Source organism: Amblyomma mixtum, chromosome 2, assembly GCF_055824585.1.
Source record: "Amblyomma mixtum isolate Tamu chromosome 2, ASM5582458v1, whole genome shotgun sequence".
NCBI classification, from domain to species: domain Eukaryota; kingdom Metazoa; phylum Arthropoda; class Arachnida; order Ixodida; family Ixodidae; genus Amblyomma; species Amblyomma mixtum.
In genome coordinates, this window is record NC_143013.1 from 111,412,467 (window position 1) to 111,484,555 (window position 72,089).

Below are 72,089 nucleotides of genomic sequence, written 5' to 3' on the forward strand. Positions count from 1 at the left end.
ACCTGCTCTGGCGCCTTCCGTAAACGCGAGCCCGCTATCTTCAGTGACAGCTGCGACCATGACGTCGACGACTGGTTGTCAGCCTATGAAAGGGTGAGCCGCCACAACAAGTGGGATGAAGCTCTCAAGCTTAACCTCATATTCTACTTGATTGATATCGCCAGCATGTGATATCGGAACCACGAGGCGGACAACAACGCTTTTCACGCATTCAGGACCAGCTTTGCTGAAGTATTCAGCCGCTCTGCCGTTCGCAAACTTCCTGCTGAGCACAGCTCGCGAGTGCAGCAGCCACGGGAAAGCTTCACAAGTTACATCGAGGACGTTGTGGACTTATTCAAACGGACCAACACGAATATGACGGAGGAGATAAGATTCGGCACGTCTTGAAGGGCATCGATGATGGCGCCTCTACGATGCTCATCGCTTAGAGTTCGACTACCATAACGAAGGTCTGCGCAGTCTGCCAAATCTTTAACAAGCTACGCAAGCAGCGTGTTTTGGTTCGCCACCCGGCTGACGCGTCGCTCGCAGGTGTGCCGACAGACGCCAAGCCCTCTTGGCTTTCTCTTCCGGCTTTCCTCCAGCCTTTGTCGTTACCCCGTTGCCGTTTGCTGAGGCCGCCCTACTCCGATGCCTTCCCGCCGTACGAAATTCTGTCGGCACCTTGCAGCTATGCCGAAGTCTGGCTCATCCAGTCCCCCCCTATTGAAAATATTGAACGTGGATTCTGCGTGCCTATCTTTGCGTGTTTATTGCCACGCACATTGTGACGATTGAGCGAGGTCGCAGAACGCGAGACATATTTCACGCAATTTGCGCAAGCCGAGCAAGCTCGCAAATGCGAGACATCTGTCACATAACGTGCGCAAGCCGCTTAAGGCTCGTACAGCAGGAGACATCCTTGCGTGATATGCGCAAGCCGGGTGGGGCTTCCAGAATGTCCGAGAGCCAAGGGTGAGTCCCAGAATGTTCAAGAGCCTTGTCTGGCTCACAGAGCACTAGACGGTGTCAAATGGAGTTACCATCATGATACTGATAATACCTTGCATGGCTGCAAGGCTCCTACATCACTGCTCAACACATTATGCCAATGCCCTACCTTAAGGCCTCCTCATCTGTCTGTCACTGCCTCATTCAGCATGCATGTTGTGAGATAACAAGCTTTGCAGCAATGGTGCTTCGTGGGATGGCTCTCATGTGTGTAGCATGCTTGCAAAAGGACATAGATAAGGTCACCTTAACTGGCTTTATTAATGCCACATCCCTCATGACGGGTGCCACACAGTGGCTAAACAATTTCTTCAGCTTCTCCAAGTCCAGCAGGTTGGCGTCTTGATCCAGGTTCTCACTATGCAGCACCTGCAAAAAGGTAGCAGTATATGCAAAAAAATTCAGTTAATTTGTTTTCTGGAAATTCCAGAAAAGGGCACAAGTAGTTCTTCCATTAATGAACTAATGATGATTTCGAAAAGTATCAGGTTTGAAATACAGACATTGGAAAACCCGACTCAAGCACGCAGGCTGCTCAGCATCAAACCTGCACAAAATCTAATAACCATGTCACACAGGCATTTTGAAGGCTTTCAAATGGCTATCAGCTCAGTGGCACTTGAATGCAGCTAAATGGGCATTTCCAATAGCCACAGAGTCCCTAGAACAGTGTGGACATCTATCAAGATTTTGAAGGCTTTTCAGTGTTAGAAATTTGCACTCAGACATGGAGCACTCGCAACTTACGGTAAGGAATAAAATCAAAGCAATTTAATCGCTGAAAGAATACTCAACATGAAATGTACAACTTATTTCACTGAAAAAAAAGAAGGCTGGCCACAAAACACTGCAGCAAGCGTATTATCACTGTTGCCAATAGAGCAAAAACAATAAATACCACCTTTTCAAAACTGCGTGAGTGCTACAACAGCTTCCCAGAAAAATTATCAACTGTGACAGTGGCGCCACAGCAGTTTGGTGCGAGATGATGAAATATCTCTACGGCGATCAAGTATTCTGTGTAGCAGCGGCATAACTCCCGAGTTGAAGTGCAAATCTCAAAGCTCAATCTCCCACCCTGATATCTTTAAATACATACTTAAATTCATTGCAGCGTGCTGCAGAAGTAGGTGGTCAGATCATTCGAGAGGATACCTGCAAGCTATCTCAGGAGACGAAAGATCTGATGAAGAAACGCCAAAGCATGAGGACGTCTAACTTCAGAGATAGAATAGGACTAGGAGAGCTATCGAAGTTATTTATAAGTGCAAGGTAGCCAACATAAGAAAGTTTAACATGGAGAAAACCTAGCATGCTCTAAAGCATGGAGGTAGCCTAAAATCAGTGAAGAGAAAACTAATCACTGGTAAAAACCAGATGTATGCGCTAAAAGACAAAGAGGGCAATGTCATAAGCAATATGGATAAGATAGTTAAAGTAGCCGAAGAGTTCTACACAAATCTCTACAGTAGTGAATGTAATCAGAACGTTACAGAGAGAGGCAGTAGAGCACAGCAATGGGACATCCCGCCAGTAACGAGGGAGGAAGTAAAGAAAGCCTCAGGAGCAATGCAAAGGGGTAAAGCAGCTGGTGAGGATCAGGTAACAGCAGATTTGTTGAAGGATGGAGGAGAGATTATGCTAGAGAAACTAGCCACCCTGCATACGCTTGCCTCGTGACCACGAGCGTATCAGAAGCTTGAAAGAATGCGAACATTATTTTAATTCATAAGCAAGAAGATGTCAAGGACTTGAAGATTTACAGACCGATCAGCTTACTATTGCGAACATTATTTTAATTCATAAGCAAGAAGATGTCAAGGACTTGAAGATTTACAGACCGATCAGCTTACTATCCATGGTCTACAAGGTATTTACTAAGGTAATCACTAATAGACTCAAGACAACCTTCGAATTCAATCAATCAAATGATCAGGCAGGCTTTCATAAAGGATACTCAACAAGAGACCACATTCATGCAATCAATCAGGTGATAGAGAAATGGGCAGAATACAACCAACCCCAATATATAGCCTTCATTGACTACCAGACAGCAACTGACTCGGTGGAACCACAGCTGTCATGCAGGCATTGTGGAATCAGGGTGTAGAAGAGTGTTATGTGAAAATATTGGAAGATATTTATAACGACTGCACAGCTACCATAGTTCTCCATAAGGTCAGCAATAAAATTCCAATAAGGCAAGGTGTCAGGCAGGGAGACACGATTTCACCAATGCTATTCACCGCCTGTTTACACGAGGTGTTCCGGGGCCTGAAATGGGAACAGTTGGGGAGAAGAGTTACTGGAGAATACCTAAGTAATTTGAGATTCCCTGATGGCATTGCCTGGCTAAGCCACTCAGGATATGAACTGCAAAGCATGATGAATGAGTTAGACAGGCAGAGCAGAATTGTGGGGCTAGAAATGAACATGCAGAAAACCAAATTAATGCTCAACAGTCTAGCAAGGGAACAGCAGTTCATAATTGGTAGCGAGGTGCTAGAAGTAGTAAGAGAATATGTATACTTAGGGCAGGTAGTGACCACTGATCCAGATCATGAGAGGGAAATAACTAGAAAAATAAGAACGGGGTGGAGCGCATATGGCAGGTTCTCTCAGATCGTGAAAGCCAGTTTGCCAATATCCCCCAAGAGAAAAGTCTAACACAGCTGTATCTTACTGGTACTCACCTATGGGGCAGAAATGTGGAGGCTAACAATGAGGGTTCAGCTTAATTCAAGGACAACGCAGTGAGCTATGGAAAGAAAAATGATAGGTGTAACGTTAGGAGACCGGAAGCGGGCGGAGTGGGTGAGGGAAAAAACGCGGGTTAATGAAATCCTATTTGAAATCAAGAGGAAGAAATGGGCTCGGGCAGGGAATGTAAGGCGAAGGCAAGACAACCGCTGGTCCTTGAGGGTAACAGAGTGGATTCCATGAGAAGGTAAATGTAGCAGGGGGCGGCAGAAAATTAGGTGGGCGGATGAGATTAAGAAGTTTGCGGGGATACGCAATTGGCAGAGGACATAGTTAATTGGAGAGACATGGGAGAGGCCTTTGCCCTGCAGTGGGTGTAGTCAGGCTGATGACGATGAATTTTAACTAATGTATACAGCACTCTATGCATTACAGTTATATGTGTCTGGCCTGCTACAGCCTAGAAATCTTCCATTACAAAATAGGGAAGTGGATAGCAAAACTACAGCACAACAGTGGCTATGAAAACAGATATGGCACATCTGCACGTAGTAGTCCTGGAAAGTGCATGTTTTTCAGTCAGAGCCAATAACACTCTAAATTCATAGATGCCATCTCTCGTGTATGTCAACAGGCTATCACAGAAGCTCAGACCAGGAAGACTATCAAGAAGGAATAGGACCCAGAGATGAGGGGCAAAGAAAGTACACAGCATGAGCAATGACTCACAACTGAATTTACTGCCAGAAACCTCATTGCAATCGTAATTGCAATTGTAATCATGTAGGAAGGTTGATGCTTGCATTGCGCATGACACTGTTTTTAGCTGAGCGGTCGGGAGCTTGGCAGTTCCTTGCATCTGCTAGACATGGTGCCGAAAAACAAAGGCAGCATTGGAAACATTCCCCAGTCCAGATGGACAAGTTACAATGACCCACAAGATTGTGGAGATGAGGCAGCTAGGTATGCAAGTTCTACTCCCTTAATATTGGGTTGATGCAACAGCCGGCCTGGACAAAGTACACCTGCCTTCAAACCGTAATGTGCGAAATTTATTGGTGCACTATATAATTTGGACAATCTAAATTAGGCTATGAAATCAAAAATTTTCACTAATACTGCCTTCCATTTACTTTCATTTACTTTGATAGCACCTTTATCTTCAATCATGTAGCAAAGAAATTAGAAAAAACACAACCGAGCACAGTTTACATTTGTTAAGCTGTGCTTGACATAGTGCTTTTTTCACTTACTAATGCCTGTCTTCCATTAATCAATGAGTGGGCAAAGGTGCTCAAGCTTATTAGGGGCCAAAAGGCCCTCAGAACCTTGCACCTGGCTCCAGCATTCTTCAAAGAATGAGATAACTGGTGTATGTACGAAATGATCGCAATCCTATGTCACTTTTCTTCCAATGGACGCATTTCCTGATAGCTATTTTTGGCAAGGCTTTTGCATACAGAGGTTAAAACAGATGCCAAAACACCAGCACCTTGAAGGCTGGCTACAAGTCACAAAAACCTTTCATTTACAAAATATATGCACGAAGGCAACAGAGCTACAGAGGCAAGACATGTTATCCTAGCAGTAGCTGCAGTACAAGCACCACTACTGTCAAAAATCTAAAAAAGTTGTACTGCTGTTTTTCGCCCGCCTGTCTCACTGTTGCATTCGTGAGTATATTTGGCAGGTCAAAATTTCTGGCGGTTATCAGCCAGGCTTCATTTTTTTTTTCGTATGTTCTAACATTTGCAAGCACGAGCTTTGTAAAAAAAATGTAAAGGACAAAGAAATGTGATCACGGTTAAAGAATGCAGTGTGAAAAGACAAAAACAAACGAAGAAATGGACACACACCAGTCCTGTCCACTTTTTCATTTGTCCTTGTTTTTTCACACTGCATTCTTTAACCATGATCACTGACCAACAAGTCCAAACAGCCACTTTAGTTGAAAAGAAATGTGGCCTTTCAATTGTGGTCATTCCATACTTACACAAGTTATATTATTCTGTAAGAACTCTACTGCTATATACGAGGTCGAAGTGCCTTTCTGATGCCTACTCAGCTTACTGAGCACTTTTGGCCACTTTTTAACAAATGAAAGATGGGAGCATGTAAGCGAAATGAGTGCAATGTCGAGCACGCTGCAACTTGTATAGATAGTGAAGTCGAGGGTTGGACGGAAACCCGTCTGGTCGGGGGTGTACATGAAGAAGAAGGCAGAACACCGACCAAAATAACAATGAACACTTTGTGTTCATTGTTATTTTGGTCGGTGTTCTGCCTTCTTCTTCTTGTATAGATAGTGCTATTGGTGCTCTGTATCTAACTTCTACATGAAGTTGTATAACCAGAACAGCTGCTGCATCAGCCAGACATGAAAAGTGTACGAACTTAGTTCGAGGAACACTGGCCTCACGTCTCGCTGCTGATTGTAAGACATTCCTCTATATTCCGAGTTTTCTAACACCACCATCATTTTTTGGCACCGTGACCATATCATACAAGAATGTGAGAGCTACTGCATACCTAAAGAAAATATGTGTGTAAGCCAAGCATCAGCCGTTCTATGCAATAAGAAGTCTAAGTGAAAAAGATTCGATGTAAATTAGAGAAAGCCTTGCCATTTTTGTACTTCTGCTTCTATGACTGCTTGCTGGATTTTTTTCTTTAGTTGGAAGCATTCTTCCATCCCTTATCTCTATACACTATTCCTCTGCCAAATGACTGAGTAACCCAAATAGCAATTCCTAAGTAGGGAGGGGGCCTTCCACAGTGACCACACAGGGGCCTTCAAGTTCTTGCAGCAATCAAAACATCCCTTTGTAACACTGGCCTTGAATGCACCACTATACTTTTGTGGCAGGCCAAATACTTATACAATTTGTTTTAAAACCACACAGAAATCCACAACTGCCATTATGAAAACAACCTAGTAATGTAACCATAAGCGTACCTGGCCAGCATGATCAGCATGGAAAGGCGCACAGTTTGTGTGCAGCTCCTAAAATGAAAGCAAATTCACATGATTAATTGCAATTTCCACAAAGACATTCTTGAAAAATCATGTTTTTGCACCACTCAGCCTCAAGCCTGCCTTATTGCTCTTGCAGCACTGAGGCAAATCTGAGCACAGCTTGGGGTGAGCTGGTGGTATCACATTACGCACCTGACACTACGTGCATCAATCCATTTGTATGATTGAATTTCAGAATGGCGAAAAAGACACACACACAGGAAAAAATGGTGGGTGGATGAGATTAAGAAGTTTGTGGGGATACAGTGGCCACAAGTGGCAAAGGACAGGGTTAATTGGAGAGACATGGGAGAGGCCTTTGCCCTGCAGTGGGTGTAGTCAGGCTGCTGCTGCTGCTGCTGATGATGATGATGACAGCCAGAGCACACCTACAAAGTAAAACTGTGAACTCGACCCAGCAGCACTTTACTGTGTTGAAAGAGAACAGGTACAATTGAATTACTGCATTACCTTGTTATTATCATTAAAAAGTACAGGGCTCTAAGGACTTCCTAATTTACATCGAAACGAATGGTTTACAGTGAACTTTCACGGATTACACTAACAGGCACTGAAAATCCAATACAGCTGCCCAAGAGAATATTAGGCAGCCGCGCTAGCCTTCTTTTGCGCTATGCTACCTGATACCAGATTAATATTCGAGAGCAATTTACTCATACTCTAGCACTGGGATACGTTATGCCCCAGACTGATGCAGCTGTCTTACTAAAGGCAGAGAAGCTTTCAGTGTGGGTCATGTGTGCTGTGGCGTGAACACATGCACAGGATCGCCTGCTACCATTCAAGTCCTCTGTGTACACAAATGCAGGTGCAATAGAAAACCCACATCACAAATTTGGCTAGTCTGGTCGGCCAAGCATGGGCCAGCTGATAGCACGAAGCAGCAGGTGCGACACATACCATCATCATCAGCCTGACTAGGCCCACTGCAGGGCAAAGGACTCACCCATGTCTCCACATTAACCCTATCCTTTGCTAGGTGTGGCCACCATATCCCCGCAAACTTCTTAATTTCATCCGCCCATCTAACTTTCTGCCGCCCCCTGCTATGCTTGCATTCTTTTGGAATCCACTCCATTACCCTTAAGGACCAGCGGTTATGTTGTCTTCCCATTACAAGCCCCGCCCAGGCCCATTTCTTCCTCTTAATTTCAAGTAGCATGTCATTAACCCGTGTTTGTTCCCTCACCCACTCCGCCCCCTTTTGGTCTCTTAATGTTAGACTTATCATTTTTCTTTCCATAGCTCACTTTGCTGTCCTTATCGTTTGGCACGTGTTTTTTTCTTTGTAATAAGGCATAAAGTATTATACACGGATTACCACATGGCATCCTCCTATGACCGCTAAATAATTTATAATCAAATTTCTTTCTCCTGCTGTATTTGTTTCGGTTTCGACAGCTGAATGATGGCTGTGACGTCAAAGCGAGGTTATTGGTCACGTGAGGCATAAAAAACTGCAATACAATTGGTACTTCTGGCTCTTAAGGAATGCTGGCGTCAGCGCTGTAGCGAATTAAAATGATGAAGCAGCGATTATAAGTGGTTTTTCCACGCCTCACGTGACCTATAACCTCTCTTTGATGTCATAGCCATAGTCAAATTGTTCACCGAAACAGGATGGCGGAAAAAGTTGATTATAAATTATTTAGCAGTCTCACGCGAATACCAGATGGTGATTCATGCATAGTAGTGTCTTCCGCATCATTATATAGAAGAAAACATGCCACCAAGATTAGGTGTCTATACTCTTTTAAGCTGAACTCTTTTAATTAGCCTCCACGTTTCTGTCCCAAAAGTGAGAAACATGCAGGCTAAAGAAAAGATTTCAGCTAAAGTACCAAAGTGGCTCTAATCACACGATGAAGTGGAAAAACTCTCGACACTTGAACAGAGAACAAATAGGAATTCCAACAAAATTTTAGATTCTTGTAAGGCTATCAAGCATTTCTGAATATTGTAAACTGCACTTTCACACATACAGTACGCATGTATGCCAAGCTCACATTCAGTAGCCCTGTTTTCCGGCTGTAATTATCACGGTCTGAGCTCAGTTGCAGATTTAAAACCAGCCAAAAGATGCAACACAGGAAAAGAGATGACAACAGGTTGGACTATCAATTGAATTTTTTGTGAAGGAAAAGAAGGCTCGCATGAAGATGTGCCACACATGACCCACACCAGCGAAAGGCAGGACAACAAATAACTGTCACTGATATACAAGCACGTCATCTAAAAGAGAAAATTCTTTCCGTTGAAGATTGACTAATGGCTTCGCTACTCATACAGCCGTTGCCTTGGAGATATGCATCAAATACCTTACAGATTTGTTTACCACTTCTACACACCACTGAAGTGTCACAGAAATCAGGCGTACACACTGATGGGTCATCTTATGATTTACACTCACGACACTGGCACTGTAGTGCCAGATCAGAAGCTGCCTTCCCCCTAACGAGTTAGTGCTCACTCAGGAACACATTAAAGACACCTGCACATATCCCTGAAGTAGTTTCTTGCACAAGCTAGCAGAATGTGATAAACCACTTCCTGCAAGTCCTGAACCTAGTTTTATGGGATACCATACTGCTATCCCGGGTTTTAACAGCAGCGCAAAGGCCATCAACACAATGATTGGCGCAAAAATTACATTTAAAAATTTTCCCGACACTCGATTTGAACTCATGAAGTCTACACAAAGGACTCCATGATAACCGTTCTGAGGTGAATGGCAGTTCAGCCTAGCCTCTGGAATCTGTGCCAAAAAAAAAACGGAGTCAGCGCATCGCAATTTACTTCCGAAATCAGCCGGTGCTGATGACAATTGTATGTTTTGCTTTCTCTGGCTTATAAAGCTCCACTTTCAGAAAAAGTGTCGTCTTTGTGGTTAGAATGCGGAACTTCATCATCACAGGTCAACTTCAGCTTGCCATCAGTGTCCCTTTAATGCCTCAAAGTTGAACAATAGCTCCATTCATAGAGGAGGGCTGTGCATAAATTTCGACCACCAAAGATTCTTTAACATGCACTGACATTGCATAACACACGAGCAAATATGCATTTCGCCTTGTCGAAACGAAGCCACCACAATTCAATCCCGCGTCTTTGGGCTCAGTAGCCGAACACCAATGCAGTAGGCCACAGCAGCAGGTGAAAAACAAAAGAGAGCCCTTAATAGGCAACCTAACTTGCCAAAATAAACATAACGAGGGGTCACACAAGTAGCAGTGGACTAGGAAAATAAAAGCTACTTGTGTCGGAAGATGTCTTCAGTGCTTACCTCAAAAGCCTGCTTGCTTGCTGGGCATCCTAGCACCAAGTGAAAGGCTGGCACAGCTATACTGGAGAGCTTGGAAGAGGCATTGCTGGTAAAGCTATGTGGAGCTTGCTGCAAGGTAAAAAGACACATTTAACAGCAGCACAGTGCAAAAAATGGACTAGAATCAAGCATGTAAGGCAAAATGCAAGGCACAAAAAGGAGCCGGTCGCAGAATGGAACACGACTGTTTAACCACATTTCGAAGTGGGCCAGGCAACAAGAAATTCATAACCACGGCAGTCATTCACAAGCTAGCCTCAGACGAGACATCACTTGCATATCGATATCCAGCATCGTTTCTACAATACATACCACCATTCAAAAGAACAGACCACAGGAGAACGATATTTTCAGTAGAAGGCTGGTTTGCTTCAAATTCTGCATGCATCCCTCAATTTGAAATCTGGCATGATTAGCACTGATTTCACATTCTCACAGGTATGATGAATTAATAGTGCCAATTGCAGAAAAACCACACTTTTTCCTTTAACATCAAATAAGGTATTGGAGAGGTACCTCAGCATATTTAAGTCAAAGTCAGATTTATTTGCGCCATTGGTTATAATCATGCAACAATCAAGTTTATTCTTCGTACATATTAAAGGCTCAATTACCCTTAAATTTCACTGCAACTTCGGGATTTAGGCCAAATGGAGCTAGGGCACCTGTGTGCATTTTGCAGTTGTTTGTACCATTTCAGCTCCGAGCCAAAGTATGAAAAAGCGAATGCCAAAATAGAGGCGAAAAACTTCAGAGCAATTTGTTTTTATCTCACCGTTCTGCTATTCAAGGCTCGACTACACTGGCTCGGCTATAAGTACGAACGCAGCTGGATCATACGGAGCTTCGTACCTTAAATACACAATTTATAAAAGTACAAGTGAAATACAAGTGAAAGAGGAGGAAGCTCAATCCTAACGGATACAGCTGAATCGCAGTCTACGTAGTTAAACTGCTCGAGCGCTGTTACTTCAATTACAGCGTAACATGCGGCGAGAATGTAAAGCCCGGGCCGAAGATCTATTGGCGGGCACATATTCCATTCTCGGCGAGAGATGAATGGCAGTACGGCGGCAGTACGGCGCCGATATCGTGCACCCCGCGATCGGATCAGCTGTGCATATTTGCATGGCATACTGACCATGACCGTGTGACCACTAACACTACACGCGCATTCATGCCCGTGTGCCGCCAGCAAACAACCTTTCAGCGCTGCGTGCTGCCGCGATAGGCACTGCGTCTTCGCGTCTCTGTACTAGCTGTGTTGACGTGGCCAGTTGTGCGCAAAGGCTTTTAAATAATGAACAGGTTCGAAGAAAATTAACTTACCCCCAAGATGCGAGATGTCACCCGGGTAGTGGTCTCCCACCAGCTGCTCCGCCATGGAGGAAATGAGCCCCGCCGTCAGCATAGCGTTTCCAGTGAAGGCGCGCAAAGGACGACGCGCTATCCGTCGAGCCCGCTGACGCACGCTATAAACACAGGTTTACTCAGCACCTTCACGTTTTCGTACATCGCACCAGCGAATTTCACTGCTGTCGGCACATCACATATCGGAAGAGTGACAAATGCTCATGCCAGCGATGGTTCACGCCCTCGACACCACAAAGGAGGACCACGACTATAGTGAACTAGAATGTATTCTCTATAACCACGACAAACGTAGCAACGCTGACCGCCATGTTGTCCCTCCCCAGACGCTGCGTTCGTTGGCTAGCGCTTCGGCCAGTTCCGGCTTCCTTCGGCCCATTTAGAAAGGCATCGCCTCCAGGCATTCCTCCAGGTCGTCTCTTTCGGGCTCTATGCTTTTGGCGTGGCTTTTGGGCAGTGCGATAGCAAAGGATTAAAACCAAATGAAACTTTCGTTACAAAAATAATTAAGTTCTTGTGCACATATTAGCATTAAAAACTTGAGAAATTTGTGACGCGTGGACGCATGAATATGCGTGTCGGTACATGCGTGCGTGCGTGCGTGCGTGAGTGGGCATGGTCTAGCGCGTCAAATCCAAAGCCTATCCGACATGCTGCATGGTTTCTGAGATCACCGCCGTGTGCTTCGCTTGTTTTCTCGTGCTGCTGCTGGGCGGTCTTGTGCGCCGCTGTTACTGTGCTGGAATCGCAAAAGAAGAAGGATTACCGGTGTGTGCTGCCGGTGGGCGCGCTCTCATCCAAGAGTAGTAGCAGCTCCCAATTAAGCGATCCGTCGGGGCATATGTGTTATGGATGTCTGGTCGACAACGATAATGAGGTCAGCAGTGCGGTGCCGTCGTTTGATGAGTCGAACCTTTCGGCCTATTGCTCTGCTAACTTCGTTGCAAAAATGCCTGGCTCATAAGCAGCGACAGTGGCCATTGTTTCTGTGGTGTGTTTCGATTACAAGACGGCGCCCTTCTACAGTGTGGCTTCCTTGGAAACTTAGTCGGCGGTGTGCCTGCAACGCCTGTCGCTGTCAGCTCAAACTGACCGCCTGCGAGCGCTGCCTTCTTTTGCGATGTGAACGGTGACGGGACACTTACTGCCTGTGGCCGGAGCTTATAGCAAAAGCGAAGAGTGTTTTCTGTGAAGGTTTGACGAAGTGCGTGTGTCAGTCTGGACCCTTAGCAAGTCATACGAGATGCGACATGCAAAAGTGGTCCACCAGTCGCTTCAGCAGAAAGGAGTGCGGATGTTTTTTACGTTACTTCAATCGAGAACTGCCCATGCAAATATTTCAACTCGTCTCTTGCCTAAACAGCATAGTAAAGAAGCTAAAGCAACAAAACTGCTGTTTCCATGCTGTATATTGATTCCGCACTCGTGCTAGAGGTGGGAAATATGTAGCAGTTATTGGCGGAGTTACAGCCTATGAAGCACGTGCAGCTTCATGTAATTGCAGGTTAGGATATGCGCCTTACTTGGTATTGACTTTGTGACCAGACATAGCCATCTGTCAACTAAAAGAAATTTTCTTGCTATAGGATTCTGCAGCATTATGTATGCTTCTGGACACTGAATACCGGGTGCGTCACCTCTCTTGAAAGCACTCAGATTTGTGTACTTATCAGTACGCTTGAGATGAGAAAATTTTATCAGCTTCTTTTCTTTATTTTATAATTAGCTACACAGCATGTTGCAAAAAAAAATGTTTTAAGGAAAAGTATTTCAGTTTAGAGTAGAACAGTTCAACAAAGTTGTTTTGGGCATTCTGGTAACTTCAAGATGGTATCTGATGGTTGCATACAGACGCGCAAGTCAAACCTCAAAGGGCATCAAACTTAACAGTACCGCTGAGCTTATCCTTTCGTGCTTTTTATGTGTGTGTAGATCACCTGGGGAAGTTCAGTATTGGATGTTGGATTTCATAGTTCTGCTACAACTCTTATCTTCCTTTCTACACATGAAACATGGCTGAACTTGATTACATTCCCCAAGCAAATACCTGACGCCTTACAAGCGTTCCTTACTGTGCACAGTTGTCCCAGTGCATTATATCCACTCATGTGCAGCACACTGTTGTGTTGCTCTTGGTCTTCAAATGTGACTCTCAGCAATATGATGGAATCATAGTTCATCCAGATGGTCTTTGTGGTAGTGCAAATTTCAAAACAGATTGAAGAAGAATGAAGAGTGTGATACTTCGTCATGCATCATGCAATGCTGGTGCTAATCAGGCAACATGTGTGGTATATATACTTCGCACATTTGAGATTCATTGGATTTGTTCTGGAGCCATACTGGGAATTAATTAATCGATCTGTGATTTGTCACTGAAATTGAGAGAGGGCACTAATTTCTGAACTTTTGACACCAACTGTGAATTCAAAACTGTCTTTTCATGTAGGCTTACACGGCCTTTTTACGTGTATGTAAATTTATGCTAATGACTTTGGAAATTGCTTTGGAAATGGTTTTAGAAATTGCCTCGTAACATTCCTGTTACAGCTCACAATTCGCTTTCTGCACGTCATGTTTGATTGAACCTGATTATATCCCCAAGCTTGTTTGTTGCACCTAACAAACACTGTTGCCCTTTCAGAGTTATTCCATTGATTGACTCCTTTCGAGTGCAAGCAACAAATGGTTGTGTTGCTTCTGATTTCGAAATATGGCTGTCTGCATGACGGGCAACAACAGAAATGCTCTGGATGGCTTTCATCATGCATCTATAAGATATCTGTAACTTTCAGAATTGGTTAAAGGAAGAACTGAAGGATGCTGTAAGAGTCATTAGAAGCTTGTTTTTTACATTATTTTACAATGAACTTTCAATGTTGACAAGTTCTTGCTCAGTGTGCATGTTGTCATGTACAGGTCCCTGCAGTATCGAAGGGAACCATTTTGCACTAAAAGATAATTTTTTGGTTATTTGTTTGCTGAAGTTGAAAATGATTAATGGGTACTTACGCCAAGACGAAAATTATAAAACACCAAAACGTGAGCTTATTGCTCATTATTGAGAAGTAATCATTAACTGAATGCTCGAACTTTGTTTGCTTTCACCCTAAATGGGCCTTTACAGTCTCGACAAGTTGCTACTAAGCAAGCAAACGCACACATGGCCACACGCAGCCTCACTGAGCTTGTTCAGTATGCACATAAGCACGCACAGCTTCGGCAAGCCCCCTCTCAGCACGCAGATGTCCACGCACAGAGAGTTGTCCACGAGAGTCCACGATTTTTTACACGCAAAGAGTGTGCGTGTACGTCTTTCAGCTCACAGTACGCGCATATGTACACACAGGACGCACAGAATGCGTACAGGTAACGCACAATTTCTGCGCATTCGTGTGCAAAATGAACGTGATCGTACAAAAATCACTGTTCTCGTGCAAGCTCACGCAGAGTTTTTTCAATAGGGCCTCCCCGGCATATGCGCATTTTTCACTCCTGATGCGCTCGCCACACACTTTTGCCAGCTGTGCCGCTGCCTGCAGCTCCGTAGAGGACAGCAAACAACCGCCTGATATGTTTTGATTGCGGAATCCCCCGACATGTTACACGCCTTTGTCGACGCCGCATGGCGTTGTCCGCCCCTACTTTACCTCCGACGTCCTATTAAGCACCTAGGTTCCAGGTTCCGCAGGGGCCACCTTCAAAGTCTTCTTATCATCACGCTTTCCCGACCCGTTGCTCACATTCACATCGTCGCGGCTCCGTTTCACCCATGCGCAGCCGACCTACCTTTGCTTACTTCCCGAAAGCGACTTCTCTCAAAGAACGCGTAGCTTCGTGGGCAATGTTCCTGTTTTTGTTTTGTCCGGAATTTCTCGAAAATCATAGCCCCCCTTACAGAATTCCTGAATGGTCCCGTTAACCTCTCCTCTCTACGACGCCTTCACGACTCTCCGCCACGCTTTGACCTCACCAACCATAGTTCGTAATTAAGATCTCGCTCCCCCTACGGAACTCCACACCGAAGCCAGCGGTGTCGGCCTCGGTGTAGTACTCTCCTAAAGCAAGCATTGGACTTCCGAATGTGTGGCTGACTATGCCAGCCGTCCTCTTGCGAATGGCGGAGTCCAACTGCTCTGTCACTGAAAATTAGTTTGGCAATCATCTTGGCGAAAAAAAAGTTCCGCCTTTACCTGTACTGCTACACCTTCGCCGTCGTAATAGACCACCTTGCCCTCTGCTGTCTTGCTTTTAGCAAGGATCTGTCGGGAGGTCTCGGCTGTTGGGTTCTGAGGCCTCAAAAACATGGCATACGTGTCGTGTACAGCTTGGGCCGCAAGCGTTGAAACGCTGACGCTCTCTCTCCGTCGCCGGTGCCGTCGCCTACCCTTACTGTTCCCACGCTCGACGCGCCACTCACCGCCCTCACCATCTCGGAAATGCCCTCCGAGCAGCAACGAGGTCCTTATATTTCTTGATGTAACAATAGCGCACAAGGAACACGAAACAACGAAGGGTGAGTTAGGGCTTGTTGCGCGACGTTTCCTTTCCGTCCCTCGTGTTCCTTGTGCGTTATTGTTACATCATGAACATTATCAAACTTGCCCAACTTTCGGCTGTGCTGATATTTCTTCTCTGCTCATTATCCTGTGCCCTTTACCATGGCTCCACATCCTCGGGCCCTCCGCCGCCAAGCTTCCAAATTCTCCTTCCGGGACGCTCTCCGTTACCTTTGGAACTATAACTCTTATGGCGCAAAAAGGATGTTTAGCCTTCGCCATCTCCGCTCCGTTCTCTGTGATCGTCATGGCACTGACCCTATAAGCCCTCATGTTGGCGTAATGAAAAGCTTTCATTTGCTTCGTCAGTTATACTAATGGCGGGGTATATATAATATTTCCCTTCTCTACATTCTTTCGTGCACCGCCTGTCAGCAACGGAAGGCGTCACCTTGTCGCCCGGATGGGCCCGTTTCAGCCTTTACAATGCCCTGCTCGCCCTTTCGATCGCATCGGCATCAACCTTTGTGGACCGTTTCCCTGGACTATCGCCGGCAACCAATGGATCATCATCGCCGTCGATCACGTGACCCGTTATGGGGATACAGCTCACTTCCCGCGACGGCCCGTAATGTCGCTTACTTTTTTGTGCACCACTTTGTCTACCGTTACGGCGCACCTTGGGAGCACCTGAGCGACACAGGCCGTGTCTTTCTTCTGAAGTAGTTCAGAGTTTAGCTTGTTTTATATTTCAGTAATCAATCAGTAGAGGGATTCCTGTGCTAAAAGCCACTTGCGGGACTAGACAAAGGTGCAGGAACCATTTACATGGCAGCAGGCGGAACTGATTACAGCAAAAACAAATGGAGAACAAAAAAGGGGGAAAATAGCGCAAGCATTTTATAGTGGAAACAATGTACAAACCACATATCCGCTTACATACACATATTTAAATAAAAAGTACAAAGCAAACATCCGATAATCTTTGATGCGGTCGTTAGAAGTGAATTTATGGAGATAATAGCAAGGTTTACTGTAATTTCACAGAATAGCTTCGCAGTACTTTTGAATTATCACCAACCGTGTTTTTATATTTATTCAAAGTGGCGGGGACGTTGTGGCTAAAGGCAGTAGCTTGTTTTTTGTGTGAAAACATGGTACTGCCCTTATATCGGTGTTCCATGTCTGTACTTTGTTACTACGCAGGTTCCAGGGTAGCAAGAGATTTTAAAAATCTACGAATTTCAGGGGATGAAAAATACAGCGAGTGCAATAGATGAAGTTCGTATAGGTAATGTTCTCTAATGAGGCCATACGACACAAATGCATCTTGTGTTTCCGACATGCGTTCAAGACTGGCGATATAAGGTTCGATTTCAAGCGCTCCTCTCAGCATTATCTTAATGCGTGAGAAAGGAAATGCCAAGGACATGAAAAATTACAGACCGATCAGCTTACTGTCCGTTGCCTAGGAAGTATTTACTTAGGTAATAGCAAATAGAATCACGACTACCTCATACTTCAATCAACCAAATGATCAGGCAGGCTTTCGTAAAGAAAACTCGACTATCGGCCATATTTACTCTGCCAGTCAGGTGGTAAGAGGAATGCGTAGGATATAACCAACCCCTATATATAGCGTTCATTGATTGCGAGAAAGCATTTGCATCAATGGAAACCTCAGCAGCCATGCAGACATTGCGGAATCAGGCTGTAGAAGAGTCTTATGTGAAAATACTGGAATATACCGTGAACGAGTTCACAACTACCATATTCCTTCATAAAGGCGGCTATAAAATTCAAATAAGGTGTCGGGAAGGAAGGCACGATCTCGCAAATGCTATTCACCGCCTGTTTGTGGAAGGTGTTCCAAGGCCTGGATTGGAACAGTTGGCTATAACAGTTAACAGAGAATAAGTAATTTGCAATTCGCTGATGAAATTGCCCTGCTAACTCACTCAGGAGATGAGCTGCAAAGCATGATCAATGAGCTAGACTGGGAGAGCAGGATGGTAGGCCTTACAATTAACACGCAGAAATCCAAAGTAATGTTTAGCACTCTCGAAATAGAGCAGCCGTCCACAATTGGTAGCGAGTCACTGAAAGTGGTAAGGAAATATGTCTTCTTAGGGCAGGTAGTGGCCGCTAATCCGGATCATGAGAGGGAAATAACTAGATGAACAAGAATGGGGCGGAGTGCATATGGTAGGTTCTGTTAAACCATGAATAGCAGTTTTGCAACAACCCTCAAGATAAAAGTACTGCATTTTAGCGGAAATAACCTATGGGGCAGACACGTGGAGGCTAACGAAGAGGGTTAAGCTTAAATTAAGGACAACGCAGCGAGCTATGGAAAGAAAAATGATAGATGTAACGTTAAGAGACCGCAAGCAGGCACAGTAGGTCAGGGAGCAAACGCACATTAATGACATCCTAGTCGCAATCAAGAGGAAGGAATGGCCTTGATCACGCTTGGTCACACGTCGTCACACTTGACGACGACCTTTCATAGGGTTAGCTTTTCCGTGCAAAATAAAAAAGACAACTCATTAGGTAATGCGCCCTTTATCGACCGAGCTATAGACCTAGCAGAATGCCTTGCGCATTCTTCTTTTAATGACAGCATGGTAGAGGCTTGAACATCGTTTAGATTTTTAAATAGATTGCGACAAGCAAGCTTCATACGCCGAGATATCTGCTGTTTACTGTCCGCTAGATAACAACGTTAGAACAAAGCCAGAATTGAGCTCGAATTGTTTACATCACGTACAGTATATTAGCGACTATGTTTGTGTATCTACGCGTGCTTCATCAAGTCAGTGAGGCGTGCACGAACCGTAAAAGTAAAGAAAGTTGTTTACACGAGTCCCGCTTCTCAGAAAGTGAGAAGAAACAAAAAATATCATCCGTATGACTTGTCAGGCACTAATGACCTTGTTATGTCACCTTTCAATGAAGGCCTATAAATTTACAGCGCTCTCTCGAGGATATAACGTAACGGCTTCTTCTGTAGAGGAGTCTGTCGACGTGAGCGTTCTGGGCAAGGTAGGTATATTTCTAAGACGCTTTTCGTTGAGTGAGAGAAATGCTCCTTTGCTCTGCTGAGAGCTGCCATAGGTCGCCATCATTCTCGTATTTTACGGGACTTCAAGGTAAAGCACAACAGCAGCACAGGTTAGAACATCGACGGCTAATTGCGAACCGCCATTATTTAAAACCTTTATAACCTCATTCAACAAGTGTTCATGTTGTAGTATCACAGCCTTTATCTCTGTATGCTCACCTAACAGTGATTTTTTTGCAGCATGCCAGTTTTGAAAAATCCACAATTAAAGCAATCAAGGCAGAAAGCTGGGCTGGTTGGTGTGTCATCATTAATTAAGACTAGCGCATAAAAGATGGACACAGCCTTGGTAGGGGAGGCACAAGGTTAGGCCGTGAGATTTGTGAGGCTTATCACATTAACAGGGAAGGTGATAACTGTGTCAGAACGACATCACTTGCCCTGATCAAAAAGGAAGAAATGTATCTCAGGAGCAGTTTGCCACATTTTAATCAGTTTGTGCTGGTTCTGACTGAGTGGGCGCATGTGCCACCGAAGAGCTTTTATGTACCTGTTTCTCGCAGTAAATCCTCAGTTAATATTTAGCGCTCGTCCTGTCTCCTTCTATGTATGTGTCTTTTTTTGCGCTCGTCTTTTAATTAATAATCACATTTAAAGCGCTATGCAGTGGGCTACGTAAATAATATTCATCAGAAATATCAACTTAATCGCACGTGTTTCAATGTAGCCAGGACGAATAATTTTGCTATTTATTTCAGGCTCAAGGCATTCAGTGGAGCTAAAGGAAAAAATTCACTCCATAGAAAAGGTATTGAAATCCAAATGCGACAAATTGCATGCATTAGCAGCGAGCGGTAACCTTTTACGACCCCAATTTGTTCATGGCCATGATTCTGTACCAAGCACCTCGGTGGAATTGAAGGTTGTCCAAGCAAATAGCTCATGCGGCGGGGTCTAGCGACGTGTATGTGTATTTGCAAGTCATTATGGCTTTCTCTGAAAAGTTTTTTCTCCAGTATCTTATTAGAAAAGAAACTTCAAAGTGCTCTGGAAAAGTGAGCCGAAAACCAATCTTACACCACCTGTCTTATTACAAACCATTTTTTAAGTTTACTGTAAAAAAAAAGTGGCTAGCACTTTAGCATTGCTAAGTATGAAATATTTCGTGAAAGCATAGTTTTTTGCAAGCGGGCACCACCGCCACGTACCTAAAAACGCGATTGAAGTGCCTACTGACCCAGGAAGCCAGTTATGCGCGTCCGACTTTCTCATCCTCGTTGCCAATTTATTCAATGAACGACGGCTGCCTATGATCAAATGCCGAGTTTCTGCATAAAAGTTGTCAGCACCAAAGCGTATTGCTCTAGCAGTGCTTCTGCCACAACGTTGTCCACGACACTGTATGCCGCGCATACCTGTCTCTGCCGCCACATAACTCACAGGGCGAATATTAGTTTGTGACGGAACAGCGCAAAACACCGGGACAAGAGACAAGCGCTGACTTACAACTGGTTTTTATTTCGAAGAAACACTGCTTCTTATACCTTCTTCCCCCTCAAAAAACACAACAAATGCGTCACAACCATATCGTTTCTTCAAGCAGTATTTCTTCGAAATAAAAACCAGTTGTAAGTCAGCGCTTGTCTCTTGTCCCGGTGTTTTGCGCTGTTCCGTCACAAATGAATAACCAACATGCCCAAGCTGCTGTCCGGGAATATTAGTTTGGTAGTAGTATTAGTTGGTGAAGAAGACGATGCGAAATGCACAACGCAAAAGTGTGCCGCAGCTTAGCAGGAGGAGTGTTCGGCCTCGGCGATAACCTAGTAGCGTCGCACAGTGGACTGCGAAGTTGATCTAGCCGCGACGCCGCGGATGCAAATCCCAGTCGCGGATATTTATTTGATTAATTTCTTTATTTCACTAAGCACGAACGCATAAACACCAGAAGCATGCGAACATTGGAAGATATCGCTCGGGGTTTACCCATCGGAATACTGCTTTCGCACTACACCGGCAACGAATTAGCGGATCATGACTGTTAGCCTACAACCCCCTATGGGTCAAGAAAAGAAAAACACATTTCATAAAGACATGACATGCCATGAAGAATTTAAAATAATGTTTTCAATGATAAGCAAAAGAAAGGTCGCTCTTGAGCTGACGCAGCGTTAAAAAAAATTCTGCCGTCCACGATATCAGAATGAGACGATTGTTTCTATCCGCGCGCTTCGATTTCAGAGTACATAACAGCTATGCTAGCTCCGTAGTCCGATATCTCAACTCCTGGTAATCTCTAGCGAGGAAAGTGCACTGGGCACATATTAATTTGGGAAAGAAAGCATGCTGAGAGAAACGCACTATGTCTGCAGGCTTCGCCTTCCTTTCCAGGGTGACAACAGTGTCCTTTCAAGACGCTATAGCAGCCACAGAAAGAACGACAATGTTGCATGAATAGAAACCTCCCTTGTATTATGCTTGCCTTCAAGACACGGCGCCACATTTGGCAAACCTGGAACTAATTCGTGTTAAAAAGTGTGCACTATTAGCTGTAAGCTTTAAATATCGTGAAGAAAGCTTGACCTTTTTCTCAGGGAGCGATTATGCTGCCAAAGGATGGCCCGAATAATCAGTGAATGTAATCTAATAATTATATTCATGCTTCGATGTTGGCCTGTCGGGCTCTTCATGTCATAGCCATTGGTTATTTGGTGCGGAAAGTGTCAAGAACAAAACTGAATGGAATGGGCAGCGATGTTATATTATTACAGATCCGCGGACCATCGTGCTGCTCTGTACACAATGGTGTACTCATGACTACAAAATAAAGAGTAAATATTTCTCATTGAACCAAGTTGATTGCCACTCTTTACGGCTGCATACATTATTTCTGAGTCCAATGTTTTTTTTTTTTTTGACGTAAATGGCGAGCGGCACCAGAAAAAGAATCAAATTGCGACAACTACACGGAACAAAAAGAGCCTTGCCTCTTTGTTTATCACAACAGGCACTGGCTCTTTTTGTTTTCAGGTAAAAAGCAACTGACAATTTTTTTTTCATGGCACCGAGCGGCAAGAAGATCTTTACAAACGTTTGATTTTGAATTATGCATCTCTCACGAACACGCCTAATGAATGTATTTCAGTGCGCACAATATGGGATTGCATAGCAGTTATCTTGCCACCTGGGAGGGATAGGCTGAACAGTTTTTTCATTAAAAGCTCTAAAAAAAGATCACCAGGGAAGTACAATATGGCTACTGGACGAAATGTTGCAAGCAATTTGCCCGTGTGGATGTGTGCTGCAGAGTAATGATACAGCACAATGAAATCAGGGACAAAGCAATAAATATGCTATAAAACGCACAACTGCTCAGCATGGGCCTTTATTTTCCCCGTTCTCATCATGCAGTCTGCAGCAATGAACCAAATAGCCTGCCATAATGACGCATCTCATTTCTTGGTGCTAGTACGCTATTACAAGCCACAAATAATTAGCCGTGCTGTCGCATGACAGCCTTAACCGCTTATGCCATCCAAAAAGAAAGAACGCAGAAGAACGCAGTACTACTCCCCACTCTCCCCCAACACCCAAGATATCCAAGATACAGAGAGAATAACCACGTAATACGCTTATCTCAAAGATGCGGCATACCTTGCTCACAGTACAGGCCTACTGACTGGCTGATTGAAGTAGAGAGCACGGTTTTCGCACATAGCTGAAGGAGTTAGCAGCAGGACCCCACTAACGGTTCGAGTTACATTTCCAACTTTCAAAAAAATATTGCTTTGCAGACATCTTGAAATAATATATGAACTCTCTGCTTCAGCTGACGGGAAGCTGATGAGGGGTGTGCAGAGCCACATTCTTCTTGTGTTCCGCAGAAGCACGTCTTAACATCTCCCGCCTGCTACAGTGATGGCTTTGCGGGGAAAGCTAGAGAACCTCACCCTGAGAATCACGGGCCACCACGTAAGTTGAAACGAGTTTAGAATTTCTTTTTCAGCAAAGTTTTGGTGCACAGTTGCACTCGCACGGTGCCTCTGAACGCATCTTCTCGCTTTCCCTCTTGCACGCTTTGCACGTTAACAGGTCCAACATTTCCGGACAAAAATTTTGAACGTAGAATAATAGAGTGTAAGGCACTGTTATGAAAATATTTAACGTAATGGTCCATTGTTCCAATGTGTAGAAAAACCCTTCTTTTAAAGTTTTTTTCCATCGTTCGCATGAATCATTTAAGACGATATTAAAACCAATGAGGAACGCTTTTGACGATCGAAAACATGTTAATAGCAAAAAATTCAAGCCAGGGAACGGGAGATCAGCGGAGATATTGATTGCTATAGGGAAATCTTGCAGTATATAAAAAACATTGTGCTCATAAACTCTTTCCCTTTAAAAAACTCTTTTGTATAGAGTTGTTGGGTGTGCTCAGAGACGATAGCGTTTGTTTCTTAAAGAACACGGAAGTAGCGCCTAAAGCCGCGTACATCTGAATGCCGTTTTGAAATGCAGTATAAAAACGACTAAATCAAAACGTGAAATCAGCACCACACAGAAGTACTTATTTGCGTAATATGAGTAAAGTTCAGCCTTGATTCCACCGTCGTTGCCAGGGATTAAGCCCCTCCAGGGGCTTGGCCATTCTAATTCCGATGTCTCCTAAGTAGGCGTTCAGTCATGTTAGATAACCAAGATAGTTACCTTTCATGTCATCAGGACTAGTTCGCCTAGTTTGCAATTCATTTTGAAAACCTTCATCCAGTGGGCTACAAACCCACCGCCAGCAAAACGAGGCAACCTGTGCCGCGTATTTTTAAAGGAGCATCTGTCGTGGTTGCTTGGTTTAATGTGAATGCTTTGTTCACTTTCTTATCATCTGCGCTTTTCATTGTGAAATTCTGATTTCAGTACTGCTAGGCTGAAGCATTCAGTGACGCGCTTTAATTCGTATGCAGAAACACTAATCAAATGGAGATCGTAATAGGGTGTCCTACGAAATAAGTCGCCTGCTTTCAAACACACCAGGATACAGAAAAAAATAATATAACAGCAGATGTCTATCCCTGGTTTCGAGATGAAGTAAGAAGACTACCGATAGTGGGACAAATATTATGGCGCCCTACTGGAATAAAGACTCGCATTCACGGAATTGTAGACTGAATCTAATAAGTAAGAAATGCTGCTATGTTATTCAACATATTTATGTTTCCAGGGCTGCGCTTTAAAATGCTGATCGAACGAACGCATTACCGTTCATATTGTTTAGCTGTTAAGGAGATTCATTACAGGGCTTGTATTGCATCCCTGTTTTTATCAGCTCTATTTTGTGTTCCGCATTACAGGCTTCCGAAGTGCCTTCGGGAGCACGAGCTGCATGGAGAGCCACCAAGCTGTAATCCTTCGCACCCGACTTACTAAAAACTTCCTTCTGATAGCGTTAACGAAGCTGGCATGCAGAGTTCTGCAGATTAGCATCAGTACTGCTGTTTTCGCGAGCTCTTCGTCACTAATGAAATCTACTTTCGCTTTTGTGATTCGCAGGCTGTACGCAATGTGCACGTCGTTGTGGCATTACTGAGGCACAAATCATGAACAGCCAGGCGAACAGTATATCAGTGCTCAATGTAGCATTTCGCGGTGAATCGCAGCCTTGCTGGCGGAATATTTTACTCGGGGGGAAGAATACGGTGTCTGAACAAGTGTAAGGAAGCAGCTGAACTGCTTATTCCGTGGTTTCTTAGAAACCTCAGTAAAGGAAAGCTATTGAAGTGCAGGTTTTTGAAGAAAACACATTACTTTGAATTCAGACAAACTTTGCAAGCACAGACACAGCACTATGTCTGTGTCTGTGTGTTTCTCGACTTTGTCCTGTCCCTGCGCACTGTTTTAAGTAGAAAAATGAACCAACTGGCCCCGCTACTTCCCATGTTGCAAGCAACATCGTGCGATTGTGAATGGTAGTATTTCAAACACTCGATAAGTGCAGTTAAGATATCCATACCTTCTGGCTTTTGCTTCTTTTTACATTGCCTACCCCAAAAGCACCTGTGGAGAAGATGGAAGAATGAACTTGCTTGCTGTCACAAAGCTGTTATTAGAAGGTGTAATAGGAATGTTCGGTGGAAACGACAAGTTTTTAGGAAAATCTGATGGCGGCGCTTCGCCTGAATCACCGTGACTGAAGCTTCACGTATTTTCTTCCTCATTAGAAGCCGAGCATTTTCTAGCGCATCCGCGGTCCCAGTTCGACATGTTCATTGTGTGCTTGGAGGCATTATGTAAGCCCAAGTCTCGCTGATAATGGCTAAACAAGTTATATGACGAGTTGTACTAGTTGTAAATTGTTCATATCAAGATGAGAAGCGTGAGGTACGACAACGACAAACAGAACAGGACGACAAAAGCTTATGTACTTTTACTTGTTTTTGTGGACGTCCCAGTACCGGCTTCTCTTAAGATGTTAGAACAAGAGCTTAGAGGACGAGACCTTCGCCATCTGGAAGCCTTATTTTGTAATCACTTTTTTTTTCAAGATCTATTCATTTCCTCTTGCCGACTGGCCATCATGCGCGCTGTCGTGAAGCATGCAAATTACTATGCTGGCTCGCGATCAACCTAACGTCACATCTTGTAGCTGCGTATGATAGAGGAGAAAGAAAAAAAAGAAAGAAAAGAAAAAGGAAGGAATTGCTGCAAAATATGGCCGCCTGTTCCTTTTCCCGCAGATGCCTCCAATGTCAACAGTGTTGACGCAGGCCGACGGGACGCCCAAGTTCTCCGGGATGTCGGGGTTCATGTTCGACCTCGTTGTGGAGGCCCTAAGATTCAAGTGAGGGCACACACGCTTTCGCGCTGTTAGGCGGCTGCCAAATGACGCCCCCAGAGCGCGGGCGAGCGCTATAGAGCCTAAATCACTGTTCTCAGAGATATCCTGTCTGTAGCCATTAAAGTCGTCGGAACGCAAGTCTAAACGGCTCTGCCACGAATTCAAAGTGCCCCATGTGAACCTACCGGCGACACTGGAACGTATGAAATGAGCCCGAACGCGCATGTACTTTAAGGTAGCAGCAAGAGCACTGTAATAATAAACTATTCTGGGCTTACACCCATAGCCATAAATTAGGGTTCTTGCACAACTCTGACAGACCTTTCGCAATGAATTCGGTAAGGGCACAGATTTATTGTCTATCGAAGACTCTTTTGTAATCGTGTTAAATTGTGCTTTCTCTGAGGAAGATATCAAAAACAGTACCGGTTTACTGGATCTCATCATGGTGCTATCGCAGTGGACCCTAAAGCATACTCCTTTAGATCAAGACATCTATGACCCTGCAATTACAGTTGAGCAAACTTATAACGAATCTCGCGGTCACTCAGATGGGATTCGTTGTATCTGAAGTTCGTAGTAAATGAACTTTCCGCAGCGCATCCAAAAAAAAAAAAAACAAGTCCTACAAAACAGGAATTTATTTCTTTAAAAGTGAGTTTTGAGCGTCTACTATTCAAAGCTCTCTCTCTCGGGGTGCTTTCCAAGCTCTGTAGAGCGTTCTTGTTCACCTCGCAGAGAGTTTTGCCGCTAACAGTCAGCTTTAAGAAGGCGTCCAGGGCAGCTGATGGCAGTTCAGTCGCCTTAATCAGATTCCTTGTGGTCAGAAACTGCCCGTATTTCACGTAGAATCGTAGAAAGCGAGCAATATTTCTCATCATCGCCTGTCTTGACTGGTTTGGCGCTGAAGGGGAAGTACAGCGCCGACTGGTCTCCAAAGCTGCTGATATGCTCGGCCTATAAATTTTGCGGAATAAATATGTCATACTACTACTACCACTAATACTACTACTACTACTACTACTACTACTACTACTACTACTACTACTACTACTACTACTACTACTACTACTACTACTACTGCTGCTATTACTACTATTACTACTACTACTACTACTACTACTACTACTACTACTACTACTAATACTAATGCGAATTCTACTACTGCTACTCCTACTTCTACTACTAACTAGTTCTACAGCTAGTTCTACAGTTGTTATTACTACTATTATAGCCGCCACAAGAATTTCCCGTCTCTGTGGTATCAAGCAGTAAAAACAAACATTACTGTGACACTGTGCCGAGTGACATTCGAAGCAGGCACAGAAGCATCGCTTCTCCATGCATTCAATCACTCTGATAGCAGCAGCCTCTGCTCTATCGGGTTTGTAATTTGCAGCCACTTTGGCTACACAGGTACGTGATCAAGCTGCCGCCCGACTACAGCTGGGGCGCCCGGGACGCTCAAGGAAAATGGGCTGGCCAGTTCGGCATGCTAGTTCGCAATGTGCGTATACTTCTCCCATTTGTCTATACTGCATGCACAGGTATAATGCCCGCTGAGGCTGTGGTCCATCACGCACTTTCGCACTAGTCGGCATGGGGATGTACAATTTTCAAAAACAAATCACCCTCACTGGTGTTTTAGAAGGTCTACTGAGAGAAACGCCACGGAAGGACTAGCAGGTTGAATCTGGAGACTGCAACCCAGTGCACTTTTACCATTTTGTTGTAATCAAAATTAGCGGGCAAGTAAAAATTTTCGCCACAAAGAAAGCCACAATAAACAAAATAGAAAGTTAAGCAGATTCGACCCCATCATTAAAAAGGCTCAGTAGTTCCTTCTGATATTCTATTATGTAGACCACTTCTAACTCCGTTAAAAAAATTCTGTGCTGATACAGGTTGGCAATGTTGCAAGTTAGCGCTTTGTCCTGTCTTTCTCCTGCTTGTCGCCGTTTTCTTGCGCTCTTACTTTTCATCAATATTATGTTGAATGCCTTGATAATAAAACTGAAAGTACATAGTTAACAATTCAAGTGCGGCTTACACGTTTCTAAAGAATACATTCTGGAGCGTATATTTTCATACCGCATCCCGAATTCCTGTCATCTCATTGACTTACCTTATGCCTAAAGAACAAAGAGCCTTAATCAGAAGACAACGCCTTGGAAATGCGTCCCGGCATGGTAACCGAAGGCTTGAGTCATGCGACTGAATTTCATCTGCGCATCTATACGCGTTGAATACCCACTGCACAAAGGTTTGGTTAGGTGCAGGCTATGTTTCGGAAGATATATGAGGGCTCTTATGTTTATTCTTACATGCAGCACTTGCCGAACGCAGAGAAAGCAGCACCACATGTTTTAGGTATTATTTTTTTGTTGCAGAGTTCTTGCCACGTCGATCTGTCCTCCATGAAGCTATTTGTTTCATCTTTATTACGAGTACTCTGCTCATGATTCTGTCTACGAATTTACTTAAGTTATATTGTTAAGGCCGTAAAGATGCAGTAAACGGATTTTGAAGGCATTTGTTTTCGCGCAAACTCTCTTGGAGCAATATTAGGATTTTCCAATTATTCTCCTGCGTTTGCCAATTTTCCTAATAAATAGGAATGAATGTCCTGGTTTCCGCCTGTTTTGTTTTGAACTCCCCGCGGAGAGTAGAAGCAGTCCAGCTACCTGGCTGCATTGGCGAAAAGTCCGCTTGAAGTTTCGTTCAGCCAATCCCGTGTCGGCTTGCCGTTCTGGCGTTGGCGGAGGATGCGAGGTGTGCTCTTCGAAAATGTGCTGATCGGGCTATGCGCATTCGGTGAGACAGTCGGGCGCATCACACTGCTGCGGCAGCAGACACGAAGAAAACAAAATACGCTTGTTTCGGGCTTGTTATTTTGATGATATATTCTCTCAAGAGCAAATATGTAGCGTTTTCATGGAAGTATTAGGAACCTACGTCGTGTCCAAAAAGAGCAATAAAATTACTATGAGTGTTTTCGCAGATTCCACTGTATTTATTGGCAACTTGAGAGTTGTAAGGTTGAGTTTCGAGGAATCAATTAGTCTACACTTATTTTTGTTTCCATGGGTTTGATTTGTGGCTTCGTTGTCTGCGGCTGAAACTATTTATTCAAGGTAACGAAGAAAATAAAGACGGAAAGAATTTTTCCTGAGCGCTTTTTATTGCAACTTTCAGCCTGCCGCCGCAATAAACCACTGGAGTCAGTGCTGTGAACATTTTGTGTCATCAAGAAGTGACGATCTGGAGCGCATTTTGCCTCATTGGCTGCAATCACAATACTCTTGAGGGTGAAAATCATTTTGCGCAGTAATCCTTCCGCTCCCTGTAACACTGTCAGGTCTTGAGAATTTGAAAAAAAATAAATAAGGTTACAAATGATGAGCAAGCGGAACTGTTTGCTAAAAACGCTGATTTATTAGGGAAATGTACTGATTCCTAATTTTGCCTTAACGAACTGGTTCCACCTATATGGAAACATCAAATGCTTTCTCACCTCTGACGAACTAAGAGCAGCAACAAATGCAGTATTTAGTTTTTGTAAATCAGGCGCAACGCCTTCCTGTAACCGTACGAGTGTGGACTCCTCTGATAAACGTGTTTTAAATTTGCTAGCACTGTGAACTCAGCCTCTGCGCTACGCCCGGCGCCCCAGGGAACGTTGCGCAATGAGGAACCAAGGGATAGTCTTTTTTTAATTAAAGAAATTTTAGGGGACACTTAAGCTGTGCTTTAAGGATATGACGTCATAGCATCATCATCATCATCATCATCAGCCTGACTACACCCACTGCAGGGCAAAGGCCTCTGCCATGTCTCTCCAATTAACCTTGCCCTTTGTCAGTTGCCGCCACTGTATCCCCGCAAACTTCTTAACCTCATCCGCCCACCTAACTTTCTGCCGTCCCCTGCTACGTTTGCTTTCTCTTGGAATCCACTCCATTACCCTTAATGACCAGCGGTTATCTTGCCTTTGCATTACATGCCCTGCCAAAGCCCATTTCTTCCTCTTGATTTCAACTAGGATGTCATGAACTAGCGTTTGTTCCCTCACCCACTCCGCCTTCTTCCGATCTTTTAATGACCATATATATGCACGACTGGTCATTCTGAACTTCATTCATGTGTCTCAGAGGATCCTCATACTACTCTGCGCAATGGTGCAGCGGTTAAGAGATGCGCCATTACCACGCGATGACAGATGCCGCCACCGGCGGATCTTGTTCGACCTAAGTTGCTCTTTCCAGGCAACCTCTCGCGATCAGCCATTAATTTACCTGCCACCTACTAGAGTGGTTAGTTTGCTCACAATCCGGTAGGTAGGCTGTGATGTCGCTACAAGGTCATGCGACCTACGCAACTTACCAAAGTTGCTTCACCGGGGGCGTCGCCTGGGCCACCCTACGTACTCCTGTTTATCGCTCACAGTGTGAACAGCGCCGCCGCCGGATTTTCTGCGCAGCTGGGTCTTCTACGCTGTTGCGTTAAAAATCAAGGTACCTGACGTACAGCACTCTGCTACCCGAAAAGAAATGAGTATTTATCCGCATCAGATACCCTGTGTGACGAATCCCTATGGCACCCCGGAACAAATCTTTTACGGGAAGTTTTAGGATAGCAAAGTTAGCTGTTAAAAGTAATATTTCCTCTGAATCAAGTTGTTGTAGCAAAGAAAATCGACAGCCTGCGGCGCATTAGAAAGAAAAGATGGTGATACCTTTGGAGAAGCTGCTGTGCTCCTTTCCGCCAGCGAAACAGAGATTCCAGCCTTTGAACAGTGCATTCTCTGACGCCGGGATTCCTTGTATCCGCCCGCAGGAGAGCGACATGCTGGTCGGTCCGGTGGCACCCACCTATGACCGGGCTTCTGCGCTGGAGCCGCTGCCGCAGTTCTACTACACGGAGGCCGGTCACTGCGGCGGCCTCACTCAACTGTACGCAACGAACGTGTTCGGCTACGTGAACTCGTTCGACGTCGAAGTGAGTGCCACTGGGAGCTCGCTTCACGAGACTTTGTCGCGGAAGCCTGCTTCCGCACCGCTCATATATCGCGGCCTTCGATGGATCAAGAGACTTATTTGACAACAAGTTGACTTGTTCGGCTAGTTGGCTATGCATTATCAAAACCAGCGCTTGAAGACACGGACAAAAATGTGGGAGACACACACACGATGCGCTGACATTGCGCATTTTGTGCATTCAATGCATGTGTGCGTGTGTGTCTCGCCTTTCTGGCTTGGTTTGGTTTATGGGGGTTTAACATCCCAAAGCGACTCAGGATACGAGGAACGCCGTAGTGAAGGGGTCCCGAAATTTCGACCACCTGGGGTTATTTAACGTTCGCTGACATTTCACAGTACACGGGCCTCTAGAATTTCGCCTGCATAGAAATTCAACCACCCCGGCCGGAATCAAACCCGCGTCTATCGGATCAGCAGCCGAGCACCATAACCACTGAGCCCCAGCGGCGACTCCCATTTCTGTCTGTGTCTTTAAGCTCTGGTTTTAATAGATACATTTTATTTGCGAATATAATATTTTTTACCAAATTTGGACCATTTCTTATTCTTTTCACCTTTAATTGCCGGGTAAAAATGCTTTTAAAGCTTGGAGGCATTATTGAAAGCGGCAGCGCGAAGTAACAAGGTCAAAAGAGAGACACCACAGCACAGGACAAGCGCGGAACTGCCAACTCAGTTTTTGTTTAAAAACAGGCCACATTATATGCAATCTAATACATCACGTGCCCAGTGATATGAGCAACACTGATATTTATCACTGGCGACCAGATACCAGCAAACATCTCAAGTGCGTGCCACCGAACGCGGAAGGGAGGAACAAAGTGCATAAGTACAGAATGCGTCTTTACGTCACAGGAAAAGCAGAATAAAAGGAAATAACATTCAGCAAAGCGGAAAGTTGGGCAAGTTGGATAACGTCCATGATGTAAAAAATAGCGCACAGGGAACACACGGGACGGAAAGTAAACGACGCAGACAAGCGAGTTGCGAGTTAGCGCTTGTCTGCGTCGTTTACTTTCCGTCCCGTGTGTTCCCTGTGCGCGATTTTTTACATCATGAATAAAAGGAAAACCCTTAAAGAAAACAAAATGAAATACAGGCAACCAGAATATTCCTTGTGTCATGGGAGTAAAACAGCGAAAACGTTCTTGTCCTTTTAGTGCTATACCTTCAGTGAACGGTAATAGAACACAATGACCAGCACTTCGTCCAAGAGGCGAGGATATGCATCGGCTCTTCCCTGCCACCGGCCTTATGTAACATCTTTCTGGAGGCAATGGACAAACGCATAGCGAAAGAACTTCACGAGACGAACGTGCAAAGGGCGTTCCGTTGTCTGGATGAATTCCTTGTTTTTGTGGAGGGCTGACCGCACATCCTGGCAGTTGTAAATACTTTCACTGCAATGTCTAGTAACGCCTGAATTGCTCTGAGGCTGTGTTGGATGTATAGCCCGCGCTCACAGAAAGCCCCCTTCAATACTACAGCGCCCACTCGAAGCTCGTAAAAATAGGAATGTTTTCGAACAGCCTTCACGTGGCGTTGCGAAAAAGCTGCGAGCACTGCGTCGTTGACAGCTTTGAGGCATAGGTGAGGCGATTGAAGGGAGCAGGCTATCCAGCAAATGTAATCGCCAGCGTTTCGGAGAGTCTTCAGCAAAGGATGAAAGAGAAAAATAGCGCAAATGAAAGGAAGAAAGTCAACGAACGCATGTCATTCCTTGCAACCACAAGCTTTCGCACAAGATAAACACCGTTGCAAAGCGCTATAAGGCGAATGTGGTGTTTTATGCGTCTTGTATCTTGTCAACAAACAAAAAGCGTGACGAATGCTCCAAAAAGCATTCTGTGAAGCCTACAAGCTGTGCTACTGGCGTAGTATACGAGGTTCCCTTGCAATGTGAGAGCTCCTACATCGGGCAAACCGGCCAATGTGTTAACGAGAGAATAAGGGACCACAGTTTGTGTGTTAACAGCAACACGGGTGGGCATCTTGCGGACCGTTTCAAGAAATGCAAAAAAAATGTGACTGCGAACTTGCTTGTGGGCCAGAATGCGCCTTCCAGTGCGAAACGTTCTTCCATGAGTCAGAGATAAGGGCTCGTGTGAAAGAAAAACGCCAGAGGGAAGTGGTTGAAGCATGACTTATATCTTGAGGCAGTGAATGGTGCATCAGTACGCCATCAATCTCCTCATCCTGTAAAGTCTTCCTTTCTGGATGGCGGCACCGCACAATAGCATACTTTTGATTTCCCATCACCTTCTGGTTTTAATGGTATTTTAAAATCCATTTTACCTCCATGACAGTAGTTATTGTTGCTGCCTGTATGTTATTTTGTTTTCGTTGAGGGTTTTCCTTTGACTCAGCTTTTGCTTCGACGTGTTGAATCTGCTTTTGCTATGACGTATAGACGCATTCTGTACTTATGCAGGCGGGGCACGGAAGGCATCGGATCAGAGCCTTTCTGTGCGAGAGCGTAAGCAGAAAGCAGTGCGAAGACAATAACTACAAAGTGCTGAACCACGTTTATTAATCACATTCAGCGGGAAACACAAAGATTTACTTAGTTTCTCGGTCAGTGTTCCTCTCACACTAAGGGCATAGCGTCTACTGTGGGTCAGGTAACTACTCAACTTCGAATTTGTTCTTTCTTGTGGTTATACAGGTATCTCCTCTTCGATGTACTGCATGCTGAGCTAGTTGTTTCATATTTCAAAGATTACAACGAATTGCGTTAACACACAAGACAGACACACGTGACAGGGTTGACGGGACCAGCACAAACTTTGAACTCATTTTGCTGATTTCAAAGTGCAAGCTTATACAGAAAAGTAGAAAAACACGCTCCGAAAAGGGGGTTGCAAGTCAAGTCAGCGAGCATTGCATGCAAAATGGTGCAGGAATTATATTTCCAATTTATACATAGAGCCAGTTTACTGACGTAAGCATCACCGGTTCTCTGGATGTGCTACGCTTCCAATAGCCACGCACATCTTCATTGCTTTGTGTGTTAGAGCAATTCGTTGTGATATTATACATATATCCCCTCTCTTGCGATTTATTCAAACACTCGGCAGCAAAGGCGGTCCACCTGTTTCTATGCTAAACCGCCGCCCGTGGAGCTGATGAGTTCATTTTTCTGCCGCCAGGTGTGGATTGGGCTGTTCTCGACGATGCTCATGGTGAGTCTGCTGGTGGCGCTGATCGACGCAAGTTTCCGCTGCTCTCGCCTGGCCATCGCTTACTACTACGCATACCTGAACCTCTTCAGCATATTCCTCATGGAAGGTACCGGCACCCGCTATCGTGAAGCGGCATTATTCTAATTATGCAAGTCGGGATAGTCCACGACTAGTCTTAACTAGCTCACAGAACCCGAAATTATTTTATACTTTGGCGCGAATAAGCACAACATCTGCAATAATAAGCGCCCATTACCAAGCACAAAATAATACGGTGAGAGCTCGCTTGTTATATAAATAACACAAAAAAACATTAAAACGTCTGTAACAGCTGTTGCCCAAAAACAAAGAGACTTGAAAGAAAGGCAAAGCAATTTGGGTCCAATAAGTTCAGCCAACAGGAATAATGGCAAAATAATAAGCCAAAAATGAAGAAGACATGAGCAACACCCAGAAAAATCTAGAGACTTCGTAGCTACCCCGCCCTTTTGCGCAGCCACCCGCTGTTATTTTCATGTTCAAAATCAGAAACATTTTTAATCCTTAAGATTGTGGTTGAATTCTTTGCAGCTTTTTCTATTAAAGAGAGAATAATGATTGCGATTTCCATACTTTTGATGGAGCTCGTTTTCTCCGCATTGCGTCGCCGTCACCCATATGCAGAGCTTCTGGCCAAAATAAATCGCTTTATGTAGGCGCACTTTCACGTTTACTACATTTTATAAATAAATAAATATGTCAGCCGTGATAATATTAGCGACGCTGCTGTAATTCCCTTAAACGACCACTTCGAAATGTTGTTTTCTAAGAACTTGTGTAAAGCCTTGTGCGCAGCTACAGATGTAATATGTGAGCCAGACAACCAAAGTCTAAATTTTCTCGCGTTTGCAGGCTTACGCTGGGCGCCACTGCTTCATTCACCTAGCACAAAACGCAAAGCTGCCTTAATGCTAGAACTTAGAACTCGGAAAAGCGTGGTTTTAACACGTTGCAAACTGTGCTCAGCTCGTAGCAATATATTGCAGTGGAGTTGACGCATCACAGCGTAGGCCATGACTGAAGCTTTATGTGTAGGAAAATTATTTGCAGCTGGAAAATGGCTCATGTATTACCGGAACTATAATAACCAAGCGACCAACTTACATCTTAAAACTCTCAGATAGCTTTGTAACGTGGCAATAGTAAATGGGCGTTAGAGAGGTTTCATTGTGTCTTAAGATACGGTATGTGTTGTTTTTTTTTAACTGCTCTTTCACATGGAAATATCGGGTTAATAGGATTTTGAAAAACATTGCTACAAGCGTTCTCTACTTGCCGCAGGAAAATTTGCCCAACAGTGTCTTTACCGCAGCCGGTTTGCCTTCTTTTGACAATCTTTTTAAAGAAATACTAGTACTGAAATATTTCTGGAACAGCGCATACAGGCGCATAAATACAAAACCGGTACCGTTGAGACACGTTCCTCGTTATCATAAACCGATAGTGCGAACTCATTACGACAAAGCAACTAGACAATATTACGTGCCAGCTATCTTTAACGAATTACCGGCCGATTTATTTTATTTAATCACCCGCAAAAAACTGCGTGTTGGAGTTCAAGTGTTAGAGCACCTTTAACATGCACTAAAATCTTATCAGTGCTTTTACATACTGTTCTGTGCTAAATTTTTTGTTCTTTATATTTACGTCTTTTAATTTTTTTTACCTCTGATGGAGCTCTGATGTAGCGCGAAGATTGCCGCGGCTGCCGGTTGTCGCCGCACATGTCCACCTGTGGCTTCGGCGCTTCCGTTTTATCTATGTTCGGATTATACTGAATAAAGATTATTATTATTATTTTATTTGACCACAGAAGGAAAACTTGAATGGTGCAGCCTCAAAGATGAAACAGCCGTCAATCTTATTACGCACCAATCTATTTCCATAAGTGCCTGAATAAAAGGTTTCATAACAGAAGTGCAGAATTTTAATAACCCTTTTAGCCGCCTGTTCATGAAATAAAACTCCAAGTGGACACTGCTGCTTGCATAAGCTATCGAGCGCGAGTGTCTCCAGAAATGGTCCTCATAAGCTCTCGCTGCTCGTCCCACAAGCTTCTATAGTAATGGCAGTTGAATGTGCGACATCTGAATTACTGGAAAATCGCGGAGAGTTCTGAACAGAGAACACCTCACCAAGATTGCGTGCCTTACTCAATACCGCTAGCTGCAGCTGCGCTTAAGCTCTAGAATTTTAGTTAAAGCAGAGGGCACCAGTACCGGCTATCACAAGATTCAGCCTCTTTGCAGCGCACTCGATGAAGGCGGTTTCTCGTTCAAGCTTTCCCATCGCCTTTTGTGATGTTCGCACCCCCTGCCGCAGCTAGGACAAGCCTTTAAGAGCTACGCTATTTAATGTCCGCGTCACCCAAGTTCTTGGATTCCTTGTTTCAGAAGTAGGTCAGCGGTAAGATTAAGAGCGGAATCCAGATGGTCAAGAGCCTGCTGTTATCTCTCTATAAAGGCTAATTTGTTACCTCCTGAGCCAGTCTGGAAGGTAAAGAGTCCCTAAATTACTTAGGAGGCTCTCTTAACTAGCGCCTCAGGAATAATAAGCGCTAACGACACATAAAACGCAAGTTTTGTTGGTGAATTATAAGAGAGATTGCGACGTTCATTCCCTTTACACGCAGCCAGTCCCCGGATTACCACGGGCACCGCGAAGCGTTGGATCATCGGCTCATGGTGGCTGGCAGTGTTCGTGCTGGCTGGGGGATTCACGGGCCACATGAAGGCCAGCCTGACAACGAAGGACATGCGCCCGCGCTTGGACACCCTCCGTGACATCATGGATAACAAAGAAGTGCTGCCCGTCATTATACGTGGCACAACATACGAGGAGCGCTTCCGGGTACCGCAAGCTCATACCTCCTGTTGAATCACTTCTGTTTCGTCAGAGAAAACTCTAATTAGGATTTAATGAGTAATAATAGATGAGGAAAGAAATATTGGCACTAAAAAGCCAGCACTTGAAGCATTGCAGGTGCTTGCAACAGTAAGAACGAGATCAAATAAGCCTGTCCGCTGTGAACTGCTTCAAGACCCAGCATACATGCTATGGAGGTTCGTCACAGTAGCGCCTGGTGTCATCCTAGATGGACCGGGAATTCTACTTGCATGCTGTTACGCATCCTTTAGTGTAATTTTATGAGGCTTCAACATCTGTCTTACTCGTACACTTTAAACACGTGCAGTATGGTTTAGGACAGCTCTTGTAGTGTTCGGTTGCCATAATAGAGGCGACGAGAAACGGCTGCTGCGGGAGCTGCCGGCAGCTTTCTGCTAGCGTTAAACCACGGCTCGAGGTGGAACATGCAAACAACGAACCAATCGCTTTGTGCGCCATCTGATACACAGAGTGCCGACTAGCAATTTTTTTGTAAAGGAAGTTAAATGAAGTTCTGTAAGTGCATAGTGTGGGCAAGTAAGTGCAGCCTTACAAAATCACTTAAAAAACTGCAACACTACGAAATACACAAAATGCACTTCAGCAAAATACATTTTTTCACATGCCAACAGTACGCATTAAACAGCACTAGTCTTGAATTCGATGTACTTTTTCACGTGTTGGTTTTACATGCGCGTTTCTTCGTCTCCTTGTTCTCGAGCAGGCGCTAGAAAATTTACAAGGTGCGGAACACACCACATTAACAGTATGTCTTTCAGGAGCTTTCTTAATATTGTGCGATAGTTTATGAAAGTAGGGCATTACTTCCAATTCCTTCATTCACTCAAATGTCAGCGGATTCTGGCATGCATAACCCTTCCCTTTCCGCAACCCGGACTCAGCAATAGATGATCGTGAAGCAAAAACCCACTGCGAGCAGCCGCTTGACCTGCTGTGTTAGGCTATATGCCTTGCGGTGGTAGTAGCTCTTCTGTTCTGCACTGCATCCAGGAGGCATCCATGCGCTGCGCCCCTTTTGAGCAGCTTACATCATACGATTATTGTCGGATTAATGCTTTTTTTGTCCGGGCCGGAAACATTCAGCATTCATGGTCATTATCATTAAAGGTTGTTTGTAAGCCTCGGAGCATAAAGGCTTGGTCATTTGGCAGTTCATAGGTAAAATTTAAACCGCAAGAACAGGTCTTAAAAACAACAAAGATATCCTGGTCTAAGTGGCGGAGCCAGAAATACTTTCCGGGTGAGGGTATATGCCGCCGGAAAAAAAAGGAAATAGAGCCTGGGTATAAACAATACCCTATTAATTTTTCTGCTTCATTAAAGCAGAAAGGTTAGTTGTATCGTTCACTGTAATATCTAAATAAAAATAACAATGCATGCAGGACTCCAATGACTTGATTCGTAAAGAACAATTATTTCTTAAAAAAAAAACTTCGTACGAAAAATCGCCGCTACTTACAATTTTTGTACATAATATACAACAAGATCTGCAGAAGCTTCTGCGGACGAGTGGCATTTGTCAAAACTTCAACGCCATGCACGTGAACCGGCGCCCGGCCGCAGAGGCACTTAGAAAACAATTATTATTTTCGACTTAGTTTCAGGATAATGCAAATGATCATTTCAGGATAATGCAAATCGTCAAAAAATAGCCTGATGTTAAAAGGTACATTCAATTGGGTAAACTGTGCCTATAACTAAAATGAGTGTCATACGTCGTGCGATGGCAGAGTGATTCTTTTCTGCAATAACTTCCACCTCTTATTATAGAGGCGAGAATAAACGAATACTGTTCTTATTTGCGTTTTTACTATATAGTATATCTATGCGATGTGTAAATAGCATTGGTGAACATAAAGTCCAAAGGAGGTGGAAGGAGGGGTGGATGCATTGCTCAGAAAATTTCTGGGGGAGTTCTGTCATCACCGAGCCCCCCCCTGGCTATACGCTCTTGCCTGGGCTACACTATCTACGCTTGCACAGGGCGAAAGGCTTAGAAAGATGTTAAAAAATCATGAACGTATCTAAACAGGACAACCAGATGATTATTGTTCAAGGATATGCCAATGAGGCTATCAATCTGCCAAGGAAATACCGCATAGAGCCAGAAAGACGTCTAAACCCGATACATATTCTTTTCTTTTGTAAAACAACGCAACCACTAAACTTGAACGGGGTAGACTACATGACAGCAGTTCCAAAAAAATAATTGGATACTCATGCCTTCTTGGTTTTGAAAATGAATATCCGCACTGAGTTATATTGCTTCGGAAAACGCTACAAACATTACGTCATGGGGAATCGAGTAACGAAGATTCCTCATATCGACAGAAAAGGCAGTGCTGGCTCCAGGAAGGCAATCCTTTATAACACTTCTACCAGTTCTGGTGAGCTTTGCAGGGCGAACGGGTCCACTGGGGTCAGTGTGCTCAGGTGTTGCTTAAGGAAGCCCCTGACTTGTTTTTTTTTTTTGCTAGGATCCGCCTACTTTAACAATACTCTAAGCGGCCAGTCCACATTATAGGTATTCATCGTGAACACTAGATGCCGGTCGTCGCTGCACTTCCCCGCTGCCTTAGCCAACGATTTCTAGTTGCAGTTCTCTAAGAAGTTTGTTGCGTTCTTTTTTGCTTGAAGTGGTTTGATTGAATCCGGCCTAAGGCGTTTTCCATCGCTCCGCAGGCACTTTCACGGAAGCTATTCTTGCAGTGAACAACAACACGCCCTACTTGTCTGACTGTAGCAAGATCAGCCCATTTTGACGGAAATGGTAATGGACAGATTGGAAACACGGGAAGTCACGTGCATCTGGGGAGCAAAATACAATCTACATTCTTCGCATCATTCCGTGCGTAGGATGCCGGTAATTATGGTCCTCAATGGAGCTCCATGGTTACAACGATTGAATCAGTTGGTTGAAAGCTATTTGGTTGAAGCATTACATTATAGCAATGCGGTATGGTTTCAAATAGAGCATTCGCGTCTATTGTAGAAAAGATTATATCTGATAGGCACAAATAAGTACATCCAATATATCTATCGTTAATTCCCTTACTCGCAACCTTACAAAGTGAAGCCACTGGATGCTCCAGAAAGCGATGTATGAAACCACTGACCATATGCTAAAATTGCCCACATTAGGTGCGGGTATTTATCCCAGGGCTCCCTCAAGCCTTAGAGCAGTTGTAAACCGGTGAGGACTATAATTGCCGCGGTCGCCTCGTAAGCTGTGCATGCGCAAGTGGGTCTAATTAGTAATGTAGAATGGGTCTAATTAATGTTGAACGGGTCTAATTAGTAATGTTTTGCTTATTCTTTAGTACACTGGCGAAGGGAATAGAATCTCCTTTTTATTGTGGTTATTGGCGGATAGCCGGCATGGCCGTAGCCGCGTGTGGCGTGTGCAGAAGAGCATGTAGCACTCATTACTAGGCGGTTAGTATATTGGAGCTACCTATCCTGTTTCCCAAGTTTCGTAACAAGTTGCAAGCACGTTAGCGGTACTTTTTAAGCGGTGGCTCGGAAGTAGCGCATAATAAGAAAAACGAAAGTTATCGGGCGCCCCATGCGGACGACTTTGCAATGGAAGACTGCATGAGCCGTGTGTACTTTACCGAGGCCTGCACGCTAAGCACTAAAATTACTGAAGCTCCCGCTCTCTTAGGTCGCCTGAGGTTAATATTCTCGCCTTTGCCTCCTATGCTGCATATTCGAGCAGGTGTGAGTGTGGTGCTATGAAAACTGTGCTGCTCGCAGTTCATTCATGCTTTGTGCAAGAGAAAACTGGTAATGGCGCAAGAAACGGGGACACAGAAGGCACACATAAGACAGGACTGACACCAGGATTTTGTGTGCCTTCTGTGTCCCCGTTTCTTGCGCCATTACCAGTTTTTCTTTCAACGTGAACCAACTCGCCCAAACTAGAGTCTTACATGCTTTGTGCGCCAAGAAAGTTTGGGAGAACATGTTTTGAGCCCTTCATAGAATGAAGGTACAGACAATCGCTGACGTGAGGAATTGACTTCAAATTCTTAGGTTAGATAGCTCAAAACAAAGAATAACTTTTTGAAGCCCATCACTGTGTATCTCACATGAAGAGATTACAGTCCCGAGAAAAGAAACCGGAAAGAAGCATCCCGTGCAGGCAAGACAGTTTGTTGGTAGTCGGTAGCTTTCGGACGTTTCTGCGTTGATCACAACAAGGCAGATTGTGAAATTAGAACAACCGAAGAATGGAAGTGCGTATACCGAGTGGCAGTGTAAGCTGCTCTGACTTGTCTTCCCTTTCAGCATGTTTTTAGCTTTTGGGTTTTAAAACTTCTTCATGCTCAATGTAAAAAGGAATTTTTTTTGCAGCCTATAGATAAAACCGTGAAGACATTGTTGGAGATAGGTTTGCTCCTCGCGTTTACATTTTGTGAAATAGTTCTGGTTACTGCTAAACCCCGCAGCAGCTCTGCGTCGAAGGTAACCATATTGTAACGATGAAGCGCGACGCCAGCTATTCGTCAGGACAATCGAGCGTAAGAGTAACCTAGCGGGGAGGTCAAAGACAATTTTCCTTTGATTATTCTACGTTCTTGATAACCTCCTTCTTCTTATGGCCCCCAAGTTTTAGGATGCATGCCATTGCTGTGACCGCAAGTAGCATTTGTTTTGCACTACTGAGCCCCGTCTGAGTAGTCTTCGTCTCTTGTGCGTCCTGCGTCCAGTAACTACACTATTAAGGGGCACAACATCAGTCCTCATTCATAGCATACTGAATTCTAATTGTTCTGCGCAGAACTCGCAAGACATCAACCAGCGGGCGATCTGGATGAAGGCAAATCGCTTGGGTGGCATCATGCCTGTCAAGGACGTCTTCTCCAAAGAGACATTCGATGACGTCCTCCAGTCAAAGAAGGTACGTTGCTGGAGAGTCCGTGTCTAAACAAAATCTTGGAATGACAAACAATGCACCCCCAAACAGAGCTTTCAGCTCGTTGGAAAACGTCTTTTAGACATACTTAATGACAAAATGATGCAACTTGTGCTTTTCAAAGTAAGTCGCGCAAGAATTGTAGAGCATGATTAAGGGCATGAATACTTGCTAAGCTGGATTAGGAATAACAAGAAATTTCGGGAAAGCTGGTATAATATTGATGCGGGTAGACGACGACGACAAAGAGCGATGGCACGAGTGAGAAGAGTAGAAGACGACAACGAAGTTCGGACTGTGTTCTCGGTGCCGCTCGCAGCTGTTCTTGTCTATTTGTAAATATCTGTAAATATATTCTTTCCCGCAACATATTTGGTGGAGGTGCGGCTTTCCCCTACGTCTACCGACGACGGAGCTCCGCAGCGGCCACCAGTTGCCTTCACTCATCATGACCCAAGACGCCGCCCAGCAAACCTCAGCCCCGGCCATGACATCACTCGTTCTTTCTCCCCCTCGTGACCCTGGGACCTTTTCTGGTACCGACAACACTGACGTCGACGACTGGATCAACATGTACGAGCGAGTGAGTACCTACAACCGCTGGGATCCGACCCTCATGCTCGCAAATGTAATATTCTATCTAAAAGACACCGCCCGGGTCTGGTATGAGACGCACGAAGACCATCTGACCAGCTGGGACGTGTGCAAAGAGAAACTCCGCGAATTGTTTGGACGGCCGCTCGGCCGAACGCTTGCCGCCTTCTTCAGCCCCCACCACTGCTTACGCTCGGGACGCCATCTCCCAGGCCACGCTGGCGCGCCAAATAGCACGTAGTAGGCTCCAAGCCTCTCAAGTTTCCCAGAAGTCAGCCTACGACCGCCGTCACCAGGGCGTCGAATTTACCCCGGGATCACTCGTCCTTCTCTGGACGCCCTGTCGCAGCGTCGGTCTCTCCGATAAGCTCCTTTCGCACTACCGTGGCCCTTACCGTGTCGTGCGCCGTGTTACCGACGTGAACTATGAAATTGCTCCCCTTGAAACCTCGCCATCGTCCTCTGGCGCCACCACCGACATCGTCCACGTCTGTCGCTTTAAACCTTATCAAGACGCCCATACGTCGCCGCCCTAACGCCGAGACGGCGTTTCAGCAGCCGGGGGTCCTGATGCGGGTAGACGACGACGGCAAAGAGCGATGGCACGAGTGGGAAGAGTAGAAGACGACAACGAAGTTCGGACTGTGTTCTCGGTGCCGCTCGCAGCTGTTCTTGTCTATTTGTAAATATCTGTAAATATATTCTTTCCCGCAACAATATTTAGCAGTATAAGAAAAAAAACTGAAGTTCAGGTGCTAGAAACTTTAAGAATGTACAAAACAGGGACAAAATTAGATATTTTTACCTAAGTGCCACATAGCTTTTATACATGCAAGTAGAATAGTTGGATATTTGGCTTCCGTGACTCCATGCATGTCCGGAACAAAATTATCTTTTCCAAACTGAAAAAAAAAAAACTCGAATTAAGCCTTGGAAATTGAGAAAGCTGTACAAAATGCGCAAATTTTTGTACGCTACATTTGATACGGGACAGCTCAAGCGGCCAAACAACGCAGAATAGCGTTCGTAGTTCTGTGCACTTGGCTATTGGTCTTAATTTCACTATCGTGTAAGGGTGCATATTAACAAAATTGGGAATGAAAAGTTAGACCGTTAGGCGAGTAAATACGGTATATAACTGATGAAAAGGTGAGACAGGGCAGGAACTGTAAGAAGTGTGTTTGGAACGAAAGTGGGAAACGGCAAATTTTGACTGTAGAGCAAAGCCTGTTGGCTATAACCTGGAATCAGTTCCGAATAATCGCGGTCAAGTGCTGTAAATAGGACCACATCTTAATATCTTCTAACAAGAAGAAAGGAAAACAGCATCAGCAGTAACCATGAAGAAGAAAATAGCTGACAAATTACTAATTTTATGAAATAGCTAGGCAGGCGGCAATGAAGAGCTGACTGCAGATCTACATAATCTCATTAAACATTAAACCGTGGCCAGGTTTTGTCTGTATACAAGGTTGGACTCGCGAACAAAGTCACTAAAGTTCGATAGGTTTCCATAGAGGCAACTTCATACTATTTCGATGCTGAAATGAGCAATGTATTATTTCTGAGAGAACTCTTCTTCTGTCCCGGGAGTAGAGGAAATAATAACGCGTTTCAGATCATGTTACGTAGTGATATTGTCAAATGTTATTGCAAAGCGCCAACTTCTATAATGATCCATATTTCGAAATGTGGCAGTGTTAAACTTTGCTTTATCATAAAAGTATCATATTGATGATAAAAATTTATCTCAATATCTCAATTTATCTCAATTTGAGGCCATGATTTGCAAATATGTGTTCTGTGGGTGACAGCACGCTCGTATCACAAGACACTCAGCGCGTTGATGTGAATTGGATAAAACTCGTATTACCTGTTTTCTCAGGTCATGAGCAGTAGCATAAGAGTATGCTTTGAGAAGAAGCTAAATAGTAGTTTGCTCCGATTATGGTCAGGTATGAGGCCGAAATTCATAGAATAACGATAATGCCTCAATGATAAGGGCAACGGAGTTGGCTGCGCAAGCGAACATGTAAAAGGTACCGTTGAGGCTCGAAAAGCAGCGTAGATTTGAGACATATCACAAGTTATTGATGACGTTGCCAAAATCATGAAGAAGAAATGAAATTTAGCAGCTCGTGTGCAAGGATCAGAGGTATCTGGAGGCTCCTAGGGGCAAAAGCACGGATTCTGAGGAAAGGAGAATAGAGTAGAAGATGGCCTAAGTCGGTTGTGGAGATGAGATTCGCGGGCAGATTTGCAGTGATAGGTTTGAAGTAGGAGCTGGCGTACCGTGTTGATGGTTGTAAGTAAAAAGGGTTTACTTGCTCAGGGGTGCTTATAATATTTGGTAAAAAATTCTGAACGAGCCAAGTTGAAGCTTGCTATCAATTGAGAGAAATTAGCGCCTCCTATTCTGTGTTTCTGCTTTTATCTACGTACGCTCGTATGTTTTGGTCTTTAATTTTTGGCAGTGAGAATGGCCTCTGCCACTTCACGAAGGAAGCGAATATTTTTAGACATGGGCGACAAAAGGGCGTCTACGTGAGGTTAAGCAGCCACACGTGGGGATGTTAACATGTTTTATTGGTATCATTAAAAGGTTCTCGGCAACGTTGAAAAAGATTGGACGCTACAAGAGTGCATACATTTCATCCTTGTCACCTGGTCACGCGCTGATCCTTCAGCATTACTGACTCGATGTTGTCACAAAATTTTCTTGTACTCTAACGCCATGGGCTCTCATAAGGGCTAACATCGTGCGGGCGAATATGAAAGTAGAGCTGCCGTAACAACCGCGATATTGGACACTGGCCGTCCGTAGTCTCTGTGGCTGTGGTATGCAGCGTGAATAGTTCCATTACATGGTAAGGGTCCATGATTCCAACCACCTGACGCACACATTTGGACTGCAGCAGGCGTCACCGGCATGCTAGCGCGTCCAGCGCTACCATGTGTGCCTACGTGATGGTGAGCAAGAGAATGGCAATCACTTCGGAGGTCTCAGCCCTATGGCGCGATTCCTAAGGCGCTTTGTGTTCGGCTATTTTGTCGACTGACAGAGGGACTTGTTTAAGTTAGTAGAGAAATGTATATTCTTTAAGCAATTCCCACGCTTTTCAGTGCGTCTGGTATACATTATTTTCGTTCTGTAGGCGCTTTTCGTCAACATGCATGCAAACAAAAATGTGAAGCTGTAGGCTATCAGTTGTACTTGATAATATGGATGAATCGGCGGCGGCGTAACTTGCGTACATGACAAGTGATTAGTGAAGCAGGACGAATAAGAAGCGCCGTGATACACCTGCTGGCTTGCAGCCGCGACACCGAAACATTTTGCAACAAAAATGTCAGTGTAAGGGCCGGCACATAGCCCGTAACTGTGTTGAATGAGCAAAAATGAAAGTTGAGAATGAGAGAACGCCTGATAGAGTGCGTATGTTGCGTCCTTTCATCTCGATGGTACGCTTTTCTTGAAATGCGTATTATCGGCAGAGAGCATCGGCGTGAATGCGGATCCAGGGTGGAGGGGTGCAAACAGCAGGTTTCGGCGAGTAATCTTTTCCAGTAGCAGATTGAAGTGGCCGACCTTTGAGTAGTGACTGGGTCATGTTTGAATCAACTCGCACCGTTTTCTCTCCCGTTGGCTTCAGGAACTCATTGGCTGTGGTGTTCGACTACAAAGCACGAATTTGAGCACTTACTCAGGTGTAAGGCGCTGCAGCTGAACTCATCTTTTATGCAACTCTGTTTGTATGCAAAAACTTCGGGATGCGTGAAAAAACCGATTATGGTAGAAAATTATGCGCAGCCCTCTTGTACTACATCATGCTTTATCGTGTAATGCTACTAAAGCACATAATGACATATTGGTCAGTCTTATAAGTCAGGTCTTTGAAGCCGCTTTCAGGCGTAATCGTTTTTTGACAATTGCCGAACCGCGGCGCTGGCTATTAAGAGGAGTAGCGAGGCTGGAGAATCAGCGTGGGCGTGCTTTGCATGTCAGCTTTGATTAGTAAGGCTTCGAGTGCAGTTGGGCTTCGACGAATATTCTTCAATAGTGGCCTTGTTTTAGAGAAACTGATCTTTTGTTGTACCGAAAAATGTACGAAATAGGTGCAAACATCCTTAAATTAAGGAATTCGCCATTTCCACTTTGTTTTACGTGCCGCAAATAGTATCGGTGGCATCGCCGTATTGGTGCCCTCTAACCGTATAAATAGTAAGAAAACTGGAAGGATTAAGTGCGGGAGGTGCATACCACTGGAATTGCACATGCTTCTTACCTTTTCTGCCATCTGAAAACAACCCCAGCAATTAGAGTGGCTGTCGACAGCTGCGCAGGGATGAGCTAGTTGCCTAAGCAAATTGCGTCAGTCCTGATAATGAATTCCTGCCCTAGAAATACAGCGCTACATCAGCAGCACAAGCACAATGTCTAGAAAAATGCTCTGGTACATGGAAAAGAAGGAATGCATTGTGCGTTCGTTGCAATGCAAATAATTATTTCATGCAATGCGCTGCGCTACAAAAGGCCCTATATTTCTCTTATCGCGAGCAGGTGGTGTTCCTGGACGAGACGCTTTTGTACCACGCTCTCTTGCGGCTGTACAAAAAGCCTCCCAATGGAGTGTTCTACATGGGGCGGGAGATCGCCATGAACCTCACCATGGGCATGTGGGTCAGGAAGGACCTTCCCATACGCCTGCGCAGGACTCTGCACCAGCGGTATTACTCTACTCACGCGCACGCTCTCATTCATTTGCTTGCTCTGCATGTGGATGGTAGTTTCTTAAGTACCAAGTATTCACGCGCATACTTCAGTGTCTGTAGTGCAGAAGTGTAGTATTTGGAAAGGGGCCATTTTGACAGAAGGCTTTGTGATCGGGATGGGATGTCGGAAGAAAACAACCCGAAATTGCGTCCAAGGATCTCATAAAGAGATTTCTGTTCATGATATTTGCTGCGCACTGATTCCGTCGGCACATTAAGGGATAAGCGTAACCACGCCATCTAGCTGACTTCAAACTTTCAGCTCTCGCTGGAACTCCCGTTAGAGCGGTAGCCGTTCTGCAAAGATTCTTTTGTGATTCACCAGCTACCGCTCCTTTGTGAGGTGGTGCATACAGGGACATCTGTTCAAGTTGTAGCAACATCATAATCTCTCTATGTGGACAACACAGCCGAAAACTACGGCTTCTCTCGTCTCTAGTAAGCCTTCAGTGCGATGTGACATTAGTTTCACGGTACACCGCACCGTATCATCCCGAAAGGTTGGATAATATCTCGGACAAAACGTAGCCGGTGGTGAAATAGTGTAACATATTTGTAGCATATTGCGGACACAAAGTAATTGCCGCAATATTGCTAAATTTCCTAAGGGAACTAAATCGGTGTGGACTGTTGCTTTAGGGCACTTATTATTATTATTTATTTTATTTACACATACTGCAGTCATAGAGACCAAGCAGGGTGGCAACATCCAAAAAGCAAAAATAATATCAAACACTACGCAAATCCAGCGTTCCGGCAACAATAAAGGAAGAAAACCAAACAGAGGGCAATGATATTGTTAAGTTTACACATACAATAAGACACTCTTTTCAAAAGCAGCGGCATCCTGAGCCGAAAAGACATTTGCTGGCAGTGAGTTCCATGTTGTGATTGTTCGGGGAAAAAATGAGTTTTTGAACGTATTTGTGCGTGCAAAGTACGGGGTAAGGTAAGGTGATGGTTGGTTGTGGCTACTGCGTGTCTGTCGTGTAGAACGGGGGGATATATAGGGAGCAGCATTAATATTAAATTGACTAGAGTAAAATGAGTACAGAAATTTAAGCCTTGCTGAGTGCTCTCCTTCTTTCTAGAGTGGATATGTTCGTCGTAGACATCAGTACGGATGGCGAGATAGAGCTATGGTAAGCGTTAAAAATGAAACGGACGGCTTTTCTTTGGATCATTTCAAGTTTCTTTATATCCTTTTTTAAGTGCGGATCCCATACGACGGAAGCATACTCAAGTTTCGGACGAATTAGTGTGTTGAAGGCAAGTTGTTTAAGTTCAGAGGGTGCGTATTTAATTTGTGTCTTAGAAGGCCGAGGTTCCTTGAAGCAGACGAGCAAAGTTTTATTAATGTGGCTGGACCATGAAAGGCGATTTGTAATGGTGACTCCAAGATATTTGTATTCGCTCACCTGTAGCAGTAGAAGATTGTTTATTGCGTAATTAAAACTGTATGGCGCTTTCTTGTTAGTAACCTGAAGAAGAACTGATTTGTCGCTATTTATTTACATGGACCAAAGGGTGCACCACTCTAGGACATTATTAAGATTTGGCTGCAAGCATTCTTGGTCGGTAGTGCTGCTAATTTTCTTAACTTATCGGTAAAACTAAAATAAAATTATGTGATATCATCACGTGTCTCTGAATTAAAACTTTCTGATGAGCTAGTTGGTACATGATCTTTTTTCAAAGGCTCTGTGCTTCTGTCCTATGGTCTATAGTTTTTTTTTCCTGCCAACGTCTATATAGCGCAAAGCACTTAATAAAGATCATGTAGCTCTCCGCTGCTTCTAACTAAAAAGTTATCCAAGAAGAACAAAAAATCAACACCGACACTGTTTTCACGCTGGCTGTCGTAGTTTCTCATGGACTCACTATTTGGGCATGGACCCTCTCCCCTACGCAAAAAAAGATAACACTTTTGCAAACTGTTCTTCCCGCGGAAAAGTGATTAATTCGAAATTCAGCTTGGTTTTTAGGTTGTGTGATTATGGCTTAGCTAGCCTGAACGTGCAGCAATATTATTGTTCAACATATATGGGGCTCCGGTAACCCGTTGGGACACATTAGGAAATAAATAAATAATTATTGCAAATTTCCGCAACTATTCAGGAAAAGTATCTGCCGTCGCTATACGGAAGCGGGAAAACAGGACGTAGTTATTAGTAAAGCGAGTCCCGAAGCAGGCCAGCGAAGTGCGATCAGACCACCGAACTAATAAATGGCAGGTGTTGAACAGGGCGCAAAGAAGCCGTCAAGATTCTTTGGTGTATGAATAAGGGCACTCGAAAGAACAGCACATGACAAAACAGCATGCGTCAAAACAGCGCACAAAACTCAGCACAGAGACGAATTAGCACTGAGGAAAACGGCAGAGCGACAAAACAGCACACGGAAAAAACATCATGGCGACAGAACAGCACAGGGAAAAAACAGCATGCATCAAAACAGCACGCCGGACAAAACGGCACAGCGAAAAACAGCACAGAGAAGGAACAGCACGACGACAGAAGAGCGCAGGGAAAAACCAGCACGAAAACAAAACAGCAGAGCGGAGTAGTGTGCAGCGCTGCTGGAGGTGTGAACTATCACAGCCGTAACCGGAAACGGCAAATGACAACAGATACGGCAGCGACCTTTGTAGTTAGCGAATTTCATTTCACTGCATGGTTAAGAAACTGGGAAGGTTTATTCACTGAAGAACAGCGTTGGTTGAACGGCGCATATGGCAGAACTAGTGGTCATACAGTCCTTGCTTGCTTGGCTAAAATGATCTAGTTTCTTTCTGCATTATGCGAGCAGAATCTGGGCAACTGAGTGATAAAACTGGCCCGGGCATCCGCTCTATGGTCAAATATCCTGGGTAGTTTATATTTTCTTACTTGCTACCTATATTCGGGTTCCCTGACTGCTTTTGATGCATTACGGGCCGTCACACGCATCCAGTTGCGTTTTCAATTGCTAGGCAGCATGCATGGTGTCTCTCGCTTAATTTTGCTCTTTGACCTGTCATAGTCCTCGCCCGCTCTTCAGCTGGCTTCAGAGAGGTTACGAGTTAGAACAGGCAGGGCGAGAGGCTGCGATGCAGAGTTCTCCAAGGCGTCGGTAAGCTTAGCGTGTCTGTGGTTTGAATTCAGATTGATGTATCATCATCTTTTTTTTTCTGCTTCGCACTGTTGGGACGCAAAAGTTGTGAAATTCGGAAACATCAAAACTGCACCTAACAGCTGCAACAGCTGCAAGACACAGAAAAGTGTTAAAAGGCAATAGACACCTAAGTTTAGTTTCATGCAAAGAATTCATGTCAGTAACACTTCGCTTCAGTATTTTAGTTCGGGCGGCTCATTTTTTATTGGTAGTTTTCAAACACCATAAAACGAAGCCCTGCGGTTGAAGGCCCTTTCTACGAGTATCTACCCGGATTATGCTGAGCCTGTAGTTGTTGGCTGAATAAATGTCTTATACTACTACTACCATGGCTTATTCCGTCCCACCAGTATTATTATGAACAGCTTTTCTTGCAGTATTTAATGAAGTAAGGCATAGTATATTACGAATTCGTTATTGTTGTTTTTTTGCTTAACCCTCCTAATGTTCAAGCCCAATTGGCCAATAAACATCCTGTGAAAGGAACTTCCTTGCATTCATTCCACAACTCTGCTTTAGTAGACACCCACCTGAATCCGTTTGTTACGTTAGCTGTGTGTTTATTAGGTATTTCTTGTGGTTCCTGAGCAAAAGGGTCAAATTTAACGACTGGCCGGTCACAGCAGATATCGTGCGTGCAATGGCAACCAAGCGTATTCGAACGCTAGCACGCGCCAAAATGAACACAAGGAGAATGGCAAATAAAAACCTGCGGCTGTCTATATCGTGGCGCGAAGCCAGCACAGTGAGCACTTCCCGCTCAACTAGTTACAAAAATCATGAGCTGCCCTTTAATGGTAGCATCACAGATCGGTTAAATTTGGCAAAACAATGAGAAAATAACGCTTTCAAATATTCTTTGAAACATAAAAAAAAACATATTGCCCAAGACGTATTTCTGAATGTTTAGGCTGACTGCATGCATATTTCGCCCTAATTTAGTGCCCAGATATCCAGTGCTTATAAACGAGACCTTGTCATACCTAACGCATAGTTTTTCAGCGCAACGGCACACGGCCAAAGAAAAGAAGCAGGAAGATAAGAAGGATGAACACAGCGCTGTGTTCATCCTTCTCTTCCTGCTTCTTTTCTTTGGCCGTGTGCCGTTGCGCTGAAAAACTATGAGTTTAAATCAAGAATACCAACTAGCCCAAGAACTAACTCTATAGAAGTCGTCATTCATAGTCCCCGGGTTTAAGTTCAGTGCAGCGAAAATATATCCTGGATTCACCCTAGAAATACGGGCTGCATTAACCGGGATGCTTTTCTATGCCCGCGCAGGACCCGTTGGATCGTCGAGTCAGGCCTGCCAGAGTGGCACCGCCTGAGCCTCATCGAACGAGCCAGGCAAAAAGTCCTGGCTGGATCGCCGTCAACGCAGCACTTCACCTTCCACACGATTAACGTGGAGGACGTGGGCGGGCTGTTTCTTCTGCTACTTGCCTGCGCCTCCATCTGCTTCGTCGCCATCTTGATCGAGTGCCTGGCGTACACCGTCAGCAAGTCGAGATGCTGCAGTCGCCGCCCTAGCTCACCTTGACTCTGCACGGCCTTTCCCAAGTGCAGGCATGCATACGTGATCTTGCCGCAAAGAATCCATTCCCAATGATAGATTGTATAGCTTACGCACGAGTCGCAATATAGTGGGTTGTAAAGCAGCCTCAAAGCATGTCATACGCATGCGGACTGATGCTGTGTACTTTATCTAGCACATTCTTACTAATTAGAGATCACCTGCACGTTTCGTAGTTAGCTATTCATTTGAGTCCATGCATTACTCTCTGTTGTTCTGCCGCTAGTACACTATGTCCGCACTAGAACAGGAACAATTAAGCCTGGATAATAAAGTTCAGAAATTTTTCTTGTGTCCTGCCTGCGTTCTGTAATTTCCAAAGTGTGCGCAGCCAAGATTTAGGATAGAAAGAAATGCAATCTTATAGGAAAACACCGACTGCAAAAGAAACGCATGACATTGTAAACTTGAGTTGAAAAAGTGATATGCAGGCAATCGTATATTGAAAGTCATATCAGAGAGTACACTAAAGCATAGTAATTTGAACACTAAATCACTCACAAGAAATCCGGCAATACCATAGCTGATTCTTGAAGAAACCGCTGTGCCAACTAGAAACATAACTGGCGTAATATGTCCAAAGCCTAACTACGGCATTGCAGGAATGCATATGCTCTTAACTCTGTTTCCGTTTCCGAAGGCGTTCCTGCTCTCGCATGTTTTCTGTGGTCAAAGATCTCAGAAGAGCCCGATCTGGCCTGAAGGTTGCTTGGGCGTGCTGTCGGACCACTCCCGTTGGAAAGGTCTCGTCTTTCACTTCCGAAGGTGATCGCGTGGGCGCCGTTGTGTTTCAACCCGCTGCATAACACTCGGAAATCATACTGCGTGAACGAAGCTACGCAGTGGCCCGGGCTGTGCACTGTTGTTTTGAGACACGACGATGCTTACTTCCACTATTGTTTTCAAACCTCGCCTCTGTCCTTCGGCGGCTTTGCTGGCCACCGTTGTCGGGTGGCTCCAGCTTACGAAAGAGAAGCTGACAGGCAGTCTACAGAGGTGGAAACCTCTTGCTTGTGAGACCCCATCTCGCCTACTTCTGAGTGTGATGGGGGGATAAGGCCCTTCTGGTTCCCAAGCCGCAAGCACTTGCCGACGCCGCCACTGACTGCCCTGCTACTCTCCAGCGCAAATGAATGCCTGCGAAGGGCCCTCTTCAACGGCTACCGCATCGTAAGCGTTCTTGCTGACACGGAAGCAACCTCCTGCATCCTGCAAACAACTGTCTGCCATTCTTTCAGCTCCTTATCGAGTATTTTTACTCCGCAGGGCCACCCGTGGAGCTCTAATACTCGCAAACAGGCGCTGCTACTGGACAATGCCGCGAACATGACGTCGTGTTGTTACGCACGCACGCACGAACCCACGCACGAAAGCACGCACGCGCACATACACACACACTCATGAGTATAAGAAACATTGTGGATCTCATATTTAAAAAATATAAAGAATAAAAACTTGCATAAAGAGGCAGAGCGTTCGTTATACGCGGACTGCCCATTTATGGCACACAAGATGGGTGCGTTTAATTCTGTAGCTATCTTCTCCAGGGCAGAGATTTGCTCAACCTAAATGCTCACATTCTACCAGGCTTGTCCACAGCGTCGCGGTAACACTGCTGAAGTAAGTGAAGGAAGAAAGAAACACCGGCTCGGCTTCATCAGATTTGGGTTTGTTCTAGCGATTTTGAAAGCTGAGCGAGCGGGTGAGCGTTCACGATTGGTTAAAAGAACAGACAACAGGCAAGAACTTGTTTTGAGGCTATATTAAGAATATATATATTAAGACCCAAACAATGTGAAATAGAATAAATTAGGGTATATATTATATCCTGTAAATAAAAATGATATAAATCAAGTTAGTTCGACAGCTTCCGTTCTTGTTTTGCCATTGGTGTCTTCAACCGGGTGAGCGAAATATAATAAATTCTTAGTTTTATGCGTTTCAGTGCGGCATGCTTTTTTAAGAAGTGTTTGTGATGCGTTATTGTAGTTTCATTAAAAGTTCCTGTTGGGCGAGTTGGTAGTTCATCTTGAAGTAGAAATGTTATAGCGCAAGCAAAGACACGGGCAAAAGAGACGAAAACACACACAAGTGCTTTCTTGTGTCGTGTTTCGTCTATCTTGTCCGTGTCTTTGTTTGCGCTGTAACATTTTTACTTATTGTAGTTTAATCTGTTTGTGATGCACCGTGCAATGAAAAAAAAAAAGTGGTTTTATAATCCTCCGTATAGGGCTTCAAGCTGCTGCTTACGGAGGCGGCAGCAAATTTTGCATTTCTTGATTGAACCGCTTTCCACGGCGTGCTAAAACAGTTTATTTTTATTCCTTTTTTTTATTGGAGCAATCTTTCAGAAACCAACAGTCTAGGATAACAGGGCTAAAGGCAGATGCTATCTGCCTGACGAGAGCCCTGTCACCCATACAGTGCTCAGACATGAACAAAGGATTACAACTTTATACAACATGATACAAGTGCTAACGCTATATTAAAAGAGAACAAAACAACATCTCGTACACAGTTAAGTTGGTTTTCAAAACATGTATGCTTAATGCTTTGAATTTGACGGTATGCACGTCCTGAAGGCACTTTTGACACTTCTAAATGCTCTACATTGCTGCGATAGGTCAAGAAAAGATGGGTGCGTATTTAGAAAATTAGTGTTTGTGTACCATAGCTCGTTCTTATGGCGGGTAGTCTAAAGATAATCTGTCGAAAGCTATGCTGTGCAGTACTGGGCTGGCGCAAGTTGGTTAACACTGATGAATTTCGCAAGATTTCGTTCCTAATATGAGTAGGAAGTTTCAGCTCATATAACCGGCTTATTTTTAGCAAACCATGTCTTATGAGCACCGGGGCCGTGTTTTCCAGCCGCTCATAGTTTTCGATATATCGCATAGCTCGTTTTTGAACAACGATCAATATGTCCAGGTTAGACTTGGTGGTAGAGCCCCAGATAAGTAAGCAGTAATTGAAATGTGATTGAACAACCCAAGCAGAAAAGATAATCGGCCCGATATTAGAAACGTATTGGCAAAGGGCTGTCTTACAAAAGACCAGAGTGAAACCATCCATTCGCATTATTGGCCGATTACCGGAGCTCCTTGGGAAGGGCGTAGTATAACCGGCACTTGAGCCGTACAGGCAGCAGGTACCTTATTTTGTACAGCATGCCAATAGATCGGCATACACTCGCTTATATCGTTTCTACTTGAGGCGTCCAGCTTAAGTGCTCTTCAAAGTAAACACCAAAAAATTTAAAACTAGAAACTCTGTCTATAACTGAGCCATTATATTTAACAATGACGTTTTCGTAATCAGGTTTATTTCTTGGTTTGAGTAAGACGTCTTTTGTTTTACTAGCATTTAATTGCTGTTGGTTTGCCCTCAACAAGGTGTATAATTCATTTAAGCATGTGTTAGTTGGGAATGCAAGATGGCCCAAATGATTGCCCGAGAAAAACAAGGTAGTACCACCAGTTGTGAGTGAGGCATACTTCACTGTACTTTAATAACTTTGGGCGTGGGGACTAAAATGAAGTAAACGCTATACTAAAGCCAGCTGATCTCTGGCAGATAAAAAAATATCAGCCTTAGTTCACTGCCATTGATAGAATGCGACACCTGTATCGCTGCCTGATTGTAGGTTTTAGTGTTAGGATGCATGAAACTTTTGTGCGAAAATCTTTTGCACTGTGTCCAGTGAAACCCTTGCGGAGTCGGCCGCTTAGGACACGAAGCTTTCCGTTGCTCCGAAAAGAAACGGGCCATTGACATTTAGTAGTCGGTGCCTTTAATACCCATGAAGTTTGCGCCTCTTTTGTGTGGTTTGGTGCGTTCCCAGTGCACGTTCCTGTCACTTCATTACCGATGTCATGACATGCAAGTCCACCAATCATAAGCAACTCCCATCAACGGGAGCAACTGATTCCGGAAATTTATAAGGAAGATTTTCACCACGAAAGTAATCACTGACATGGGAAATATAGATAGCATGACTACCCCAATCGTTTGTAAACGCATTTGCCTGCAGACAACAGGATGTTCACTGTTGGTTTGGTTTGGTTTCTGGGGTTTAACGTCCCAAAGCGACTTAGGCTATGAGAGACGCCGTAGTGAAGGGCTCTGGAAATTTCGACCACCTGGTGTTCTTTAACGTGCACTGACATCGCACAGTACACAGGCCTCTGTAATTGTTCGTCCAAAAAAAATTCAGCCGCCGCGGCCGGGATCGAACCCGCGTGTTTTGGGTCAGCTGCCGAGCACCAAAACCACTCAGCCACCGCAGCGGCTGTTCAATGTTGGGTCATGGACATAAACTTTCATGCCACCGAAAAGACATCTGTTTATTGATAGAGGAAGTAGTTAATTTGATGGGCTATTAGGACTGCATTAGGACGAAATACCCAGCACAAGGATAAGTTATGCAGAAGAGACAATTCCATGGCCTATGAAACCATGCTCAGATGATTAAGCAGCATTGCTATGTGTTGTTGTTTTAGGCGATAACTTCAGTAATATTACGGCTAACGGCTCCCTTCAGTAGAACTCCACTACGGAAATAGAGCATTCAATGATACTACTATAGAATACAAGTAATGTTAATAGTAATGCTCTAACTATAGAATAAAAGAACAAGCGCTAAATAAACTGCAACAATACTGCAACTGTAAAATATACAGCTCCCTTACGTCAAGAAATGTAACAAGAAGAAATTTAGAAATATGTATAGCATTGCAATTAGTGTTTTTGTGAAAAAAAGCTAGAATCAGGTTATATAATTGTTTGAAAATATTTTATAGGTTGGTAGGGGAGCTGCTATAGCAGCATATGAATCAGGTTCGGAAATTCAGGCATGATTCTTGATTGAAACATGAGAAGGACTGAAACATGAGAAGGATTGAAACATGAGAAGGATTTCGATGAAGAGATAACTAACTGGCTACACTCCTAAGGATGGAGATATATTTAGTCATATCGCCAACTTTGTTTTTTTAAACACCATTTAGGTACGGATGCCTGGCATGATGCCCTTCATGTATAGCATGCGTGGCCTTATACTCTTCCTTGTCTGCCAGGTGGTAATTAGATTCGATCTACCAAAGAACAAACTAATGGCTATTTGGTTGAAGACTTGTCTCGCAAGAAAAACGTGCGTTCTCACAACGCTACCTAAAAAGTAGACCATGTTCTCCGCTTTGTTGAGCGAGGTCACCTTGACGAAAAGCCATCAGCGTGTACGTTTGACTTCAAACGACCGCTGCCTGAAAGCAAAACACTGTTACTTCCTGATATCACGGGCAAAGCACTCTAAAAAAAATGGCACTTAGTGATTTCTGCTGTCTACAATGAAAGCCTCATAAAGACCGCGATGACACGGCTGCTGCGCCGACGGGCGCTTTTCAAGTCAGCTTGAACGAATAGATCGTTAGATATGGCATATACGTTCTATAGGCTCCCTGCTCACAGCGTCCTTAAATGACTTCAGAAATACACTCGCTAATAGAGGCGTGACAACGATAAGCATGGGCCATAAAATGCACCATTTGCTGCCCTTGTTTTGTCAAAGGCACCACTGTGATAGGCTGCGCGTGTTTCTCTCAAGACACGGCACCAAGTAGGACCCTTCAAAACAATCAGGATGATAGCCGAACAGGTATATGACTTTCATCTTCGTTCTCCCATTAATGGTGCACATTACAGTGCCATGGAGACGGCTTGGATTTTTTTTTACATTATTAAAACGACAGAAGATTATACACCCAGCCGCTCGCTGTCATATTTTAGCTTATATATATGCGCCATACCAAAACGCATTAGGGCAAGTTTGAAGCCCTAACTATTCGCACTTTTTTAAGTGCTTATCTGCGCACAGCAGTGAGAGTTATTGAATATCGGCAAATCAGTGTGATATCCGCTACGCTTCTCTTTCTTGCCGTCCTTCGACGACCCTCTGAAACGTGCATGAGCCGGAAGAGTAAAGAAACATGAATACACGAATCCCACTTTCCAGAACTCCTGAAAAAATGAATAAATTGCCGGCCATCCAGGGCTATAAACGCGTTTCCGTTCATTTTTGAGGAAAGTTTATAAATGCAAAGCGCACTCTCATAGCACTCCCCAACGGACACTTCCGGTTGGCCACCCCCTGACGGAGCTTTCTGGGCACGACCGGTTCCTATCGAGGATGTTTTTGGTACGGTGAGAAGAGGCTATGTTTTCTCACTATCCAACGGACACGCGGTTTGGTAAGCTTTCCCCATTTTTTCGTAGATTTTGGAGGCTGCTCCGAATAGCGTTCCTGGAATCATACCATTATTTATCATGTATATATGTGAATACATCTATTGTCAAGGTACTCCTCCCCCTGTCCTTTCTACTATCCCCTTCCCTTTTTCTTTGCACTTCGACATTCTGCCTGCTATCCTTTATTTCCGCTGCCCCAGCTCAGGTGCTTCCAGCTGCGATAGCAGATGCCGGTGTAAAAAAAATTCTTTTACCTTCCATATTCAATGCAAAATAAAAACCACTACAACAATCATACCATAAGTATGGAGATGAATATCTCACATATGCGCTGGTTTCTTGAGGAAATTCCCGATCCAATGCATTTTATTTCGCTGCATAGTACCAGATGTTTTCTCCAAAATAGTATGTGTACTATATTCCTGCTTTGTGAATTCCCTAAGGCACTTATTTCAGTGTGGAACGCACGCATAGTAGCGTATTGCTCGAGTAGTTCTCTTATCTTACTGGAAACACATATATGCGAGTTTATTTTGCAAGACGAGGAGCAGAGCTCAAAATCGGCGATTGTGAAAGCATGTCGACGGCAGATTCAAATAAAACATACTGGTCAAGCATCTTACAGAACTGAAAAAGATGTTACTTGCATTCCCTTTGCTAGCATTCATATTTGTCAAAGCTGCTCACAAGAATGCACCTACTTTTCAGCTCCGGAGTGTCTTAGCTGCTATAATTCCACAACATCAAACACAAAAAAGTAGAGCACAAGTCCAGGATTTTCTGACATCAAATTTTTTGTAGTTTGAGGCAACTGCGCGAACAAATGTAATACCCCTGTCACATGAGAACTCTAAAGGTACTTTGAACTAAAGCTCCATTAAGCTATCAGAGGAGAAGTACTTCAAGGCAGTTCGTCCGTGCTACACGATGGCGGAACGAGCTTCGTAAAAGGTATTTAGCGCCGTCATCGGTGAAAAATTGGATTAAAATTGCAAGCTTCAGTGCACATGAAAATACAACAGTGTCACATGCTTTTCAACAAAACTTGTTTTATACCAATATTATGCTGAAGCAACGCAATTTCAACGGCAGTAATGACATGATCTGCCAAGCACAGATCATAACATCATAGTGCTGGCCACATTGAGCCCAACACGCTCAGCTTGGTTCTTCGGTTTTTGCCTTTCGTTCTTTTGCTCTGTTTTTTCTTGCATTGCGATCGTTGCGATTCTGTTCACGTTTTTCTGTGTGCCTTGTGTTCGGTGATCTCCGTCAAGATGAGCGACGATCCAGGGATCGTACTCAGGGATAGGGTTCACCGCAGGTTCACCGCCACTGATTTTGTCAGAAAAAAAAGAAAACAAGCAGGAAACTGTACCGACAAAAAAAAGCACTGCAGTCTCAGAGTACGGGTTGCGGAGGCGAGTGGTGGAAAGCAGTGAGTCTCGTGGCAACAGCATCGCAGATATATCACTGACTGCTGTTCATCACTGCTCCTACTCGCTTCAAACAACAAACAACATGACCGACATGGAGTCGTAGTTACCGTGGCGCTTGTAAATCCGGGGCGAGAGTATTGCGTGGTGAGACCGCCACAAATATATTTTAAAACACTTGCTGGGAAAGAGAGTACTCCCTTGCAGCCTCAAAGAAAATACACGAGCTGCCTTGATTCGAAGTTCCTTTGATCTAGGTGTCCTTAGGCGCGTCCATGTGGCAGCGTGCGTTCTTCCCTGGAGTAATGGAACATCAGTTCAGAACTCCATTACAGTGCCCGTGTGACAGGGGTAAAAGCTTATGTTACAGAATTATTGAAGGCAATCTTCCCTTCATCTGATGCGTAGCAAATTATTCTTTTAAGGTTTACCCATCACTGTTATCGAGTTCGCAACTAATTCCACTGAAAAATGCTCCTGTTCAGAATTTTTGGGTATCAGCTTGGCGACAGAAAAATGATCGCCAGGAAATAAATTCCAAAGTGCCAAGAGGATCTAAAACACTCCATGTGATCTAAATAAAGCATAGAAAATAGTTAGTTAGTGTAGGAAGAGGGGTTTTAGCTGCTTGCTGAAGGGTGATTTTCGTCTCCGCCCTATTAATTGTAGCCCATCTCCACTGACCGCGTTGTCAAACATAATACATATTTAATGCTGACTTTTTACTCGGTTGTAGTTTCAACATACCACCAGTCTGAGGTATTGAAAAATTCTCCTGTGACGTCATGCAACTCTGCCCTCTCCCTTGAATTCACCAGCTTCACTAACAGGAATGGCCTTTATCAGTATGTAGACTTCCTAACACGGCAATACGATGACAGTGTTTCCAGACTTGCTCTTTTATAACCGACACAACCTGATCCATTCTATCTGTGATGTCCCTGATGTAAAGGATCATGACGGTGTCTAAGCAACTATTTCATGCTCCCAGTCTATATAAGAGGCCCCTCCTCCCAGAAAAGTTTATTTGTTTGAAAAAGGAAACTATCCGCTCAGATAGCATCACCTGGATGCTTACTTTCCTGACTTTATTCACGAAACAGCTTCCCATAGCGTTGAGGAGCTATGGAATTTTTACAGGGACACGCTTTTCTCACTTATAGATGGACACATACTGTCTAGGATTCTATCTACCAATATTATACGATCGAAGCCGTAATTCAACAAAGAAATTAACTAGTCAATTAATAAAACATCTCGTCACTATTCTAGTTAGGTAAGACTGAAAAGCGGTGACATATTGAAGTTATTACGGGTAGAAAAGATGGATATCTTAAATTTTACGCCATGCTAGTGCATTAAGCCAAAGAAAGCGCTAAAGAGCTGTGGAAGTTCGTGAAGTCCAGCGGAAAACACGAATGTTCTATTCCACCCTTACTATAAGAGCAACCTGAATTAGGCTACGTGACTGATGACGTCGAGGAAGCAGCAGTTATTTCAAATTCGCTTTTTCTACTCCCATTCCTTTAGTTAACCAAGATCTGCCGATCTACAACCTACCTTGAATGTATAAAGTCGGAAGCTTTACTGCTTGCGAGAATGCATTCCTCCGTAGCGGTGTCGTTGCCTTTGAGTTCCGAAAAAATAAACGTAGTAAATACGAAATGTTTTCGGTCGCCGCTTCATATACACTCCTTCTGCAGAACAGGATAATTCATCAAGCTTGCCTCTCATTGCCGCCACACTGCGCTAAGAAATATTGACCTAAAAACGTTGTTCGCAAGTCATGGATAGTGAATGCGTATCGGACCACTGGGACCCGCTTGATGCGGACCTCTACTTTGTCGGCGATGTTGAAAGGGCTATATAGAACAAAGTATCTATAAGAGCAGCTCATAGTTACACAGATTTCTTACCTGTCATAAGAACGCTAAAAATACTAGCAGACACTATCTGAAACTGAGGATATATATGCCCTAAATAACAACAAAAACAAACGCAACAGAAATATTAGACACAGGATTAAACGGACGCCGGGCTGACACAACACTGAATGAACAGAAGGCAGTGTCGACCCATTTTTATCAACGCCATCACAAGTTCGACAAACTCAAATTGTTCATTCTTCAGTCAGGCTTCAAATCGACTAGGGACAGAAAATACAGAGAAGCATTCCTAATCCACAAATTTAAAGCACTGCAACCAACAGGGATTAACATGTCCAGAGGAAACCTGGAATCTCTCAGGTACATTCCAGGGTTAGCATAATTTTAAATTAACAAATGTCTTGCACGTGGTCAGACCATTTCCTAGAACCTCGCATAAGTATATTATCGCTCTTTGCACCCTTCCCACGTCATATCTTCCACCACATTTCCGGCCTTTTCATCCTCTCCCTTTGTTCACTTTTTTTTCTTTCTCCTATCCTAACCCCTACTATCAGTTCTCGGAAACCATGACATTCCTGTTACCCCCCCCCCGCCCCCACCTTTTGGCTTTCTCTGAACTCGAGACATTCCCCCCCCCCCCCCCCTTGCCTTGTCCTTCCTTGGAAATGCCCCCCCCCCCCCCCCCCCTTTTCTTTCTCCTTCCAGTGCCAGCCTATTTTGTTCGCCTTGTTCTCATTTCCCTGTACCACGCTGACTAATCCCCTTATCTGAGTTTTTCAGGTCCACCCAGCGCCAACCCCCCGTCGCAGCCCCTTCAAAGCCTTTGTTCATTACACACCCCCGGGATATAAGTTTTTCCACTATTGCAGCTTAACGAATCAAATTCACCTCCCTCCCCTTCCTGACACGCATCCCCTCTCACACCACTTTCCTTCCCCACCCCCGGGGCCTTCCTCCTCGGAGCGAAGGCCCTATTTAATTCCTGCCAATGATGAACGCTTTGCCCAGACGAAGACAAGTCCCCTTGTCGAAACGTTGGCTCAAGCAACCTGAGGTTTTCCCCTCCCTTGTTCATTTTGTGATCGCCAAGGACCACCTCACCTACCCCATCCTCTCTCTACTATAGACGCTCATAATGTTATCTAGAGGACAGCACACGTCCTCACAGACCAAGTAAGAGATAGTAACGCATCCCCCGCCACTGCCTTTCGATCCCTGTTCTCGTCATCCAAACGTATCAGCCTCCTAAATATATGAGCTCTCATTCCACCCTTCCACCACAACGGAGGTGTCCTTCAGAAGGATAAAGGTAGGGGTGGCACACCTGTCTCCTACCGGATGAGGCTTTCAAAAAAGAAGGACCTAGCACATGCCCGAAATACCGCGCCGACTGCTTAGGTAGACGTCTGCAACATGCTGTGGGCGTGTGCAGCTAGGAACAGGGGCTTCAAGCACAAAGTATTCCTAGAAGTTGGCTTGTGGAGCCAAGGGAGGAATACCTCTCCATGTGACCAACCGAAAGCTACAAGAGGCGGATACCGTTCAGGTTCAAGCAGGCGAGTACCCTTCACGATACCTTTAGTGTGTAGTCGAGGAGGAAATACCAAAGTGTGCCATTATGCAAGTTTTTGTTATAAAAAAAGAACAGTGGCATAGGAAATTAGAAATGACTCTGCTGCGACGGCCAGCCATTGATTGCAGGCCACCGGAGTTTACCGATAAAAGCCCCGTACCCGCCGCGGGTTAGTACGCAGGGACTGATGACTATGAGCTGCTGTCGACACTAGCGTCGCTCCATTCATTCATTCATTCATTCATTCATTCATTCATTCATTCATTCATTCATTCATTCATTCATTCATTCATCATCTTTACTCGCAAAGATTGCATGAGGCCTGGGGGCGAAGTGTGAGCTTGAGTTGAGGGTTATAACGTGGACTCCGAAGCTTGCGCTTGGCCTCGTCACTGGGGGTCGTCAAGCGCGCAAATCGGGTACCTCGAGTGATTGGCGCCGAACCAGGATCCACTGCCCCAATTGCTTTGGGGACTCTAACATCGATTTGCGTCCCCTCATCAGGACCTGTTGTGTGCGCGCGAAACCAAGCACGCGTGTTATCGCGTACTGTCTGCGCATGCTCACTGCCCGGCTATCTCTTATCGGGTAGCCCGTGCTGGCTTTAAAAGACCGCTCGCACGGGCCCACCGTGCTCAGTATGTAACCTGTTGGCTTCCTGCCAAGTAGCAGGAATAAACGTTCCTTCGATGCTACGTCTACGCCGCCCAGTTCTTGGATGCCAGACATGACATATTGGCGACGAGGATGGGATGACCGCCGTACGGAATTCGCAGTGTAAAGAACCTGGCCTCTGTGTAAAAAAGCTTTCCGCCACGAAGATTTCCCTGCGGTGAAATTCCTGAAACTGGCATCACGGCAGCCGAAACTTCCAAGTGAGTCATGAGTCGCATCGGCCACATTGAACCTTTCGACGAGACCACGAGTGACTGGCGCTCGTACGAGGAAAGGTTGAAAGCCTATCTTTTGGTCAATGATGTTCCAGTAGCAAAGAAGGTTCCTGCTTTCCTAAGTCTCATCGGCGCGAAGACCTATGCGCTGCTCAAGTCGCTGACGGCACCGGACGCACCGTCGTCACGAGAGTTTGACAGTCTTCTGAAACTCCTGAGCGATCACCTGGCGCCGCAGTCGTCCGTCATCGCAGAGCGTGCGAAATTTTACAAGCGGTCACAGCGAAGCGGTGAGTCCATTACAGAATTTGTCGCGGAACTTCGAAGGCTGGTGCAGAGTTGCGAATTCGGAAGTTTCTTGGATGAAGCGCTCCGGGACTGTTTCGTTTGCGGCCTGCTCCGCGAGGACATTCAGCGTGTATTATTCACAGAAGACAAGAAGCTAACCTTCCAGAAGGCCGTAGATAGAGCTCTTGCCATGGAAACTGCAACTAAAAGCGCGGCGTTCACGCATAACAGCGCATCCCTGGCGTACGAAGTGAATAAGGTTCGAGGCGAAAAGCAGTCTGTGATGTCGCCAAGCTGCTTCCGTTGCGGGTCACCCAATCATTCTAGCGAAGCATGCCCTCATATCGGCGATACATGTTATAATTGTAACCGAAAAGGGCATATTCAACGCGCCTGCAGGAAAGGAAAGAAAGCTAGGGAGGCAAAGCCCCGGAAACGTGTGAAGATGCTCACGTCCGTCCGAAACGAGTCGTCTGTCCCACTTAAATCAGTCAACGCAGGCCCATTTACTGTACCCGTGAACGTTGACGGTGTCCTACTGACGATGGAGCTTGACACCGGCGCAGCCGTATCCGTCATATCATGGCGCGAATACCAGAGGCTGTTTCCACGTAAGCGACTTCAGCCAGCATCGTTAAAGCTGCGCACGTATACTGGGGCTATGGTAAAACCGAAGGGTCTGGCGAAAGTCGTCGTGCACCACAACGACCAGAGCGTGGAGCTTCCCCTGTACGTCGTGGACACTACAGGACCGGCACTCCTCGGCAGAGAATGGTTGCAAGATATTCGTCTGGATTGGAAGAACCTAGTTTTTTTTAATCACCTTGGTCTCTCTCGAGAAATGTCAAAGCACTGGCAAGAAAAGCTGGAAGCCATGCTAGACAGCCATTCCGAACTTTTCAAGGATGAGCTAGGTACCATCACGGAAGAGCAGGCCGAGCTTGTCCTTCGCGAAGGGTCACAGCCGAAGTTTGTAAAGGCAAGAAGCGTTCCCTTTGCTCTGCAAGGTGCAGTAGAAGCGGAACTTGTGAAAATGGAGAAGCTGGGCATCATAACGCCTGTTGCTACAAGCGAATACGCAACGCCCTTGGTACCGGTAGTGAAGAGGGATGGAAGCCTCCGGCTGTGTGGCGATTATAAAACCACCGTCAATCCCTGTCTGGAAGTAGACCGGTACCCGCTACCTCGGATAGATGACCTTCTAGCAGCGCTTGCAGGAGGAGAGGAATTTTCGAAGATCGACCTGAGTAGGGCCTACCAGCAGGTAGTTATGGCGGAAAGCTCCCGGAAACTACTGACGATAAACACGCATAAGGGATTGTATACTATGAACCGTCTGGCTTTCGGCATTTCGTCCGCCCCAAGCATATTTCAAAGAATTATGGACAACATGCTGAAAGGTTTGGAAGGAGTCAGTTGCTACCTTGACGACATCCTGGTCACAGGCAAGACCAAGCAAGAGCATTTCCATAACTTGGAAGCCGTCTTGTCAAGATTGCAGGAACGCGGTGTGCGCATCCGGCGCGATAAGTGCTCGTTCTTTCAACGAGAGCTCCGTTATCTGGGCCACGTCATCAACGCCGAGGGTGTTTGCGCATCGCCTGAAAAGGTATTGGCACTGCTAAATGCGCCTGCTCCAAAAGACAAGCAGCAACTGCAGTCATTCCTTGGGATGGTCAATTATTACGGCAAGTTTGTTCAGCGTCTGTCGACTTTGGCACAGCCGTTGTACAGGCTGCTAAAGCAAACAACAGAGTGGACGTGGGATGCGTCATGCCAGCTTGCTTTCACGGAGATAAAAGCAGCTATGGCTTCCCCTCCAGTTCTTGCCCATTATGATCCGAAGCGACCGCTTCAACTTGCCTGCGACGCATCTCAGTACGGCATAGGCGCAGTTCTTTCGCAGAAAATGATCAATGGATCAGTTCGACCGGTTGCCTACGCATCCCGCACATTGTCAAGTGCCGAAAAGAACTACAGTCAGATCGAGAAAGAAGCCCTTGCCCTCGTATTCGGCGTAAAGAAGTTTCACTTCTACGTCTACGGAAGGTTCTTCACGCTTGTGACTGACCATAAACCACTGCAAACAATTTTCGGCCCGAAAACAGGCATTCCCGCGATGGCAGCTGCCCGCATGCAGCGTTGGGCGCTGACGCTGTCAGCCTACAACTATGCTCTTGAATTCAAGAAATCTACCGATAATGCGGAAGCAGACTGTTTATCGCGCTTGCCGCTCGACAGCAGCGAAAAGCAATCGGCAGAAGAAAGCGAAACTTTTTATTCGCTTCGTTTGGAAACGCTGCCTGTCACAGGCCAAGACATCGCTCGTGAAACGAGGCGTGATCCTTTACTAAGCAAGGTACTGAACTTCACAAGTGCTGGCTGGCCGTCGCATGTCGCTGAGAAGGAGTTGAAACTTTTCTTCGACAAGCGTTTGGAGCTCACAGTTCATCAAGGGTGTTTAATGTACGGCATGAGAGTAGTCGTGCCTCCAAAACACCGAGCCTTCTTGCTTGAGGAACTTCATCAGGGTCATCCCGGTATCGTAAGATGCAAAGAACTCGCGAGGAGCTACGTCTGGTGGCCTGGTATCGACGCCGACCTAGAGCAACACGTGAAGAAATGTGAAGAGTGTCAACAGCAACGGAACGAACCAGCACCGGCTCCGCTTCATCCATGGTCATGGCCGACTTCGCCGTGGCAAAGAGTTCACTTGGACTTTGCTGGACCCATGAAAGACAAAATGTTCCTTGTTGCCGTGGACGCACACTCAAAATGGCCAGAAGTTTATGTCATGCAGAAGACTACGGCGTACCACACAATTCAGTGTCTCCAAGACCTGTTCTCGCGTTTTGGCGTACCCGAGACCATCGTGACCGACAACGGACCACAGTTCGTTTCCGAAGAATTCAAGAGCTTCGTCAAAGGCTTCGGTGGTCGTCATATCGTGAGTGCAGCGTACCATCCAAGCACGAATGGCCTTGCAGAGAGATTTGTACAGACAATGAAATCTGCGTTGCGGAAAGGACGACCCCAAGACTCCTTGCAGGCAACCTTACAGACGTTCCTGATGACGTACCGCAACACACCGCATGCGACTACAAGAGAAACTCCAGCAAACCTTTTCATAGGTAGACGACTGCGCACGAGACTCGACGCAGTCAAGCCTTCTGTCGGGGGAAGAGTGGCTCAGCAACAGCTCTCCGATATGGTGCGACGCAAGGCACGTGAGCGACTTTTCAACATCAACGATGAGGTCCTCGTGAGGAATTACAGAGGTCCTGAGAAATGGGTCCCTGGCACTATCATTCAGCAGTCTGGCCCCGTTTCATTCAAGGTTCGAGTTAGGACGAATCGTGGGGTGCTCATTTGGCGTCGTCACCAAGACCAGCTACAGCTCAGCATCGACAGCTCAAAGCAGAGCATCATGGAAGATTTTATTCCAGATTTCGGGGATCCTGAGAGCGCCAACGAGCCACTTCCAGCTGCGGCCCCTGCGGCAACAACCGACCCTCCAGGGGAGCGACGCTATCCACAGAGGGACCGGCGACCTCCTGACAGATATCAGCCATAGCATTAGTTGCATTGTATAATGTAGCAAAAGGACTTTGTGCTCATTAGGAGGAAGGAGATGTTGTGTGCGCGCGAAACCAAGCACGCGTGTTATCGCGTACTGTCTGCGCATGCTCACTGCCCGGCTATCTCTTATCGGGTAGCCCGTGCTGGCTTTAAAAGACCGCTCGCACGGGCCCACCGTGCTCAGTATGTAACCTGTTGGCTTCCTTCCAAGTAGCAGGAATAAACGTTCCTTCGATGCTACGTCTACGCCGCCCAGTTCTTGGATGCCAGACATGACAGGACCTGCCCCGGCACTTCGAACCTCCGCGCCCCCTAAAATTCAGAGGCGCTACAGCTCTTCAGTAGATAAGGTTATTCAGGATTTTACAAGGCGGCGATAGAGGCAGAAGAGCCGTTACAACAGAAGCGTGCCCTATAATTCGATGACGTTGAGAACCTCGTGTCCCAGAAAATTGTCATCGGCTTCATTGACCGTGAGCGAAAAAAAATGGCCTGGCTTAGCTTATGGTTAAGCCTATTATGCGAAGCATAGTTTTGCGGTCTGGCGAGCCGCCTTCTCCCTGGCCGACATCTCGCTGCTCAACTGACTCAACGAGTGCGTCGCCGTTTGCGTGACGTCAGTATCTTCTAGCGGTAGGAGCGGGAGTTAGGCCGCCAGCGGAGGCTGCGCGTCCGCAAGCGAGCGCACGAGGCCCCAGCTTTCACAGCTGTTGTGGCGTCATATCACGTGGTGCGCCGATGAAGGTCAAGTGGTAGCTACGTGGCCGTGCGCGGCGCAGCAAGGAAGAGCTGGGTTGTGCGAGTAATATGCTTCGCATAAAATCAACAAAAATTCCCAGAGAAGTCACCTAGAAGGCAGGTGTGCCACCTAAGTCACGTCAACTTGAGGCGTCATCCCCACCTGCCCATGTCATTGAAAGTAAAAAGCATACCGAGACAGATTATGGCAGTTAAATTAATAATTGGTTACGAGAGATAGCTCGGGAAGAGCAACCTGGGTCACATAAGGCCCGGCAGTTGCAGCACCTGCCATCGCAGGGCAAGGCGCTCTACTGAACCACTGCAGCGCTGTGCCAGGGGTGGTATGAAGACTCTCAGGCATCTATGAATTTGAAGCAGACAATGACCATTTCTGTATATATCGGCAAAAAACCCAATAAAGCTTTCTTGTAATACCCTTAAGGCGAAGCATAAGTGCCCCTTGCAGTATTTTATCCCAAGATTATAATATTTAAATGCTTCGCTGATTGCTCTCGTCTCAAGCTACTTCATGCCAAACTATCGGTAGATTTGAAGCAATATGTAGAAACTATCGGTTACTCCGTAACACTTTATGCAGGGTTTTAAACAGTGCAGTTTGATGTAAGGATACTTAACATCCGCAGGTTTTTTTTCTTCTCTAACTCAGTGATACCAGATATGAGGGTATTCTTCCTTGTACAACGTAAACCCAACCTATTTGTCGGCACTTTCTTCATTTTCCGTTTCCTTAACCCTTTCAAGAGCGCATTGTTTCTCCGTGGACTGGGGAACTACTCACGTGATTTTTTTCACACGATATGGTCGCGAAAGTTCAGAGTAAAAGACAACACAACAGCTGGAAAAATTTTTCCTTCATTCAGTTGCTGCAGTTTTTGCCAATTACATATTTTGTTTCTGGTAAGAAGCAATGTCTACGACTCGAGAATGTTTACTGCAGTATAATAATAACTGGAACGTAATCAAAACAACCCTTCACTTGAAAGGAGCGTTGCTGCTTGCTCCTCCGCAGAGTCCAGCCGTGGAAAACTGAAGTGAATTATGTATTTTCTCCACACAATGAACCGGGGTCTTAATCCACAGATGACGACCCAGATTCTACCATGGGCCCGTTTGTTCCGCCGTACATGACATTACTGTACGCAGGAGGCAAATCATCCCATCATGGTCATGCAGACATACCTTGCTGTGCCGCACCTGTCCTTTCTGAGCGTTCGCTATCATGTGAGAAATTCTAAGCAGAATCAGAGCAATCCAATTTTGCCATTTATTTACATTTAACTAACGCTGTTAGCTTGCTTAGAAAAAAATTGAAACATTTTACCACCCTTTCATGTTCAAATTCAGGGAAAGCAGTCACTGGAGGGAGTTGGTCATTGTCAATCAGAGAAGAAAAAGCTTGGGGACCCGTAAATAACTATTTTCGACAAAATATCTGGACTGATTTTTTTTTCATGTGTCATAGTGATGAGATCAGATGGCGAAAAGTTCTGCGGTAAAGAAAATGCTTCCTACGAGTTCGCTACCAAACATGTAATTAATAGGATATGTACTTCTTGAGGCCAGTGAAAGAAATAAAACTACAAACATGATGTCTTGTACACCTTTTATATAAGCATGCCACTTACCGGACAGGTCAAGGCATCCAGAAGACAGCTAAGCAGCGGTGAAGTCGTCGTTTTCTTCAAGCGCCAGAGAACCAGCCTCAAAGTTCCAGAAAATAGAGGGCATTTAGGATACGTTTAAGTAATATGAATATCATCTAATGTCTGCGGTCGGCGACGACTCTCACGGTTGCGTCTACTGGGTATAAAGTGGTAATGTGTAAATCATGTATTGGTTTAATGCTCGCACGAGCGGGTCAGTACCCACAACAAATGGGACGATCCCCTAAAACTGAACAACGTCATTTTCTATCTGACGGACGTTGCGAATCTGTGGTACCGCAACCGTGAGCCTGACATCACATCGTGGTCCGCCTTTAAGCAAAATTTCGCTGACGTCTTCGGCCGGCCTGCGGTGCGCAAGCTGCGTGCTGAGCAACGCCTGCGTGCTCGGGCGCAGCTGCCTGGTGAAAATTTCACCAGTTATATAGAGGACGTGGTGGATCTGTGCAAACGTGTGGATGCTTCGATGCCTGAGCGCGCCAAGATCGACCACATTCTGAAGGGCATTGACGACGACGCATTCCAGATGTTTCTCGCCAAAAATCCAGCCACCGTCGTCGACGTCATCGCACAATGCCAGAGCTACGACGAACTCCGTAAGCGCCGTCTTCTCACTCGATCTCCACTCTCTCCACCGGAGCCTCTGGGCGCTTTGACATCTGCCTCCGACCAGTCGCTACTGCTGCCCCAGATCCAGCAGTATATTCGCGAAGAAGTTGCTCGACAGCTGTCTCTCGTCCACCCGAGTACTGCCGCTTCCTCTTCTCTTGTGCCTTCGCTGCAGCGCGTCATCCGCGAACAAGTGGCCGAAGCTCATCCTCCTCCCCCTGAAGTTTCTTCCGCCCCTCCTTTGACGTACGCCGGCGCCGCAGCACATTATAGCCAATCCACCCCTGTGGCGGCGCCCTTGACGTTCGCCGCCGTGGCTGCACGACCTGCGGTGTTACCACCTCGTCAGCCTGTTCTGCGCCCGGCACCGGCCTCACCAGCGGCTCCGCTTCATCCTTCCCCTTCGCGATATTACAACCCTTGGCGCACACCGGACAATCGTCCGATATGCTTTTCATGTGGCTTCCCCGGACATGTGGCCCGCCACTGTTGTCGCCGCATGGTCGCCCCTAGAGTGGTTGCGCCTCCTGCCTGCTCACCTCAGCAGCTCCGTTCTGTTCCACCTCCGGAGCCCTACGCCTCTGACGATCGTCCGTATACGACCCGTCGATCCCCGTCCCCACGTCGCCGTTCACGTTCACCTATGCGCCGTCGCCCTACATCTGCTGACGAGGGAAACTAAATTCCGCAGTTCCCGAGGCAAGAACTGCGTGCTCTTCAAACAGCTCAAGGCCTCAACTTTCTCCCGCGAACATTCTATTGGTTTCCTTCGATGGTTTTTCTGTGTACGCGCTTGTCGATACGGGTGCTGCTGTGTCTGTCATTCATGAGAGACTGTGCCGTCGGTTACGAAAAGTGACGACATCATTTGCTGGTTTGTCGCTTCGGAGTGCTACGGAAGAGAGGATCGCACCTTTGGCCGCATGCACAGCGCGTGTTGTCATTGCCGACATTTTGTACAGTGTTGAGTTCGTGGTCCTGCCGTCTTGTTCCCATGACGTAATTCTCGGGTGGGATTTCCTATAAAAAAATACCGGCGTGATAGATTGCGCCCGCGCAGAGGTAGAATTTTCTGTATTGTCTGACGAACCGGCCGACGACCACCATTCCCTGTGTCCGCAGAAGGTCACAGTAACTGAAGACGTCGACATCGCTCCGGAGGCTTC

At 45.2% G+C, this 72,089-nt stretch overlaps 2 protein-coding genes and 1 long non-coding RNA gene across 3 annotated transcripts; 2 read left to right on the plus strand and 1 right to left on the minus strand.

Annotated features, from left to right (window-relative positions):
• Window positions 1–1,235: 1,235 nt before the first annotated feature.
• LOC149360577 (uncharacterized) lies at window positions 1,236–14,090 on the minus strand. The gene is made up of 4 exons (XR_016288855.1): window positions 11,379–14,090; window positions 10,011–10,118; window positions 6,650–6,697; window positions 1,236–1,362 (listed from the first exon to the last, which is right to left on the minus strand). It is a non-coding gene; the product is annotated as an uncharacterized LOC149360577 (long non-coding RNA).
• An 8,808-nt stretch (window positions 14,091–22,898) lies between these two features.
• On the plus strand, window positions 22,899–34,177 carry LOC149360578 (glutamate receptor U1-like). Its single transcript, XM_089567874.1, has 5 exons — window positions 22,899–22,952; window positions 25,712–25,815; window positions 27,229–27,319; window positions 30,649–30,810; window positions 34,001–34,177. Exons 1-5 carry the CDS (start codon window positions 22,899–22,901, stop codon window positions 34,175–34,177), a joined length of 588 nt encoding a protein of 195 aa, XP_089424000.1.
• A 2,593-nt stretch (window positions 34,178–36,770) lies between these two features.
• LOC149360579 (uncharacterized) lies at window positions 36,771–52,049 on the plus strand. Its single transcript, XM_089569331.1, has 4 exons — window positions 36,771–36,922; window positions 41,763–41,882; window positions 47,053–47,219; window positions 51,699–52,049. Exons 1-4 carry the CDS (start codon window positions 36,800–36,802, stop codon window positions 51,955–51,957), a joined length of 669 nt encoding a protein of 222 aa, XP_089425457.1. The 5' UTR covers window positions 36,771–36,799; the 3' UTR covers window positions 51,958–52,049.
• The last annotated feature ends 20,040 nt before the right edge of the window (window positions 52,050–72,089 follow it).

Excerpts from the sequence above, each read along its gene's own strand:
- LOC149360578 (XM_089567874.1), top strand. The coding sequence starts at position 22,899 with ATGGCTTTGCGGGGAAAGCTAGAGAACCTCACCCTGAGAATCACGGGC. Across the intron at positions 22,953-25,711 it reads TGAGAATCACGGGCCACCAC|ATGCCTCCAATGTCAACAGT; the intron begins GTAAGTTGAAAC and ends CTTTTCCCGCAG. Across the intron at positions 25,816-27,228 it reads GTGGAGGCCCTAAGATTCAA|GTACGTGATCAAGCTGCCGC; the intron begins GTGAGGGCACAC and ends TTGGCTACACAG.
- LOC149360579 (XM_089569331.1), top strand. The coding sequence starts at position 36,800 with ATGAAGGCCAGCCTGACAACGAAGGACATGCGCCCGCGCTTGGACACC. Across the intron at positions 36,923-41,762 it reads CATACGAGGAGCGCTTCCGG|AACTCGCAAGACATCAACCA; the intron begins GTACCGCAAGCT and ends TGTTCTGCGCAG. Across the intron at positions 47,220-51,698 it reads CGCAGGACTCTGCACCAGCG|GACCCGTTGGATCGTCGAGT; the intron begins GTATTACTCTAC and ends ATGCCCGCGCAG.